Source organism: Theropithecus gelada, chromosome 14 (genome assembly GCF_003255815.1).
Source record: "Theropithecus gelada isolate Dixy chromosome 14, Tgel_1.0, whole genome shotgun sequence".
NCBI classification, from domain to species: Eukaryota; Metazoa; Chordata; class Mammalia; order Primates; family Cercopithecidae; genus Theropithecus; species Theropithecus gelada.
The window spans coordinates 16,816,839-16,887,804 of record NC_037682.1 but is presented as its reverse complement, the minus strand read 5'-3'; the positions used below and the strand labels follow the sequence as shown (position 1 = coordinate 16,887,804).

General features: G+C 36.3%; 3 protein-coding genes and 3 pseudogenes across 3 annotated transcripts; 2 read left to right on the top strand and 4 right to left on the bottom strand.

Moving 5' to 3' along the window:
• Nucleotides 1-570: 570 nt before the first annotated feature.
• LOC112607237 lies at nt 571-1,069 on the bottom strand (annotated as a pseudogene).
• Nucleotides 1,070-6,063: 4,994 nt separating this feature from the next.
• On the bottom strand, nt 6,064-7,011 carry LOC112607261 (olfactory receptor 8J2). Its single transcript, XM_025358371.1, has one exon. It carries the CDS (start codon nt 7,009-7,011, stop codon nt 6,064-6,066), a length of 948 nt encoding a protein of 315 aa, XP_025214156.1.
• A 10,405-nt stretch (nt 7,012-17,416) lies between these two features.
• LOC112607167 (olfactory receptor 5T3) lies at nt 17,417-18,513 on the top strand. The gene has a single exon (XM_025358272.1). The coding sequence runs from the start codon at nt 17,491-17,493 to the stop codon at nt 18,457-18,459; it is 969 nt and encodes a 322-aa protein (XP_025214057.1). The 5' UTR covers nt 17,417-17,490; the 3' UTR covers nt 18,460-18,513.
• Nucleotides 18,514-31,929: 13,416 nt separating this feature from the next.
• LOC112605851 lies at nt 31,930-33,509 on the bottom strand (annotated as a pseudogene).
• An 18,169-nt stretch (nt 33,510-51,678) lies between these two features.
• LOC112605849 (olfactory receptor 8K3) lies at nt 51,679-52,629 on the top strand. The gene has a single exon (XM_025355780.1). It carries the CDS (start codon nt 51,679-51,681, stop codon nt 52,627-52,629), a length of 951 nt encoding a protein of 316 aa, XP_025211565.1.
• An 11,226-nt stretch (nt 52,630-63,855) lies between these two features.
• Nucleotides 63,856-68,012, bottom strand: LOC112605848 (annotated as a pseudogene).
• Nucleotides 68,013-70,966: the final 2,954 nt, after the last annotated feature.

Sequence of the window (70,966 nt, the reverse complement as noted above, 5' to 3'; positions counted from 1 at the left end):
AAAAAAAAAAAAAAAAAAAAAAAAAAAAAAAAAAAAAAAAAAAAAAAAAAAGATTAAAATTCCAAACATGCCAACAATGGTCTGAATAAATCATGAAAACAATTTTAAAGAGGAATTTATAAATTTTGTTTGTAATCAAGTTGTCTATAACTAAATGTATTATTTACAAGTTATTTAGTATTAAACTAATATGAAACTAAATCTTTGTCCCTTACAGAAACAGTATGGTTTTATTGAAATGTTGATTTGCTTTTAATAAAATTCAAAAAGTTTTGATTTTTAATTTTGAAATCTGTTTCTGTAACAGTCATCTTCTAAACTGCAAACAGTATCTATTTCTGACAAATTTCTTCCTGAGATCCAATTAATTTCCCTGTTTTCAGGTTGGAAATGCTGTCTTTTTTATTTAAAATGATAATGTTACTTCTAGAGGTAGATTTTTTCTCTTAAAGTATTTTAGATTCATATCTCCGAAGTTCAACTTTTGCTGTATCTCACTGCACATGATTTTCAGGTTGTGCATTATTGCCTTCAGCTTTCCTTCTTTCTCCTTTTGAGAAGGTAATTTGTTCAGTTGTCTGTCTTTTGCACATCTGCATTCTGACCAGAAGACAATTTGAGATTTTTCTGCAGCACATGAGTATATGCAGGCTTTATGGTTTTACAGTAGTTCTTCTTGGGCTCCATAATCTCAAAGCCAAACTTCCTATAGAAGTCAATTGCCGACTCATGGCTGATCTGGATATGCAGATAGATGTCAAAAGTGCCATATTTTTCACATGTTTAAGACATGATTTAACATTGTAGTTCCTATTCCTAGCCTTTGGTAAGGTGCCAGATATCCTAGTGTCATGATGTCTTTTCTGATTCTGTGAATGAGCTACCCTAGAGTACACTGCACCTACAGGAACATCACTGAAATAGGCAAGTTTTGATCATTCACCACCTCCATCACATCCTTGTAGAACTTACCATTGTAGCTGACTGAAAAGATCACCTGATTCAGTCTCTTCAACTGTTTAATATTGTGTGGTGTCCCATCTCCCAGCTCGATTCTGCTACTTTTCATCTTCCCCACCTGCTGAGGCTTTTGTTATCACCAGCAGCAAATCAGTCATAGTTGCTGCTCTCAGTTCAAGACACTCAACCCCACAAGATGGCGTCCTCGCCTGGGCAGGGAGCTGAGCAGGTGTCAGAGGCAGTGCGTCCCTAAGTCTCCCGAGGGGGTGAGGATGTCTCGCACCACTGAGCTGGTGCCACTGCTTCTCCACACATGCAAATGGGGCTCTGGGCTCTAAAATGAAGATTTTCTGATCTATAATTAAGTTTGAAATTTCTCAGTTCAGCCCATATGTCAAGAACGTATGTCTTGTTAAATGATTAGTCTTATTTAGTAAAGTATAAGGGGAAAACACTGTCAAATACTAAGTGATGCTAAATCTTCTTTCAGTTACATTCAGGGGTATGTTATCTATATACTTGTTTCAAAATCTACATAAACTTACAAAAATCTAATATATTGTCAGTCATAATTTTGGTTGATAAGCTTAATCTTCTTTAAAGTTATATTTGTATGGATGTATTATTGATGTGCACATTTTATGATTTTCAGTTGTATCACATTCACAAAAGTCTGATAGCCTTGATGTGATTCAGCCAGTCATAATTCTGATATTTTAAAATGTAATAGGTAATAATAATAAATAAATTTCCTTGTCAATTAAAAACTTTCATCAGATTTTTATCCATGACTATTCTAGCTTTTTGTCATTCACAATTATTGCTTTAAATTCTTCTCTAAAAGTATTTACAATTAGCTATAATCCAAAATTGCCTTTCACGGAAAGGACTCTAACAAGTATTCTTGAGCAGATTTATGACAACTTTAAAGGCAATGACATAAATAAAAATGTCTAGAACTCTGATTTTAAAAACTTATAGGTTCATAAAACTTATGGATTAATAAAACTCATGGTTCATAAAACTCATAGGTTCATAAAACTGCTAATCAAGATCAATAAAAATAACTGATGAAAAGTGTTTTTATTATTTTATTTAAAACATTTAAAACATTATTGATTCTTTACGTAGTTTGTTTTCAAGATTTAAGAAAAAATTATCTCTTAAGCTATAGATGATTTACACAAATTTGGTAAAGGATAATTTTGTGAAAAAAATTAAAACCCTTTGATTTCTCTCCCAATTTAATTCCTTGACAATTCAAAAACTATTCATAAGTATTCTTAATTTTTATGACAATCTATGTAATAACATAATTTCAGTAAAAATCTGATTTATCTTTACAGGAGGACACAATCAGAAATATTGGTCATATTACCATGGATTTGACTGAAAATATGTCATATTTGAAAATTTGCATAAAATGCCAGATTTCAACAGTTTCCAGCCTTACAAGGAATTAAGTAAAAATTATCACTTCCTGACAGGCCTAGGAACCTTAAGATTGTAAGCATGTAAACAAAATCCAAAGTCTGCCTTGGTTTGGCTTTCTAGCTTAAGAGGTTTTTATATCTGAGATTTTTATGTGATCAAGGCAGAGCAAAGGTCATGTTTCTAAAGCAAAGGTATAATATATCCATTATTCGGTTATAGCAGTTTGCATTGCTTTTAAGTTCGTGTTATTTACCTGTAGACTACACTAAATTTTCAATTCTTCTAGATTCTCCCAATACAACTTTCTATGGAATTACTAAAAACAGAAACTTTTTTTGTTCCAAAAGCCCTATAAGCTGAAACTAGATAAATTTTAAGGAACAAGCCTCCTGCCTCATATATGGACCACAGAAAATGTTTACCAAACCGCCTGATATCATAATCAGAGACAGTCAAACTACAAACCAGGGCAAAAAGTTGATGTCTTAATGCCATAGGCAGCTTTTCCCATGATGTCAGAATAAAACTCTATAATGAGGCTCCCTATTCTCAGGCCTACCTTTTTCACTTGGCAGCATAAAAGGCATTTGATTTATTCAATTGGTTGTCTTTAAGCCTAGGGTCAAAACTATTACACAAATTGGGACTTTCATACTACTGTTAATTTTACTCTGTATTTTCCACTTCTAAACTTTGTGTGTGTCACTCGTTAAATTTTTCCAGAAATACAATTTCTAACAAAACAATGCTGACTCAGCACTTTTGAGATGATGGCAAAAAGATTATGCAACAGACAGAACTGAACTTAATAATGAATTCCAGGTAGACTTAGCCTGTGATTCTCTTCCTTCAAAACCTCTCATGTTGCTCAGTATGGCTAATGGGGTTTTGTCATTTACTCAGTCAGTAAGCACTCTCTCTAATGTGAGATGGGATTAGGAACTCAGAACAAGTCTATTTTGGCACCAAGAAACATTAAAACTTAATGACAATATGAATTACTAGTGGTGCTTTTGGAAAAATATTTTGATTAAAAGGGGGAAATGTGAAAGTTGTCAGAATCAAAATGGAGTTATGTTTAAAAACAAAAACACACGTACACATGAACTGACAAAGCCATAAAAGGCTATGAAGAGAGGGTTCTCATGCTTGTATGCCTGATAACAAAAATATCATAAATGGTGGCAAAAATCACAACATTGCTCAAAGGCCATCACAACCTTAAAAATATGTACACTTCTGCAAGGACATCTGTCCAGCAACTGCCTGTGCAACCTCAGACTAGTATCACTCTTATTACTGATTTTTGAAGCCAAAGATAATTATCTCAAAAATTATGTAATCCTCCTGAATTCGTTTCTCTATAAAACCATTTGTCTTCCTTTTTCTCTTCCTTTTTTCTCTTAACCCACATAATTAATATGACACTTGCTTTCTCATTGCAATGCTGTAATCCTGAATATTATTCTCTTTTAGGGAGCCTCTCTTATTTAGGCTGACATGCCCCATGGGATGATTAACACATAGACCAGAGCTGACAATTTACTTTTTCTACCTTGTTTCCTTAAAAACTTGTCTGCTTGGTTGGTTAATTCATCACATATGAGTGAAAGTGCCACAAGTGTTATGTGAGTGTGTATATGTGTATACACTTTCGTAAACTTAAAACCAACTGATTTTTATCTTTTATTCAAGGAAGGCCATGTGTGTAGTTTGTTTACATAAATTTTATAGTAAATAATGTAGAAAGGATATATAGCATGTCAACTTTTGTAAGACTATACCATTGAGCACTAATGAATAAGACAGGTACAGGAACCTATCTGAACATGTCGCATTCCATTGAAAAGGGAATTTGCTGATGTGATTAAGAATCATGAGATGAGGAGGTTTTCATGGATTATCTGTGTGAGTCCACGACAATCACAGGGGAGGGAGGGAAGAAGAAGGTGAAAGGCAGAGGAGACACAGCAGTGGAAGCAGAGGTCAGTGATGAGATTGCTAGCTGGAAAGGGAACATAAGCTAAGTGCTGTACGCAACCTCTAGAACCTGGAAAAAGCAAGAAAACAGATTGTCCCTAGAGGTTCCAGTAGGAACACAGACTGCCAAACATCTTGGTTTTAACCTCGTGAGACCCACTTTGACCTTCTGACCCCCAGAAATGTGGGATAACAAATTTGGGTTGTTACAAGCTGCTATGTTTGTAGTGATTTCTTACAGTAGCAATAGAAAATGAATACAAAAAAAAAAAAAAAAAAAAAAAAACCACATTATTTTTACAAAATACACGTGTAAGCCAAATTAAAAGGTAGAAAACACTGGAGTACTTATTTACCTTAACTAATTTAGTAATATGCATAACATTGGTATAAATGTAAGAGTGAGTTTAGCGCTGTTACTCCAATGCTGTTCATCTAGCCAGACCCAAAAGAATTGTTTCTAATGGGAATTTTAGTTCTCTGGTTACAATGATATCAGTTGATGAAGCCAAGTACACACATCATAAAGTAGAGAAAGATACACAAATAAATAAGTAACATAAAGGCAAATGCCATCGAACTATTATCAATGTTGCCCTTGAGACCAGAAATACTCCTTATATAGTGTGTATTCCTTCAGTGATTCTGCTACTTTAAGGCTTCAGTGATTATGCTCCTTTAAGGCTAAAGTTAGAAGTTGAAATACTGATCTCAGTCATACAGTCTCTGGATAGGGTATGCTTCTAACCTTCCTGAAAATATTATGACTGTACTTATTTCCCAGACTACCTTTATTTCACATATAAGTGCTACTCTCCCTCGCTCCATCATGCATTAGTAGCCTTCTACATGCAAAGGGATATAGTTCATAGTAACTATTAACTTTCTTTAAAAAAACAGGAGGACTCTGAAGAACTGGCGACATTTTAAAGATAATATTCTTTTAAAAAATTTTTGTCTAATAAAATTTTTTTTCAAATTACACTGAATGAAAATGCTGAAAGTAGTGCTGCTTGGTACTGTAGTTTCATAACAAAGGCAATTAACTTTACACAAATGTTTTATGATGAGATGGAAAAAAATTGTGTGTCTTACTTGAGTGAACATCAACATTTTGCTTTGGGTGCACACACCAACTGAGAATAATGAAAAAAGAAAATCCCCTTTAAAAAATTTGTTAGCCTGTTTTCCCTTAAGTCTTATTTCCACGTGTAGTTTTTCTGTGATAAAAATTTATTTTTAAATACAAGATAAAAATAGTTCCACAAAAGTTGAACTTGATGGATAAATGCTACAAAACTAAAAATATAATTTTTAGTAGCTGAACAAAATATGTCTCTTGCAAGGAGGATGATCTGTGTTTTGACCACCTTCCAAGAAATGATGCCACATACCTCCAACACGCACTACCACGCTTTCTCTTCCTTGTTTGAAAATTATTTTAAAAACCCTTTAGTGGCTTACATTTTATCTATGTCTACAAACTGATTATTTGCAAATTATTTTTTATTATTTATAGACATTGTTTTCTTGTTTGGGTATGTGAGGTTGACATAAGAACAATTAAACATTTTCCACTAAAATTAATGGAATTTCTAACAATTTCTTGCCACTTTTTTTTTTTTTAAAAATAGCAGTTTTCAGGAAAAAAATGAAAAGCACTAAAGGAGGATAGTTTTAGTTTTAAATTTACATTAGTTTGAGTGATCGGCATGGGTTATCTAGGAATCTCTTTAGTGCATCTTTCACGTTTTTGTTCCTTAGGCTGTAAATTAGGGGGTTCAGCATTGGTATGACCAGGGTGTAGAAGACCGAGGCCATTTTGTCAGTATCTAATGAGTGATTACTCCTTGGTTGCAAATACATGAAAAGGAGAGTCCCATAGAACACAACCACAGCTATCATGTGAGAAGCACACGTGGAAAAGGCTTTTTGTCGTCCTTCTGAGGAACGTATCCTCAAAATGGTAATAACAATGTTGAAGTAGGATATCAGAACAACGATCATGGAGAAAAACAAATTGGTCCCTGAAAAGATAAACACTGCTGTTTCTGGAATGTAGGTATCAGAACAGGACAATGCTAGCAAAGGGACATCGTCACAGTAAAAATGGTTGATGATGTTGGAAGAACAGTATGACACAGAGAACACACAGGAAGAGACAGTAAGGGCTGTGATAAGACTCTGAAGGTATGTGAGGGACACCAGCAGACGACATACCTTTGGAGACACCACTACTGCGTAGAGCAGAGGGTTGCAAATAGCCACGTAGCGGTCATAACCCATTGCAGCCAGCATGAAAATCTCAGCCACAATGAAAACCAAGAATCCACCCAGTTGGGCTGCACATCCATAGTAAGATATGGTTTTCTTGGTAACCAGGAAGTTAACCAGCATTTTAGGGGCAATGACAGTAGAATTGCAAAGATTAATGACAGCCAAGTGTCGGAGGAAAAAGTACATGGGGGTTTGAAGTCGAGAGTCGACACTGGTGAGGGTGATGATGCCCAGGTTCCCTGCCACCGTCAGCACATAGAGCACCAGGAAGACCAGGAAGAGAGGAATCTGGAGCTCAGGATCATCTGAGACTCCCACAAGAATGAATTCCGTCACCCATGTGAGATTTCCTGAAGCCATTTGTATTGTTGCCTTCATCTTTTACCTGAGAAAGTTGAAGGAAATTAATGGATGATAAAATTGATGTTTCTATTAGATGCTAGGTTGTTAAATATTTCATTTGAAATGAGTTTATTTTGTTTTACAAACCCTTAAAAGTTTCAGAACCTAATTGTTTTTCTCCCCATGTTTTCATAAACTTCAGAAATAAAAACTCACCAGACAATTAAGAGTCTTAAAACTGGCCGGGCACAGTGGCTCACGCCTGTAATCTCAGCACTTTGGGAGACCAAGGAGGGTGGATCAGCAGATCGAGCACATCCTGGCTAACACGGTGAAACCCCGTCTCTACTAAAAAATACAAAAAATTAGCCGGGCGAGGTGGCGGGCGCCTGTAGTCCCAGCTACTGGGGAGGCTGAGGCAGAAGAATGGCGTGAACCCAGGAGGTGGAGCTTGCAGTGAGCCGGGATCGCCCCACTGCACTCCAGCCTGGGCGACAGAGCGAGACTCCGTCTCAAAAAAAAAAAAAAAAAAAGTCAAGTCTGAAAACTGTTTGGATGAGCAATTTATGTATTCACTATTGGATATAGTTTATATTGAGTGAATACATATTTATTTGTTTTATTATATGTTTTATTATTATGCATTTATCAACTATATTAGCATATGATATTGGATGAATATATGTGCATTTGATATTAATGTATATTCACATGTACTATATGCATAGATTAGCATATGATATATACACACATACATACACATGTAATTTATTACTTACAATTTTTATTTGTGTGTTTCTGTCTGTGTTTCCAGTGATAAGAGAGAGCAGCCTTTAAGAAGTTGATGAGACAGAGTGACCACCAGTTAGTTATCTTTTCCTTAGCTTCCACTGGTGACTTCTCCAGCCCATACCTTGTCATTAGTAATCCTTGGGAATTTCAACATTTCAATGGGAAACACTTTCAGTATTCTGGATTTTGTTTTATCAGTTTCTACCACATATTGTTGCTTCAGCTGTGCAGGAGGAGGCCTACACTTCAATATTTTTCCTTCTGAGTGTAATTCTGAAAGTCAGAATCCTCTTTACTTAAATCATATTTCATTACTTCTGTTAAATAAGCCAGTCCTGTCCTATCATTGTGACTTCTTTTACTCAGACTCTTCTCTAGTATTGTTTCAGAAGTCCTACTCTCCTTTCCCTTTCTAGCTTGGGCTTTTTCATGTTAAATTGTTAAAGTTGCTTTATTTAATTCCTATTACTTACAACTTTTATTTGTCAAAGTTAGATTACTTTGATTTATTACACTTGTAAAGAAAAACGAGTGGGGAAGGCTGTTAATATTTATTTAGAAAGTAACATGTATTGAGAATTATGCTAGGAATTTTGACATAGTTATTCTGCAGGAACACCATAGAATATAGGTAGATGGTAATTATTTTAATGTCTAATAAGAAAATTGAGTCTCAATGAAGTGAAATTTCTCAAAAAGACTACGTAAGACATTGTTCTAAACTGTATGGTTTTATGATTTTGTTTCTGTGATTGCTTGATTGTGCTAGTCTACCAATTAATACTCAAAATTACTCAAAAATACTATGTAGACATTGGTCTAGACTTCATGTTTTTATGATTTTGTTTTTGTGATTTTGTTTATGTGATTGGTTTTAGTCTACCAATTAATACCTAGGTGATTTTTACCAAGCATTGTATTCCTGTATTATTCAAATTAAATGAGATAATGTACACAAATAGATTTGTTTTTATAGAGGCTGGTACCAAGTGAATGTAAAATATGGATGTTACCTTCAGTTTTTGTTATTAGCATGCTTTGAATGATTTTCAGTGAGGGTTCTTAATCCAGTAATTCATTCCACCTTACTGAGTGCTTTTACAGTTAATACAGAAATAGCAAATTAATTATGCTACTGCATATTTTTTTAAAAACTGGGACCTACAATATCTAGCTACTTTTTTAACAAACAAAACATGCTGCCTTGCAATCAGATTGTCTCTTAAATCTTCAATGTTTCTTTGTTATGATACATTACTAAATACATCAAATACAAGTCTGAGAAACTGACCTGCTTGTGTGCAGCATCTGTCCTCTATCTTTTGTTTCTTGCCACTGTACTTAAAAAGAACTGCATGTCTTATAAGCAGGCAAAGCTTATGATTTAAAACATTGTGCTAACGATTACTTTGATCAAAATATTTCCTGTTTGCTTGCCACAAACAAAGCAACTCAGTGCATTGTTCATTCTGACATTTATATTCCATAGACACCCTTAATTTAACAACAAAAAAGAACATCATGAACAACAGCAATTATTTACTGCCTACTCTGAATTTGTGCAATTAGCTCAGGGAAGGAAGAGAATTTGCAAACATTTAATATCTTTACCCATTATTAATTTCTCCTCTTCTGAAGCATGACTGAGGGCAGAGGTGGAGTTTATTATTATTTCAGCAAGTATATGCCATTGATGTAAAGTTTCCTTAGAATGGGGCCCAGTTTTCTCCTGTTGGGTCTTCTTTCTTTTAGAATATTTTGAGTTAGAATTTTCCTGTTAAGAGCTATTATAATTTTTCACAAAAGTTTTTTAAATTAGTTTTTGAAAAGAAATATTTATAGGTCTACCAATATCATGAATCTCAATATAAAATAAATAAAAATATACCTAATGTTAATAATTTCAGCGTCAATTTCACTGTAAAAAGTGTCACCCTTTGGATGACATGTTATGTTGCAAATTAACTCTTAAATAGCTTCTGAGAAGATTTCAAGACTATATTTCATTGATGTCTAATTGTGGAGTTTGTGTTAAGCTTGTTGAGACACAGGTCTGGTTTGAGACAAGCACTGAATCTCAATATGAGTTTTTGGCATCTATCAGGGAGATTGACTATTAGTACCAGGGAATCTTTTCATCCTAGGAGTTTTCAGCCCAGGGAATGCAAGAAGAAAAGCTCATTTTCATCAGTGTCAAGTATTTTTGAAAGCCCTTTTTTTAAACATCAAATCATATGCATCGGAGACACATAAGATACTTCCCTTTTCATGTAGCATTCTCTCTAAACATCTTAGTTCTAAGGCAGAAAAAAATTATTATTCATATTAAAGTGGAATATACTAACTGCAATGACTACTCATTATTTAGTATAAATGTTCAAGCTGTCTAGTCTATCAATAGAGATGTTATTGTTTATGTTGTATCACTGTCACTTCCAATAAGAAATCAGTGGGCAGATACTTGATTTACTTGGAAAAGAAGACAAATTAGATATCATTTCAGTCCTGAGCCTGATTTAAATTGGTAAATCCTCAAAGATACTTGATTTTTACATGAAGCTTACTAAGAAGTAAAATATTTGGTGTAACCTACCCAGGTAGAGAGATCTGGCCAGGCCCAGACCCAAGGTTCCTGCTCGAAGCATGCTGGAGTTTTTCAAGTGTCTGAAGTCTCTGAAGACCTTCACGCTGAATATGTTTGTTTCTAGATCCCAGTCCCCAAGCATGACAACAAGATTTTCCAAATAAAAATCTGATTCCCTGGGGAAAGACAGACAAACAGATTCATTAGCCAAGATTCCACTCAAAATTTTACCCAAAGAGTGAAAATGTGGAGATTGCCTAGGGACTCAGATAATACTATTAAATAAAAAAGAATCCAATTACTCCTTATAAAATGAGAATTGACACTGCTGGCCCTGCGTTGAAAAAATTAACAGATAGAAAACACTGGATTCTGGCTCCAATGGTCAATTTTAATGTGAATATTGGGAACAGAACTAAATGTAACCCCCATATTCTGCATCAAGAGCAACTTCTGACATATAAGTCATAAAAACCAAGTGATATAAAATATAAATTCAACATGTTAGTGGTTATAAAAAGTGAATATCAATTTTTAATTAACTTCTTAATGTGACCAGAAGGGCTATTAGTTAAAATTCTTATTCTACTTATCATATATTTGGTCTTATTTCTAGTGATTAATTAAAATTATTTGGTTGGAAAATATGTTTTTTATATGATCCTGTGATCTTCCCTCAAAGCATATAGAAACATCGTAAGTATATACTGATATTTCTTTTTTAACTCACTGTGTGGAATTTTCTAGTCTGTAAGCATTGTAGATGCAAAAGGTACATCTGCAATTACATTCTAGACACTGTATTTCCATCACTCAAACAATACTTTTATATTAAATGCTTTATTATTTAAAAATAATTGATCATTAAATACAATCTAAATTTGCAGTTAACTTATTCTCCCATTTCCATTTCCTCCATTCTATTCAGAATTAACCACTTTTGACTATCACAACCTTATTATTATTATTATGCTTTAACTTCTGGGGTATGTGTGCAGAATGTGTAGGTTTGTTACATCGGTATACATGTGCCATGGTGGTTTGCTGCACCCATCAACCCATTGTCTACATTAGGCATTTCTCCTAATGCTATCCCTCCCCAGACCTCCAGCCCTGACAGGTCCTGGTGTGTAATGCCACCCCCCACCACTACGTGTCCATGTGTCCTTATTGTTCAACTCCCATTTATGAGTGAGAACATGTGTTGTTTGGTTTTCTTATGTTAGTTTGCTGAGAATCATGGTTTCCAGTTTCATCCATGTCCCTGCAAAGGACATGAATTCATTCTTTTTATAGCTGCATAGTAATCCATGGTATACATGTACCACATTTTCTTTATCCAGTCTATCATTGATGGCCATTTCAGTTAGTCCCAAGTTTTTGCTATTGTAAATAGTGCTGCAATAAACACATGTGGGCATGTGTCTTTATAGCAGAATGATTTTTAATCCTTAGGGTGTATACCCAGTAATGGGATTGCTGGGCCAAATGATATTTCTAGTTCTAGATCCTTGAGCAATCACCACACTGTTTTCCACAATGGTTGAGCTAATTTACACTTCCACCAACAGTGTAAAAGCATTCCTATTTCTCCATATCCTCTCCAACATGTTGTTTCCTGACTATTTAAAGATTGCCACTCTAATCGGCGTGAGATGGCTATCTTATTGTGGTTTTGATTTGCATTTCTCTAATGACCAGTGATGAAAAGCCTTTTTTCATATTATTTCTAGCTTGATTTAAAGTTAAACACATGTGACTCTTACTTTCACTTGAACACTTGGTAGTTATTGTAGCATTATTAATTGGGTTAATTTCAATATTGTGTGTCTCAGGAAATTGGGAGACCCAAAGTCTGAGAGATTGATTGATTAAGCTTGCCTTCCTATATGGGCACAGTTCATGGTGCCCCAAAACAACTAAAATAGTAATCAAAGGTTACTAATCACAGATTACCAAAATATATAATTATAATAAAGTTTTAAATATCACAAGAATTATCAAATGTGACATGGAGATACAAAGTGGGTACACATTGCTGGAAAAATGGTGCCAATAAACCTTCCATTTCCAAAAAAGAATAAAATCCCACAAAATCTGCAAAAATCAATAAAGCAAATTTCAATGAAATGAGCTATGCTTGTATAAGCCTTAGTACTATCTGAAGTTTCAGGTATCCACTGGAGGTCTTGGAATATATCCCCCATGGATCAAGGGGTACTACTATATTATATGTTTATATATGTATTTATGTTTATACACAGTCCTATACATATGAGGTGTGTATATATATAAATATGTGTGCATATACGTGTATATATGTGGATATATATGTATATGTATGTATATACATTTGTATGTACATATGTATGCATATATACATGTGTATATATGTATCTTTACATACATATATACACACATACACACACATAAATATACACAAAACACATACACATGCCTAGAATCTAAATAAAGAAATTTACATTGGTAGACCAAGAAGGCATAACAAAGTTATTACATTTATTTAATTCTCAAGATATTCTTGAAGGGCAACCGGGTTAGAAACTGTAGATCTAATTAATGGTTTTTTTACTTTGTAGGTAAGCATATTGAGACTAGAATAGGGAAATAATTTTCGTAATTGTTTACGTATTTATGTATTTATAATTAATTTTGCGCCTATTTTAGGGAGAAACAGAAAACTTATATCAGGGACTATAAACACCATGAAGAGAAACAAAGACAAAGAAAGGGATGAAATATTATGTTGTGGCAAGCTTTGGACATATTTTAGAGAGGGTCTAGACTGTAACTTTATGATGTGGGGATATCAGAAATAATATCTGAATGAAGTGATGTAAAATGACACTGAGAATTCTTTTCAGTGACCCACTTTTAAAGATGAGCAGACAATGAAGATGACCTTTTATTATGTCAGAAATCAATTGACCATATATGTGTGAATCTGGTTCTGAACATTTTATTCCATTTTATTAATTAAAGTGTATTTTTTTTACCCAATATCTCACTATCTTTGCTATTTTAGCTTTGTGGTAAGTCCTAAAATCAGTCATATTCACAGATTATGTAAACATTCCAAATTTATTCTTTTTCAAAACTGTTTTGACTCCCTTAAGTTTTTCTTTTCACTTTTACATATAAATTGTAGAATCAACTTCAAAAAGTTCTTAATTTTAACTGGAATTGCACTGAATCTATAATGAGCTCATGATCTTAATTAATAGATAGTTCACAGTCTGCCTTCCAGTATCAACTTTCTTTTCTTTATATTTCACATTCAGATTCCATAAACCAGTATTTCCTACCTACCAATTTACAACCCCTGGGTATGGAGCCCAGCTAGACATCTATGTATTTTTCCATAATTTCCCCAAGACTTGCTTATGTACATAGCTAGGTAGTAGCTTATACATTAGTATGTAGAATTCCCCAAGACAAGACTAAATTCAACTCAAAAAGTTTGACCTTTATCTCTGCCAGAGCTCTAATATTCTAAGGTTCTATTATATAGAACATTATCTGTACACCATTCCCTCTCTCCTGTCAATATTTCCTATTCATGTATTCGTATTTCTCTCTTCTCAAGGAATAGAACACTCAAGGAGTCTAAATCTGCTTCTCATACAACTTAGAAGTATAGCACTTTAAAGTTAAGAAAGCAAACTTTATTGAAGATTGTAAATCCTGTCATAAGTTACGCTTGGATATTATTTTATCACGTCTCCAGGATTTCCAGAGAATGTGCATGTTATCTTCCCAGAAAAAGCAAACTGGAAATCAGAGAATTTATTATCTTAGTGGCATATAGCTATTTAGCATCAGAGCTGGGACTATATCTTGTATCATTAGGTTTCTTTTCCACTGATGGATCACTTTTTTTTTTTTTCCAGCCAGAAGCCAAAGTTCCTTCAGGTAATCATTTTCATCATGTAGTTCATTACTCCACAAACATTCACCTGTTTACTATTTTAAAAGTATTCCTGATACCTTTCTGTCCCAGAAAAGAATTAGTGTGTTTCTTCGATGGGCCTCCCTGAGGACTTGAAGAGCTTGAGAAGCTGGTATAAGAATCCACATGCATAACATTAATCACGTACCTAATTGAGTGAACAGTTTATTTCCACAGGTAGGAGGAAAACCCCTTTATTACATAGAACACATTATAGAAGCTATATTATGTTTGAAAATATATGCTTTAATATTTAAATATAAAAGAGAGGATTCTATTAATCTCAACATTTACACCACAAATTAAATCATATGCCTCCTAGGATATACATCACAGAAAATATAAAGGACTTCCTACATATTTTGGTGAATAGAGTCATAAATTAGAAATTTGTTTTAATTTTTTCTGACGAATAGTCAAAATGGCAGCAGGATTAAGGGACAATGTTTCACATTTAGAAAAATTATTAGCTAGAGAGAAAATTAACTTTCAACTAGCTTTTGGGTATATTTCACTTTGGGTTCAATTTATTTTATTTTCTGATACAGGAATACCAGAAAAGTTTAAGTTTATTATAAAAGTTAGGTAATTGACTAAGAAGCAGATTTAGTTATTTTAAATTTTCATACTCTAAGCTTAATATCTTTAAATAATTTAATAACACAAAAATGCTATTTTACATAGTTTCTAGGACATAACATTTCTAAAACTATGGCGGTTACATCAGGGTTGCACCACGGTTCTATTAAAATATTGATTTTGTAAATTCCTGTTTATATTATACAAATAAAAATTTAAGTCATAGTTTATATGTATGTATTATTCACATGTAATATAAAAATTTATTAAAATTGATCTTAATGCGTCTCATAAAAAAGAACTGTGCAATCACCTCATGTTTATGTAGTTGAATGAGGTATACGTGCAACTTTTGTCCAATCTTAGTTATCCTTTAGTTTGGAAGGAGAAGTAATTTTTCCAAGTTTATGCTGCTAAACATGACATTTTAATATAGGGTTTTAGAGTCGAAGTATAGTTCCTAGTATTCTACAATTGCCTTATTTCAGATATCTTAGGAAAATAAAGTCTGGAACTGTAATGTAGCTGACCTTTCTCCTGTATGTGGTGGTAAATATGTATTTTGTAATGGACTCCTTTGGTAGATTATTAGTACATTTTTCAAAATTCACTGGCATATTTTTTTTTGAATCATGTTTCTTATCTGCCTAATTCCTGTTTGTTCCTGAGTCTTGTCAGTGAACGTCTGTAAATATCCCATTGATTCTTCTAATAACGAAAGAGAGAGAAAGAGAGGGGAGAAAATATAGGAGAAAGAGAGGATAGGAATTTGTATAACAGAACTGTATTTTTTATGACTCAAAAATACATTAATACATATTTAAACTATTTATTGATAACTTTGTAAGCTATTAACATAACACAAAATTACTTAATATATTTGTGTATGTGTGTGTTCTCATGAGTAATACGTAAGTAGTCTGGATTTACAACACAGAAAGTGGAATTTAACTGAATTATACCTTTTACTGTAGAATTTTCTAAGAATCACATGAGAATTTTTGTTTTGTTCTGTAGTCCCTTCATTTATGAGGGTATTTATTTTGTATATTAGAAAATATCTTGCACATAGATCTGTCAGAACATTTCTATAACAATATATAAAAATACCTGGCCTTTCTCTTTCTAAAAGTGGTTTGAGTCTTATTTGTTCATTCTCTTCTTAATGCATGGTCATCTTAATATGACAAAATTTTGGTATGTTTCACATCATGAACACAAATCATTTGTAAGTCACTGAATTCAGACTGGACCTACATATGTAGAGTTATCACTCCTTTTAAAATTTTCATAATCTATGACATGCTAAAAGAAAAACTAAATTACCTTGCTTAAATCTCCCCTCTAATTTTACCCATAAATTTAGTCTGTGTAGTACTAAACTGTTTCAATAACAGGTTTTCAGTGTAGATACAGGAGTCCCTTTAACCTTGCTACCTTATTTTCTTTTATATATTTATTTTTGGTCATGTAATTGTCTTTCTTCGTACTCCTCAATGTGAAACAGAATGATAATATTAGGAAAGAAATCCAGATATCAAACACTACTTTCTCGCAAATATAGTAACGTTATTTTTTTAGTCAGATATTCCATCATTTTTATTAGTTATTATTGGTGATTTTTTATTTCATAGTAATTTTAGAAACTCTAAAAGCAACTATAATATAGCAAAAGAATGGCAATGATTTATTTTTAACAGAAATATGTTTTAAAATACATCCAAGGACTTTGCAAAAATAACAAACGTATGAATTATTAGTAAGATGCATCTCACATTGTTATTAGGTTGAAATTTAAAAACAGTTATGATAAATAAGGTACAGAGGCCAAAACTGACAACTAAGTGATATATATTTCAGGAAGAAAAAGTCCTGAAAATAAAACACATTGCACTGTTTGTAAAGAAGTTACATCTATCTCTAGAATATGGTCTGCTCTTCTATTTAATGGAACAAGATAATTGCCAGAACAGAGTACATGAAATTGTTTTATTTGAAAAGGCTGCTGCATGCAACAAGTTGAAATGTATGTCTGACTTATCCCCATTTTCTAGTCATCTGGAAGCCTTTTAAATTGTGCAATTTTGATATTTTTAAAAACTTAAATTGAACTGTGCTGTGAGTGTGGTTTCTCCTATTTTAAAAATTGTGAACATTTACAAACGACATCTCATGTACTTCATCACAAATCTAAGACTGTACTCAAGTGTGTGCTTTCCACTATGACATATTTAGTTTTAAATATTTCTACATTCAGTAATCTTTGTGAGCTTTAGGACATAATATGAGAGCAAGCGGTAAAAAATTCAGCAGAAAATTAACTGGAAAATAAAATCACTTTAATTAGCACGGTTTTTTTAAAAACATGATAAATTTAGCCAATAAATTAATTACATATTTTTCCTTTTACTTATACAGTGAAATTCATCTCTTTGGCTCCAATTACTTCATCATAGTCTATTCCATTACTATCAGGGAAATTATTATGCCCTAAGAAATAAAACAAGGATACAATTGAATGGACTCCATTTTCACAGGCTATAATCTTTATAATCTGTAAGTAAAAACTGAAATGAACAAGTTGTCATCAGGTTTGGATATATACAAGATTCCATTGAAGAACAAGACTGAAGTCACCATGTTTATATTGACAGGCTTCACAGATGATTTTGAACTGCAAGTCTTCCTATTTTTACTATTTCTTGCAATCTACCTCTTTACCTTGATAGGCAATTTAGGGCTGGTTGTATTGGTCATTGAGGATTCCTGGCTCCACAACCCCATGTATTATTTTATTAGTGTTTTATCATTCTTGGATGCCTGCTATTCTACAGTTGTCACTCCAAAAATGTTGGTCAATTTCCTGGCAAAAAATAAATCTATTTCATTTATCGGATGTGCAACACAGATGCTTCTTTTTGTTACTTTTGGAACCACAGAATGCTTTCTCTTGGCTGCAATGGCTTATGATCGTTATGTAGCCATCTACAACCCTCTCCTGTATTCAGTGAGCATGTCATCCAGAGTCTACGTGCCACTCATCACTGCTTCCTACGTTGCTGGCATTTTACATGCTACTATCCATACAGTGGCTACATTTAGCCTGTCCTTCTGTAGATCCAATGAAATTAGGCATGTCTTTTGTGATATTCCTCCTCTTCTTGCTATTTCTTGTTCTGACACTCACGTAAACCAGTTTCTACTCTTCTACTTTGTGGGCTCTATTGAGATAGTTACTATCTTGATTGTCCTGATCTTCTATGGTTTCGTTCTGTTGGCCATTCTGAAGATGCATTCTGCTGAGGGAAGGCAAAAGGCATTCTCTACATGTGGCTCTCACCTAACTGGAGTGACAATTTATCATGGAACAATTCTCTTCAGTTATATGAGACCAAGTTCCAGGTATGCTTCAGACCATGACATCATAGTGTCAATATTTTACACAATTGTGATTCCCATGCTGAATCCCATCATCTATAGTTTGAGAAACAAAGATGTAAAAAAGGCAGTGAAAAAAATGTTGAAATTGGTTTACACATGAAGAATATTTTTAAAATTGAGTAAACCTGAAAAAAATGTTGAGTGTCAGAGTTCACATCTCTATATTTTAGGTAAAGTATTTGCATATCAAAGAATAGTTTCAAAAAAGCATTAAGCAGCCTGCCAATGCGGCATTTTCAAATTTAAACAAATTTTATCACATATATGCCAATTAATTTGTTCAGAAATCTATATTAAATATTATTTGATATATATTGTTGTTACCAATCACACACTACTAACAACAGCTTTCACAGTAAGTAAAAATCAGTTATACACTTATAACTAGTAAGTGAATCCTACAGAATCCTGGGAATTGATAAATGCTTACATGCCTTATTAAAAGTTTTTGTATTCATTGTGGAGTTACTTCCTCAATCTATAATCCCTAAGAAGAAATATCCAAATTTTACTTTACTTTCCCTAAATGTGCCTTCATAAACTGAGATCTAGTCAAGCTTCTAAACATGCCTTTAGCTGTGTTTATTTCTACATCCTAAAGTTTTTCCATGATTAAATGTTTTCCTTGCCCCTTTTCAACCACAAAAGCTGACTGTATTCATTGTGAAACTATATTGGTTGTAAATGCTAATATTTCTTGAGAGTGTTCTGAAGGCTCAGGAAACACTATACCCCAGGAATGAAACCACAATATATGTATAAATGACTGCTCTAAGGTCTGACAAACTAGCATGTCCTTGCTCACTTTGTAGTCCTGCCATTATCTTGTATCTACTTTATCTGTAAGAAATGACTGCAATGTCATCCTTCCACAAAATTTACACCTAGTGAACAAGCCCGCAGAATGGAAATTATTTTGCTTTACCTCTACTCACATCTGGCTCTACTTTATGAATTTCACTTTAGTAAGTTTTGTTACAACATCTGAAGATTCATTAAAAATGGAAATTAATTGTTTTTCAATAACACACACACTTGTCCCTCCAAGGATATTTTTATGTGAATTAACCAGAATGATCCAATCATAACATAGTAACCACACTGAAAATTTCAGACATCAGTTTCTAATCTTTATTAATCAATTATGCAAAGAGAACCTAACCCTCTCTATGTGAACGAGCAAATGCTTGCAGCCAAAATCTGTACTAAATTTCCTCTTAAAAAAATAAAACCTTTTAGATACAAAACTCTGATTACACTGTAGACAAAATTTTCTTTTAAAATAAGCTATTTGAACATACAGAATCTTAAAATATAGTTTTCTGTTTATGATCTTTTGGGGACAGTGTTCTGGAAGAAAATTAAATCTGCTTCAAAAATGTGTCTAAATAAATAGCTGTCTCACAAAATTTAAAATTTCTGCAGAATTCCAGAATCATTTACTTTTTTGGAGGGGTTTTCAAATTATGGTGTCAAAATTGTTGGGTAATGTTTTAGTCAAGGTTGCTATCTCCTTTTTTGTTGTTTTGTTTCTCTTTCAAATTAGCAAAAATAGTCATTCTTTGAGAAAGGAATAGGTGAGCATTAGGTAAAATGATGCACTGACATACGCCTAAAAATATCTGGTTAATAATGCATTCTGGCCGGGCGCGGTGGCTCAAGCCTGTAATCCCAGCACTTTGGGAGGCCGAGATGGGCGGATCACGAGGTCAGGAGATCGAGACCATCCTGGCTAACACGGTGAAACCCCGTCTCTATTAAGAAATACAAAAAACTAGCCGGGCGAGGTGGCGGGCGCCTGTAGTCCCAGCTACTCGGGAGGCTGAGGCCGGAGAATGGCGTGAAACCGGGAGGCGGAGCTTGCAGTGAGCTGAGATCCCGCCACTGCACTCCAGCCTGGGCTGCAGAGCGAGACTCCGTCTCAAAAAAAAAAAAAAAAAAATAATGCATTCAACAAACTCATTCAGAATTTGTCAAGTTAACTGGTATGAAAAGTTTTACTATCTCTCTTTTTATCCTAATCGATTAGAAAACAAATGGTGTGAATAAGCAGTTTCCAATGACCTGCTATTTGTTCAGGTCAAGGTGAAAAAATGGTGTATTTAACTCTCATGTCAATAAAACATTGTTACATATCTCAGCTCAATTACCTTTTCCCCAAAAAGAATTATTTGACTCTCTGACCCCATGGAGCCTCTCTCACTTATCACAGTTGCTATTTAGCATGTGGTGTTGTGAGTTTATAATACATTATCCAGATCTACCATGATGCTGACATTGTAAATTGCATAAAAACAGGAATTGGGCCTATTTGTCCTCAAAATTGTATCCCTGAGTCCTAAAAGAGTACCTAGAACTTATGGTTTGCTGACAAAATATTTGTTAAATAGTGAATACATGAATGAATTATACTTAATACCAATAATTAACATATGCTTATTAGGTATTGGACAATCATGTAAATGTTTTTACGATATTAACTTATGTAATTCTCATAACTTCAGGAAGTGATTGTAGTAATACCCTTTAACAAAATTGAGGAAACAGCAGCACATAAATTTTAAGGAGTTTGCTCAATACCACATAACTCTAAAGGGTGATGTCAGGATTCACATCTAAGCTGTCTGGTTACAGAGTTTCTGTTTTTAAGCTTGTTATACATGGAATGAAAGAACAGATTTATCTTTTCACTTTACCAACTTTATTAGTCATCTTCCAGAGAGCATGATTGAGAGCATTGAAGCTCTTCATTAAGTCTGTGGCAGAAATAAGAAGAAAAAGGAATGTATTTTAAAAGTACTGAAAATGTGGTTTCCACTGGATTTGGCCATTCATTCCATTCATTGAGATGTAGAAGTTTCAAGAAATCAGTATGTCAAAGCGGTATCTGTACTCTAATGTTTATGGCAGCATTATTTGCAGTAGCCAAGATATGGAATGAACCTAAATGCCCATCTACAAATGAACGCATAAAGAAAATGTCACACACACACACACACACACACACAAATGGATTATTGAGAAATAAAACAATGAAATCCTGCCATTAATGACAACATGGATGAATGAGTGAAATAAGCCAAGCACAGAAATACAAATACTGCACAATCTCACTCATACGTAGAATAAAAAAAAAAAAACCTTGATTTTATAGAAGTAAAAAGTAAATGAAAAGTGGTTATCAGAGGCTGAACAGGGTAGTGGAGACTAATTAAATGAGGTTAGTTGATTTATATAAAATAACAAACAGGAAAAGTAAGGTCTGATGTTTTATTACACAGTGGGGTGACTGTGGCAGTAACAGTATAGTATGTATTTTAACATAGCTGGCAAATAATATTTTAAATGTTATTCTACAAATAAATGATAAATTTTTAAAGTGACATTCTAACTACCTTGATATGATCATTTTACAATGTATACATGCATTGGAACATCACTGTACTCCGTACATAAATATGTACAATTATTTTTGTCAATTATAAATTTTAAAATTCATTAAAAATAAAAGTTATTGGAAGTGAAATTTCATCTGGATTTGACAATTCATTTTATTTACTGAGACCTTTTGAATTTGCAAGTTTTGAGCCTACATGATAAAACAAGACAAAGATAAAAAGTAAAAGTGAGAGAGAAAAAAAAGAGAGAGACAGAAAAAGGAGAAGAAAGGAGATAGAAAGGAAGGGGACACACCTGAAAGATGAATATTGTAGAAGAGTTCAGTGGTTAAGATCGGTTATATGTAAACTGATTTGGAGGTTCCATTACGTTTTTAATGCATAAAACTAAAACTCCAGAAGAATATTGCAGTGGTGAGTGGAGAGTTATCCAGAAAAGAAACATTTGAAACCACAGTATTGGGTGGGATTTTAAATGATATACGGGACCTCTGCTTCCACACAGAATTTGGAAAGCAGCAAGTAAATTCTTCTCATTCTAACAACTTAAAAAGCCAAGTAATCTACAAAATTATACCCTTTCATGAGTCTGTCAGAGAACCAAGGTTCAAAACGTCCAAGAAATCTGAATACCAAGGAAGACCAAGTTACTTCAAACGTAGATGAGATGCCTGAGCATCTTTCTTTCACTGCGGGCAGAGAGTGTGAGATGTTTGTTCACCATACAGACAGGAAGAAATTACTGACTATATACCCAAATGATTATAAACCTTTCTAATATAAAGACACATGCACACTAATGTTTATTGCAGCACTATTCACAATAGCAAAGACTTGGAATCAACCCAAATGCCCATCAATGATAGACTGGATAAAGAAAATGTAGCACATATATACCATGGAATACTATGCAGCCATAAAAAAGGATGAGTTCATGTCTTTTTCAGGAACATGGATGAAGCTGGAAAACATTCTCAGCAAACTAACATAGGAACAGAAAACAAACACTGCATGTTCTCACTCATAACTAGGAGTTGAACAATGAGAACACATGGATACAGGGAGGGGAATATCACATGCCAGGGCCTGTCAGGGGATGGGGTGCCAGAAGATGGATAGCATTAGGAGAAATACCTAATGTAGATGATGGGTTGATGGGTGCAGCAAACCACCATGGCACATGTATACCTACGTAATCAACCTGCATGTTCTGTGCATGTATCCCAGAACTTAAAGTATAATTTTAAAAATAAAAGAGGAAATCAGCTTAAAATTAAGGAATTTTAAAGGCCAAGTGAGAGTTATTGGGAAAAGCATGAAGTCCTAGAATAAAAGAGTTTGCATTCACTCCCCAGGTCTTCTCTGCAGGCCCCCACCAAGCATGTACAAAAAAATAATAATAATAAAATAAAATTAAATTAAATTAACTTCTTCCAATATCAATGTTCCTGGTTGTCTTTGACTAAAGAGCAGTGAAAATTACTGGAATAAATGCTTTAGTGGAGAGGGTAAACATCATGCATGAATATGTGAGAAATATCAGAGATGGAAAATATAAATAAAAACTCATGCTCACAGTCACAATATCTGAGACAAAGAATTTCTTTCACAAGCTTATCAGTAGATTCAGTAACTTGAGAAAAGTATTAGTGAACTTGAAGATAGAGCAACATAAATTAACCAGAGAGAAAAGTTAAAGAAAAAATATAGAACTAAAAGTTATCAAAAAACTGTAGGGCAACATCAAACAGTCTAATATACATACAGTTAGTGTTTCAGAACAAGAATCAAGGGAGAATGGATCAGAATAAACATTTGAAGACAAAATGGTCAAGAATTTCCTAAAAATAAGAAAACATAAAATCACAGGTACAAAATACTCAGAAGACGCAAGGAAGGACGTGTGTTAGTCAGGGTTCTCCAGAGAAACAGAACCAACAGGATGTATGGGGGAGGAGGAGGGTGAAGGATTCATTACAAGGAACTGGCTCATGTGATTCTGGGAAGCTGGCAGTTCCAAAATCTGCAGGTTGGGTCATCAGGCTGCAGATCCAGGATTACTGATAATCTAGTTGGAACCCATGAGCAAAGTGCTGTAGAACCAGGAAGAGCTGGTGATGTAGGCAAGACCTGAAGACAGTCTGCTGGAGGATTAGCTCTTGCTCTGGAGAGGCGAATCTTTTTGCTCTATGCAAACCTTTATCTAATTGAATAAGGCCAACCCAACATTATGGAGGTCAATAGGCATTCCTCAAATGCCACCAATTTCTATGTTAATCTCTCCCAAAACATCCTTAGAGTAACAAACACATTAATGTCTGACCAAATGTAAGCACATCATAGCCCATTTAAGTTGACACATTAAAATTAATCAATACACGTGTACCCCTTGTCAACCTGGCAGTCATATGCATTCCCTTAAAGCATACCTGATCTCCAAATGAAAACAAAAATAAGATCAAACTTCTACCTAACATGATATTTCCATTCTTAACAAAATTAAAACTGCTCTCACCCTCTCCCCTAGAAGAGAATGAAAAGTCCTTAGATGATGTTTACTTTTTTCCCTTGATATTCCATACTTCGAGCACCATGCTGTAAAGTGGACAATATTTAAACAATGTGATGGAAATCCAATGCATTCTACTCACTTAGTCCATTTTTTGCTTCTCAAACAGAATACCTGAGACTGGGTGATTTTTAAAGGAAAAAAAAAAATTTCCCACATTTCTGGAGACCGAGAAGTCCAAAATTAAGGTGGCAGCATTTACTGTTTGGTGAGACCCTTCTTGCTGCATCCTCACATGGTAGAAGGTGGACAGGAAAGGGAGCAAGCTTGCCAAATACTGAACAAAGACTTTTAATAAGCCTTAATTTCATTAACAAAGAAGGAGCCCTTACAGCCTAATCACCTCTTAAAGGTCTCACTTCTTAATACTACCATATTGGCAACACCTGAATTTTGGAAGAGACACATTTAAAATATAACATTTTGCCCCAGGACTCTAAAATGCATGTCCTTCTCACATAAAAAATACATTTGCTCCATCCGAATAGCACCCTGAAATCTTAACTCATTCCAAAAGCAATTCAATCCTAAAAAATCTAGAGTTTTATTTAAATCTGCTCATGTATGGGAAGGGTCAATATTGTGAAACTGACCATACTGTCGCAGGATACTTGGGGTGTTGCTTTGTCAGCCTGAAATCTCTGTGGCCTTATGCCTGAGTATTGCTCACACCCACTGGACTCATTTTATCAACTCTGCCTGGCAGTCTGCCCTCAGCCTGAGCTCCTGTCCGAGGACCCACACCTGCCAAGGGAGAGCCAGACACAGAGTGGCAAGGGGCGTATGAGCAAGCGAGAATGAGATCCAGCCACTACACACAGCCAGGCACACTGGCTGCTGCAGCTGGGCAGGCAGCTCCAGGTGCAAGCACAGGTCCCGGCTCTGTGCGAGGCTGTGGTTGGATCAGATGTACCACGAGCAGCTTCCACTGTGGGTACCTGCATCTGAACAGGGGGAGTGTGGTAGTGTCTGGAAGCTTGGAGACGTCAGAAACCATGGAACCCCAAAGAGGACGTTATAGCCCTGGCTTGGGGAGTCACTAGGTCTGGACTGCCCAAAGGGCTGCAGCTCCTCTCTCCAAATTATTGCCTACAATGTAGCAGGGGAGCATGTTTCAGCCCTGTTTGTGTTACAGCTCTTTCAGTCTCATCATTTGGTGGTCCCAAGTTCTTGTCCCACATCCAGGAAGAATGAGGCACATTGACAACTGGGGAGTGAACAAGGAGGCAGAGAAGAGCTTAATTGAGCAACAGAACACCTCTAAGGAGACCTGCAGTGGGTAGCTTCTTTCCGCAGGCAGATAATCCTGACAAGTGTCCAGCTCTCAGTGGAGAGAAGAGCCATAGTGGGTAGCTCCTTTACATAGGCAAGTCATCCTAATGAATCAAGGAGACCTGAAGTTGGTAGCTTCTTCCTGAAGCTGGTAGTTGGATTTCTGTCCAAGTCTGGCTGAGTCTGGGGTTTTCATGGGCTCAGAAAGAAGAAAGTGCATGCTGATTGGCCCATGGGCGGCCATGGAAGGGCCCAGTAAAAGCAACGTAAGTTCTCACTCCAGGTCATAGGCTCCACCCAGAACTGGCAGCCCAGGCCCCTAGGCTTCAGGCCATCCCTGGCTTGAAGGTGGATGGAGACCTGCCTCTTTCCGCCCAGGAATTTGTCTGTCTCTCGCCATCTAAGGCACCCAGGCTGTTTGTGCCAAGGGGTGCCTGCAAGCCCATGGCAAGGCACCCTCAGCACAACCCACAGCCTCCCTCCCATGTTCATTGGTGCCCAAAGTCCAGAGGATGCCAAGGCAGCAGGGGGCTGGTGTGCTAGTGCTGCCCTGAGTGTGCACAAACCTAGATGGGTTGCAATAGTGCCCAGGCTCGACCACAATTTTGCTATGCCCTGGAGTGGGAGCAAGAAGTGGGGTGAGGCAGGGAGCAAAAGCAGACACTTTAAAGCCTGTGGGGGCAGGGGGTCTCCTGGGCATCCAAGCACAGGGATGCCCAGGTCTGGAGCCACAGCTTAGTGGCTGCAGCTGTGCCTGGGAATACAGGGCTCCCATCCTGCCAACTTGGTAGTGGGTAGGGCTCCTGCCTGTTCCTGGCCCACTCTGGCTCTGTGGAGCACAAAGTCCTGGCTGCCTCCCTGGCTGCAGCCGGTGTCTTCGCAGTGGCTTCTCCAAATGGACTGCCCTTGCCATCAATACTGCCCAAAGCAATATACAGATTCAATGCAATTTCTGTCAAAATGTCAACTTTATTTTTCACAGAATTAGGAAAAACAATCCCAAAATTCATATGGAACCTAAAAACAACCCAGCTAGCCAAAGCAATCCTGAGCAGAAAGAACTAATCTGAAGGCATCACATCACTGAACTTAATATTATACTACAAGGCTAAAATAACAAAAAAAGCGTGTACTCGTATAAGAATGGACACATAGACAGATGGAACACAGAGAACCCAGAAATAAAGGCAAATACTTACAACCAAGGCTATAATAACAGTAAAAGCATGTACTAGTATAAGAATAGATACATAGGCAGTTGGAACACAGAGAACCCAGCAATAAAGGCAAATACCTACAACCAAGGCTATAGTAACAAAAAAAGCATGTACTAGTATAAGAATAGATACATAGACAGATGGAACACAGAGAACCTAGAAATAAAGACAAACACTTACAACCAAAGCTACAGTTAACAAAAAAAGCATGTACTGGTACAAAAGTAGATACATAGACAGATGGAACACAGAAATCCCAGAAATAAAGACAAGTACCTAAAACCAACTGATCTTTGAGAAAGCATACAAAAACAAACTGGGCACAAGACACCCTATTTAATAAATGGTGCTGGGAAAATTCTTTTCATTCCACATGTAAAAGAATGAAACTGGGGCCGGGCGCGGTGGCTCAAGCCTGTAATCCCAGCACTTTGGGAGGCCGAGATGGGCGGATCACGAGGTCAGGAGATCGAGACCATCCTGGCGAACACCGTGAAACCCCGTCTCTACTAAAAAATACAAAAAACTAGCCGGGCGAGGTGGCGGGCGCCTGTAGTCCCAGCTACTCGGGAGGCTGAGGCAGGAGAATGGCGTAAACCTGGGAGGCGGAGCTTGCAGTGAGCTGAGATCCGGCCACTGCACTCCAGCCCGGGCTACAGAGCGAGACTCCGTCTCAAAAAAAAAAAAAAAAAAAAAAGAATGAAACTGGATTTCTATCTCTCACCATATACAAAAATTAACTTAAGATGGATGAAAGATTTAAATCTAAGACCTGAAACCATAAAACTTTTAGAAGAACACCTAGAAAAATCTCTTTCTGGCATTGACCTAGGCAAATAATTTATAATTGGGATCCCCAAATCAAATGCAACAAAAACAAAAATAAATAAATGGGACCTAATTAAACTAAAACGATTCTGCACAGCAAAAGAAATAATCAACAGAGTAAACAGACAACCCACAGATTGGGAGAAAATATTTGCAAACTATGCATCCAACAAAGGACTAATATCCAAAAAGTAGGCAAATGACATGAATAGACATTTCTCAAAAGAAGATATACAAATGGCCAACAAACATGAAAAACTGCTTAACATCGCTAATTTTCTGATAAATGCAAATTGAAACTCCCCATGAGAGATCACCTTACCCCAGCCAGAACGGCCATTATTAAAAAGTCAAAAAACAATAGGTGGTGGCGTGGATGTGGTGAAAGGGATTGCTTATACACCATTGGTGAGAATGTAAATTAGTTCAACGTATACGGAAATCAGTATGGAGATTACTCAAAGAACCAAAGGTTATTTTGGTGAGGAATGTATCTTTTGGACTTTCCCAGTTTGGGTTAGTAGATCTTAACAGGCAAATTCACTTCAACTTTTCAATATCTTTAACCCTTTAAATCCATGTTTCTACAGAGAAATAAAAGCAGGGACTGCACATTTAACTCACTGTGGGCCACCTTTTGGTCCATATTTTAGCCAAACAACAAATGTGTTAGAGTCTTTTCTCACTCTTTGAGCTGCAACATTAAATGCAGTATCTCTGCTTACTGGACTTGTATCAAAAAATTTGGTCTGATCCAGTATTATATTCCTTTCATCATTATCTTACATCCTTAATATCCATTTCCAAACATATTCTCTGAATTTCAGCCTGTATGTATTATGAAACCCAAATACTTCTTTTAGAGTATAGCACACCTCTACATAGTTTACATTTTGTCCCTCACCTATAGGATGCTGACGGCAAGGTCATTGCTCACTGCAGCCTAAACCTTCCAGGCTCAAGTGATCCTCCCATCTCAGCCCTCTTAAGTAGGTGGGAACATAGGCATTTGCCGCCACGCTATCTTTTTTTCTTTCTGTAGAGATGGGTTCTCAATATATTGCATAGGTTAGTCTTGAACTCCTGGACTCAAGTGATCCTCCCACCCTGGCCTCCCAAAGTGATGGGATTATGGGCATGAGTCACCACATCCAGCCTCATTCGTGTCTTTAAAATTAAACATATTAGACAGCCAATTGCAGAAATTCACAGAGCTACTAGTTTTAAAGGTTAGCAAGTCCAACATTTGTAGGTTGAGTTGGCAGGCAGGAGACCCAGAAAGGCTACTGTTTCAGTCTGAGTCCATAAGCAGCCTTCCATAGAACCAGAAAGAGTCAATGTGGTTGATAATGTCTGAGACAGTCTTTTGAAGAATACCCTTTTCTTTGGCACAAAATGACCACCCTCTCACAATCAATCGACTGGATGAAGCTCACCCAAATGATGGAGCGCAATCTGCTTTATTCCAGTTCCACAGATTGGAGCCATGTATGATGTTAGGCCTTCTCTACGAAGGTTTTTCCTCTTTAAAATATCAATATATTTGAATGACCACACAGCACAATGATGTGCAGACAGGCAGGCTAAATAATTGTTCCACAAATAAATATATGAAGCAACTTCCTTTAATATATCAATTTGCTATATTTAATATTACAACATAATTGAATTTTTGTCATCATATATACATTTTAAATACTAGTAAAAATTAGGTCACAAATTAATATTATAAATCATTGAAAAATACGTGACAAGGGTCTTGAACCAGATCCTTTATTTTTTGTTATATTCAATATGTTTTTCAAATTATTAATACGTACTCCAGTATTCTATCAGGATTAAATTTAAATATTCTAAATTTAGTATCTTGATTGTTATTTTCTTCTGTCTACTCTTTATGACTTTGAACTATTTTTTTAAGTAAAGACGTTTCAGAAATTATGTGATCTGTTAATACCCAAAATTACCACAATTATACTATCACAATACTATTTGCTACATCATAGTGGGCTTAATATTGCTTTAAATAAATGAAATAGAGAAAAGCTATGATGTTAAGCACTTCAGCTAAATTTGTCTTTAAACCAGCATTTTTACTAGATGCCAAAAGATGAGTTTTCCTGGTTTAGCCTAGGTCAATATTAGCCTATATTGAAAAGATTGAGAGTTATAAAGAGTAAATGACTATGTTTCTCGAATAAATTAATAATATAGGATCAGCTTTGAAAATTAATATAAAGCCACATCTATAAATACAAATTTAGTAGAAGACATAAATCTCCAGATATCTTGAGTTTGACATTGAAACACTAAATTTGCAAACAAGGAGATAAATAATAGGCATTTATTGAGCTCTTGCTATAGAAATAGATTTATGTACACATTGTTTTATTGCAACTTTGTAGTAAATCTCACAGCTATCAAGTGCCAGAGGCAAGATTAAACCTCCTGTCACCCAAATAATGTATGCACTTTTCACTGATTTATTGCCTTCTATTAGATCTTGCATACATTCTGGAAGTTACATTCCACCCCCACCCACCATCCCCAGTGAAATAAAACAAAACATGATTCTCGAGGTATTTGGAATTTTTAACCATTGAAGCTAGAGAAACGATAGAAATAAGTAGCAATCCTAAGTGACTTCTAGATACCATGGCTAGCAAAAATAAACTTAAGGTCATTTTTTATTGTTTTTCTTGTTATATCAAAATATAAGTGCTCATTAGTTGAATAAGTTAAATATGTTCTTGTTCTTGGTTAATTCCTGATTGTTCATACTTCAAACTGATCTGTTTTCAATTCTTGGCAAGAACTTTGCACAAATCAGATGTGTAGGAATACAAATTATTCACCTATACAATGATCAAGAATTAATATTTTCTACAGTCTGTTTAGTAGCTAAAATGTTTAGTACAAACATATTTGATCTTGTTTTCTTAGATTCTAGCTACTAAAATCATCTCCTAATGATCTGAAAATTTCTCTCACCTGTGGAACAGCAAATGCAGGTTTGATTTCTTAATAAATATAGTTCATATAGATTGTTTATATCCACTTACTTGAATGCTGATGAAACTCACAGGAGATATGCCCAAGGAAAGCACCATCTTTCTTACCTCACACAGAGGAACACATACATACACATTTTCTTCCTTTAGTGCCGTAGAATTAACAAAGTTTTCCTTTTGATCTGGAGATGCAAGAATCTGTTTATATCCAAAATACTCTAGGAATTATGTTACTCCTAATGAGACATCTATAGTTAATGAGAAATTAAACTGTCCTGTTTATAGAAATATATGCCATAAACAGAACACTTTCCTATGTAATCTAAAATTGTGTTCATACATACACGATCAAGAACTTAACTGTTAGGGGCAAAGGACTCCATATTATCAAGAGATTTCTCTATACTGCCTGGTATCTGTTGTTCCATTAGTGATTGCACTGAAATTATTTCAATCTTTCATTTTTCATTGTGGCTAATATTTGCTTTGTTATTTTTTGTTTGTTCAGTTCTGTACTCTTTGCTTTCAGGTGATCAGCTGTCACTAAATATTTTTAGTAAAATTTAGCTGTTCTTATTCCTTCATTTTTCATTTTCTACTCTCAAGTTGCCAATAGCTGAGAAAACAGAATGTCACATTATATTGTCAATTTAGTTTCTTTTTAGTTTTAAAAGAAATTTTTTTTATGGGTCCATAGCAAATGTGTGTATTTATGGGGTACACATGCGCTGTTCTGATACAGGCATGCAATGTGAAATAAGCACATCTTGGAGAATGCTTTATCCTTCTTCTAAGACTTTATCCATAGACTTACTATGTTGGTGCAGAAGTAATGGCAGTTTTTACCATTTGTTTTTTGTTTGTTTTGTTCCGTTATGACAAAAACTGCCATTACTTTCGCATCAGGCTAATACAAACAATCCAGTTACATGATATAAACTGGGCACAGAATGACAAAAATTACATGTTCTCAATGTAATAATTTTGAACCTCTTTCAGCATGATGGTATGCTCACATATGAATGTTCGGATGCCTCTTATTTCCTTGTACATTTCTATGCCTGAATAATGTATATGCTGAATTGACCTCCAAATATAGTGAGTTAGTGGTCCATATAATTAAACAATAATTCAACTTACAAACTGCAAGGCTCTAAGTTCTCATTTAGTTTGTGTTATGTTTTTTGAGGTTACTCTACTATTTTTCTAGTTGTTGGCATAATTGAATTCCTGAAGCCATCCACGTTTGTTTTAATTGTAACATACATAAATTTGTCATGGAAAAAGTTTTCTATGTATAACTCTCAGAAGAACGTTTTTTACATCTTTGTTTCTCACACTATAGATGAGTAGATTCAGCATGGGAATGACAGTCGTGTAGAATACAGACGCTAACTGTGCGTGGATCAGGGATGATGTGTTATCAAGTTGCAAATAGGTGAAAATCAGGGACCCACAGAAGATAGTTACACCCGTGAGGTGGGATGTGCAGGTGGAGAAGGCCTTCTGCCTTCCTGGTGCTGACTGGTTCTTCAGGATGGCTGAGATGATGGTGATGTAAGTGACTGTGATAAGGAGAGAGCTAAGAAGAGTGAATCCAGCTAAGACAAAGATCACCATTTCTGTGCCAAATGCATCTACAGGACAGTGCTAAAAGAGCTGTGCTGTCACAGAAAAAATGATTGATGCTGGAATAACAGAACACCAAACTACTTATCACACAGACAGATATCAGAGAATTTGTGAAGCCTATCGCATATGGCATTACTCCCAGCCAGTGGCACACTTTCTGAGACACGACTACTGAATAAGGGATTGCAGATGGCTACATAGCGATCATAGGCCATTGATCCCAGAAGGAAACACTCACTACACACCAATCCAACAAAAAAGTACATTTGAACAAAGCAGCCAACAAAGAAGATAGATCTCTGATTGGATTGGAAATTCACCAATGCCTTAGGCATTACAGTAGAGCAGTAAAATATGTCAATGAATGCTAAATTGCTCGGGAAAAAGTACATAGGGGTATGAAGCTGAGCATCAATTCTAATTAACATGATCAGTCCCATGTTTCCCAAAATAGTGAATAGATAAATGAAGAGAAACATCAAGAAAAGACTGACTTGTAATTCAGGGTGATTTGCAAATCCAGAGAGGATGAAGACAGTCACCTCAGTGAAATTGTTGCCAGCCACTTACATCAACTTAGGCCTTTGACTTACCTGCTGAACAACAATAAGGAAAGCTAGAGAAGGATTCAAATCTAAAGGCCCTGTAATAAGAATTGACTCAGACTCCAACAATGAAAGAGTTACAAATGGAAAGTAAAATTTAGTGATTTCAAGTTAGTTAGGCATTTATGCATAATTTTTACAAACTGACAAACATTAATAAAAAAAAAGTTCACAATTTTGTGGACTAAAAAACATATCTGGAAAGATGTCTAGGAGGAAAGATTGCTCCTGAGATGTACCATTCTCTGCCCCAGTCTATCATCGGGTCTTGCAACTTAACGAAAATAATTGTATCTAATGAATATACCAATTTATCTAATGAAATTAATTTTATCTAATGAATATAGCAATTTATCTAATGAAATTAATTGCATGACTCTTAGAAAAAAATAAAACCCATTTAGAAAAGGAAGTTCTATAATTTGTGAATTTAGTAATTCCTTTGTGTTTCAGTCTTATTTTCTTAACATCTAACAATTACTTCACAGAATTATTTTAGGAACTTGATAAAATCTTAGATGGATATAGCTATTATTTCCTTGGGCTCTGTAAAGCTTTTTATATTTTGTTAAGAAAAAAACAAAAGAGAAAACTAGAAACATCCCACTCACTTGACATGTTAATGCTAAAACTTCTTATACTTTTATCTCCTATCATGTATTCTTCCTCTCTTTGGGTGAGATAAGACCAAATGTCTTGCTCATCATGAAGGGCATTTTTTTAGAACCTGATGGAAAGACGCAGACATTAAAAAATAGAAAGTGTCTCGATGTGAGAAACAAGCAAATAATACAGTCAGGCGGATATGCAAATTTTAGGGGGGAAAAAGGTAATAAAATTAAATATGCCTGGTATTCAATCATCCAAATGAAATTTTTTTTAAGCTATCTTCCACTTATTTTCAGGTTTGTTATATTTGCCTCATCTATAATTCTGAAACCCATGAATTATCAACATAATGACTTGGATCTGTTGTTGTTACTGTAGTTACTTAGCATACATCTCTATTTCCTATATAATGGACCCTAAATATTATGATGGTGATGAAAAAACATTGGTGGTTTTGATGATAATATTGGGTATTATATATATTACCTTCCATTGATAGGATAAAAATAAGAGCCAAATTAACTTGTTAACTTGTTGTTTTCGTGTGCATTCTTCAGAATTGAAAGTTTATATTTTTTGCTCAAGCCTAGATTCTTATTTAGAATTAGTTTTGGTCTCAGCGTATTTCTAAAGCAATCCCATAACAAAAGATTTTCTTCTGAAATCTTGTACATTAAGCAGTATTCTTATACCTGGAACTCTTCCTCAAACACTTAAACTCACCTAAATAAAGAGGTTAGACAATTATCATCTTTGATCTCTTGAGATTCCTATCTTAATTGTACTCTAAGGTCTCTTCTTAATTTGTCTGGAGTGTATCTCCAATGTAAGTGTGTTTGGAAATGTATAATCTTCATTTTTGTGTATTCGGTTAAATGGCAAAAGACATTACTAAAAAATTCAATTGATGTACCTTTAAAAATCATGTTATTTACATGTTATTGGTAGATGTATACATGAAACATTTATGACACATTAAATCATTATGAAAATAAAGGTGACATATGATATTAGGGTATCTCAGATAACCACTGTTTCCCAGATAACCCTCTTATGAAACTGAAGTAAGCTTTCCTACTCACTTTGTGCTGTTAATATGTGTTGAAATTATATTACCATCTGTGTCAACAATCATAGATGTGTTTACTTTAAACTCAGGCATTCAGTTATTTTTAATTGTGCTCAATGGTATGTACATAATATCATTGTCTGATAATACATATGCCATCTAAGAAAATGAACAAGAAACCTATGGTACAAATCAAACTCATGCTCTCCATTTAATGCTCAATTTATGAGTAAATACAATATTTCTCACAGTTGTATTCACATTATTATCATTTATTTTTATTTGTTTCAGAGCAGCTTCCTAGCCTACACTGCTATACAGATTCTGGTTTATTAGGTTTGGTATTGACCCATAAAATTAAATTTTTCAAGATGCCCCCCATTACATGAATTATACTTTGACAAACACTAGCTTGGAAGGATCTCTCAGACTTACCTAATTAAATTCCTTTTCTGCTGTGATTGCTTCATTCTCCTTATTTCTTGTTTTTAAAGGGGGCTTATTTTTAATTGACAAGTAATAACTGTTTATATTCATGGAGTACACAGTGATGTTTCAAAACATAATATGTAGTGACCAAGTCATACATACATATCATCTCAAACATTCATCATTTCTTTGTGTTGGGAATATTCAGTATCCTCTATCTAGCTGTTTGAACCTACATAATATGTTATTGTTAACTATAGTCATTGTACAGTAGTACAGAACAATAGAACACATTCCTTTTCTCAAGCTGTAATTTTATATCCTTTAATGAGTATCTTCTTACTGTTACATAATGAAACAAGACAGATATTTGCATGGGGAAAAGAAAAATAATACATTTTTCCTAGCAACAGAAACCATCTCTCATATCACCTGTCACGTTAGAGATTTTTAAAAAGTAATAAAATCTATTATAGATGTGCCATATCACTCACTGATAATCAACATTATCAGGTATTAGGACAAAATAAATGTCATACACTAGTCCCCCATTTTTTATCGTTTTACTTTGTTGTTTCAGTTACCCTTGGTCAATCAGTCTAAAAATATTACATGGAAAATTCTAGCAATAGACAATTCAGAGGTTTTAAATTGTGCATTTCCAAGTATTGTTATAATGGCTCCATTTTATTAGTAGTTATTGTTGTTAATCTTTTACTGTGTCTAATTTACAAATTAATGTTTATCACAAGTATGAATGTATAGGGAAAAAAAGTGTATATTGAGTTTTTTAGTATCTGAAATTGCAGGTATCCTCTGGGAGTTGTAGATTATTTAAAGATAACGAGAGACTACAGTAATTCTTTCCCCCACTACGTGTTCAACTTGATAAAAAAATTTTGAGAGAATTGGGCTATACACGTTCAACCTCAACTTTTCATCTACTCTTTTACTTATTTGTTCAACACAAATTGATTAAACATCTATTAGATGGCAGGCACTATGCTTTGTGTGGGACTACAAATATGAAAATGATATCATTTCTCCTTTCACACTAGAGTTAACTGCCTGTTTCAAGATTCAAATTTTGTTTCAGCTTTCTTAATATTCTTATATTTGGTGAACTAATATGTACAGTGATCACAAATAATTGCTATAGGGGCTATTGTTGAAAATATTACAGGAAAAATAGATATTTAATAACGGATTAACTGAATTTACATTTTCCTACACATCTATTTTGCTTTCTGTCAATCAACTGTTTTTACTTTTCATTAACTATTGTATTTTTACTAATGTTAACTTAATCATAGTGTGAACATTAACACTTAAATGTATAGTGATAAAATAATATTAGCTAAACTACAGTCTTACTAAATTTCACCAAATTTTCCACTGAAGTCCTATTTTCTCTTCCAGGATCCAATCCAGGGTGCCACCTTGTGGTTAGTGTCATGTCTCCTTAGTCTATCGGAGTCTCTTCCTGTTCTATATTCTTTTCTTTTCTTTCATAACTGTGATATTTTAGTACCTGTCACGTATTTTATAGGCTATCCTTCAATTAAACTTTGATGTTTCCTATTGATTAAATTGAGGTTTTTCATGATTGGGAATAGTTCCTGAGAGCCGATCTGTATACCATTTTCCATTTTCTCACAGGGTGTATGTGTTGATAGGTAATATTATTAGTGATACTAAATTTGATTTAATTACTTAAAGTAGTGTGTGCTGCTGGACATTTTTACTATAGAAGTATAATTCTTTCTTCGTATTTGTTAAGTATTTATCGGGGGAAAGCTAATTTAGACTATGTAAATATTCCATGACTACTTTTTACCATTCATCAATGTTTGTTGCTTATAGGAGTTATTACCGTGCAATTTTGGTAGAAATTTACTATCTCCCTTACTCTTCCTTACAGAATTCCGATATATAGAAAGACTTATTTCTTCCCTATATATTTATTCAGTCTTCTATTTAAATCAATATACACTCAAAATTATTTTACTTTTTTTTTTTGGTGCGGGGGACCGAGTCTCGCTCTGTTACCCAGGCTGGAGTGCAGTGGCACGATCTCGGCTCACTGCAAGTTCCACCTCCCGGGTTCATGCCATTCTCCTGCCTCAGTCTCCCAAGTAGCTGGGACTACAGGCACCCACCACCACGCCCGGCTAAGTTTTTGTATTTTTAGTAGAGACGGGGTTTCACCATGTTAGCCAGGATGGTCTCGATCTCCTGACCTCGTGATCCGCCCACCTCGGCCTCCCAAAGTGCTGGGATTACAGGCGTGAGCCACCGCACCCAGCCAATTATTTTACTCTTTGTGTTATCTCATACTGACATTATTTATTATGTTGCTCAAATCTTTCTAGCTTTGCTAATAGAATCACCATCAAATTGGCTCCTGGGCTCTTTGCTCTTTGAACATGTCCCTGTCTTAAAATTATTTTTGTCATTGGTGTTTTTATTCCTTACACTCTAGCAGCACAAAGTGTTCCAGGTCATCTTGTATTTTCCTGGATTCAGCTCTAAAATTAACCACTTCTCCAAGGATTCTTGCTTTTATGAGACTACGGCATTTGGAAAACAGGATCTGAACAATGTAATACTACTATATGTGTACTTGTATTTTCCCTTTAATAAGGATTCACACGTTTTGAATATTTCTACATTCTCAACATTGTGCAATTACAACTTTTCAGATAAAGACTTTATGCTACAGTAAAAAATGTTTATATTTGGAAGCCATAATTCTGAATTTGTGTACGAAATCATATGCTTACTTTGTGACCACATGAAAGTTTCTTAAGCTGTCATATCAGTGTCCATGTTTGCAAAGCGACAATACTATACCTGCTTCATGTGTCTGTGAATATTCAATTACATATTGTATATGAAGCATTTAGAATGATATTGAGGATATGATAGGTATTCAATAAATATCTATCCTATGTTGGTAATACCAATGACTTTATAATAATCTATTATATCTATACATCCCCATTTATTCAACCATTTTCTCTACTGTTGGGTATGTCCATTAATCATAGTTTTAACATTTTTTTTGTTTTTTGAGACGGAGTCTTGCTCTGTCGCCCAGGCTGGAGTACAGTGGCGTGATCTCCGCTCACTGCAGCCTCTGCCTCCCAGGTTCCAGCGATTCTCCTGCCTCAGCCTCCTGGGATTACAGGCGCCCAGCACCATGACCAGCTAAATTTGTATTACTAGTAGAGACGGGGTTTCACCATGTTGGCCAGGCTGGTCTCGCACTCCTGACCTCAGGTGATCTGCCCGCCTTCGCCTCCCAAAGTGCTGGGATTTACAGGCATGAGCCACCGCGTCCGGCCTTTAAAATGTTTTTTAATGCCCTTGATTTATTTTCTTCAAATAAAGCAGGACAATTCTGGGACTAAAACTATGACTTCTCATATCAACACTACTGTGAGGCATTTTAGAATGGTTGGACAAATGTTTATTTCTGTGAACACAGTCCCTGACCATCCAGTTTCATAGCCTTGTTTACATTCACCATTTATATCTTATCAAGCTCCACATTTAATGGAACTTGATAAAAGATATTTTTTACTTACTATTTATATCACCATCTCTTCAAGTGTTATTGAAAGCCTTATTTAAAAAGTGTAGTTTTTTTTATAACTGCAATATAGTTTGAAAAATACCTTTTTTTTTATCTATTTACTTTTCAATGTCAAATATGCAAGTGTGTGATAGGTAAAAAACAATTCTATGAAATAATTAACTTCTCGATTTGATTAATAAAAATTGAGTAGTTACTTATGTGACAGTCACTTTCCTAGTGTGTTCGGAATTGGTGGGTTCTTGGTCTCGCAGACTTCAAGAAGGAAGCCACAGACCCTCGCAGTCAGTGTTACAGTTCTTAAAGATGGTATGTCTGGAGTTTGTTCCTTCAGATATTCAGAGGTGTCTGGAGTTTCTTCCTTCTGGGGGGGGGGTTCGTGGTCTCGCTGATTTCAGGAGTGAAGCCGCAGACCTTCACTGTGAGTGTTACAGCTCATAAAGGCCGTGTGTCCGGAGCTGTTCATTCCTTCCAGTGGGTTAGTGGTCTCGCTGGCCTCTGTAGTGAAGCCGCAGACCTCCACAGTGAGTGTTACAGCTCTTAAAAGCAAAGCAGACCCAAAGAGTGAGCGGTAACAAAATTCATTGTGAAGGGCAAAAAAACATAGCTTCCACACTACAAAAAAGACCCAAGCACGCTGGCACTGCAAGCTGGAGCGGGTTGGGGGGGGGGGGGGGGGGGAGGCTGCATTTATTCCCTTATCTGGTCCCACCCACATTCTACTGATTGGTCCATTTTACAGAGAGCTGATTGGTCCATTTTGACAAAGAGCTGATTAGTGCGTTTACAATCCTTTAGCTAGACACGAAAGTTCTCCAAGTCCCCTACTGATTACCTAGACACAGAGCGCCGATTCGTGCATTTACAAACCTTGAGCTAGACACAGAGTGCTGATTGGTGCGTTTACAAACCTTTAGCTAGACAGAAAAGTTCTCCAAGTCCCCACCGGATCCAGAAGCCCAGCCGGCTTCACTTCGCAGTGGGACTGGCGGAGGGACTTTGCTGCATCTAGCTTGGGCACTCCAGCAGCCCAGAGGAAGCTCGTCCCCCATCAAGCCCAGCAGGCACCCAGCAAGCCCAGGCCGCGCCAAGTGCGGGGCCCACCAAGCCCACACCCACCCAGAATCCGCGCCGCCTGCAGCCCCAGCTCCCGCCCGCGCCTCTCCCTTCACACCTGGCGGCGAGCAGAGGGAGCCGGCTCTGGCCTGGGCGAGCCCCAGAGAGGGGCCCTCATAGCGCAGCGGCGGGCGGAAGGGCTCCTCCAGCGGCCAGGGCGGACGCCAAGGCCGAGAGGGCGCCGAGAGGGCGCCGAGAGGGCGCCGAGAGGGCGCCGAGAGGGCGCCGAGAGGGAGCGAGGGCTGCTAGCACGTTGTCACTTCTCACTAGTAACCTTGGGAGCATGGTTAAATAAGATAGTCATTTCCTTACAGAAACAAACATCAAAAGAGGGGTTGAAAGTGAAAACAAAAAATTGCAATTCATTTTTATAATGCAATGCGTAAGGATAGAAGAATGGAGGAAGGAGCTCAATTTTCTCAAAGACATGAAAATCTTTTGAGAGGTAAAATTCTCTTGAACTCTGAGAATAATTACTATATTGTAGGGAAGATATTCTAAACAAAATGACAGACATATTGATAAAGGTAGTTTAACAAGCTATTTAAATTTAAATAATATATTCCAATTAAATGATATTTTCCAATTAAATTACAATAAACTTTAGTGGTTTTGACTAGGAGTGAGATTTCCCACTAGAAGACATTTGGCAATATTTGCAAATATTGTTGATTTTATGATGATGAGGTGATGTGAGCAAACATTATTGCTATCTAGAAGGTAGATGTTACTTAAGCTGCAAAATAATCTTCACGACAGCCCTCACAAAAAAATTTACCCAGTCAGAATGTTAATAGTGCCAATTTTGAGAAAGCCTATGTGAACAATTGCTATTTAATATTGTGTGATTGATAATTGTTTTATTGATTTTAATCAGCTCAAGCTGGAGGAGAGTGCTGTTCAAGTCTTCTGTAATATTGCTCTTTTCTTCTTTATTTGCTCTCTTAATTATTAAGACTGATATTAAAATTCCAAGTTAAATTATGTTTTTATCTTATCTGTTAGTTTTGATGTCAGGTATTCTGGAGCATTTGTCATTAGTACATAAATTTATTTTTTATGCTTACAGTTTTTTTTGTGTGTGTTTGTTTTTTGAGATGAAGTTTTGCTCTTGTTGCCCAGACTGGAAAACAATGGCGCGGTCTTAGCTCACTGCAACCTCTGCCTCTCAGTTTCAAGTGATTCTCCTGCCTCAGCCTCCCAAGTAGCTGGGATTACAGGCACGTGCCACCACGCCCAGCTAATTTTTGTAGTTTTAGTAGAGATGAGGTTTCGCCATGTTTGCCATGCTGGTCTCAAACTCCTGAACTCAGGTGTTCCACCTGCCTCAGACTCCCAAAGTGCTAGAATTCCAGATGTAAGCCACTGTGCCCGGCCCGTTCTGGCTTTTTTAGTTGCCAGAATTCTTTTCTCGTTCTTTTTCATCTTTGTGGCCTGATGTTCCTTTAATCTTTGAAGTTACTGCCCTTTGGACTTTTGTTTTCTTTTTAATAATCTTTGATACCCTGGGATGTTTGATTTTCTTATGAGTTCAGTCAGCTGGCTCTGACTCTGGAAGATGAGCTCAGCTCATCACTCCTAGGCTGTGTGCTCTAATTGTGAGGGTTTGTATTGTGCCACTGACTTTGTTCTCTGACTCCTTTAGGTTAGAAACCTGCTGTGCTGAAGGGGTCAAGGTGTTCCCAGTCCACTGGCCCCAATACTGTGATGAGGGGTGTCAGCCAAAGCACTTTGTAAAGGTGGGGGTTTGTGATCCATGCTCACATGTATGTACCAGCAGCTGCAGGGTCATGGTGTGGTGCCCATGCGTTGGAAGGGTAGTGATGGATTCACCAGCATCTACGCACACATTTGTGTTGGTGGCATTGGTGGTGACAGTGGTTTAGTGCAGGTTGAGGAGATGGTTCCAGTGTCTGTACACACAATTGCACTGGCTACAGTAGTGATAACATGGCTGGCTGCCAGTGCCTCAGTGGGGGCAGCATGCCAGCAGGGGTGGATAGGACAGTGGGGTATACTCATGCTGGCAGTAGGATGGTGGGGTACGTGTGCACATATGCGCCATCAGAGGAGGGGAGAAAGATCAGCCCATATGCACATGCTAGTCAAGTTGTAGTGGGACTTCCATGGGGGCTGTGTGTTAGCAAAGCAGCAGGCGATGGTTGTGTATGGGCTGCTCATGTCGGCGGGGTCCAGTCTGCTAGACCTCTTCATTAGTTATGTGTGGCCTGCCTGCAGAGCAGCTATGATGAGGGCCCCCAGAAAGCACCCTGATTGGGTATTGGAGGCTGTGCTGCAAGTGGGGACAGCCAGGCGGGAGCCCCAGGAAAGGCTGGGAGACAGGGTGGCACTCAGATAAGGCTGTCCCCATTACACAGATAAGATCTCCCTGTTTTGTCCAGGTCCATAAGTCCCCTAAAGGCTAAAGCCTCTTAGAGGAGCTTGGTGATCCTTGGGGAATGGGTATCCCTGGCCATGCTCCACTGAAGCTCTTGCTGCATGAAACCCTCTGTGCTCTGTAAAATCTGGAGTCCTGCCCCCATTAGTTTTCTAGGCAGCAATTCCTGCCTGTTCAAGTATCCATGGGGGATCATTGGTTCTACTGCCACTAGGATTCTGGAGGCCCATGGATAAAGCAGGTTGTTCTGTCTATTCAGCTCACCCATTCACCAGGAGTCAGTGGGGTCCAGGAGTGGGTCCTAGTCCTCAGCAGTCCTGTGTAGGGTTCTCAGCTTTCTACCTTAGCCCAGTGTCTGCACCTTCCCATTGTCCACTTTCAATCCCTTCTCTCTGAAGATATGTTCAGAGTGTGCCAGTCTTCCCAATGTCTCAGGAACTGGGAAACATTCTTTCTGGCTGTGATCACTCGACCGTCTTGGCTCCCTGTCTAGATTGATATTTTAAAATACATTGTTTACCTTTTTGCTACCAAAAAGTTGACTATTGTGTCTGTGAGAATCTTTGTGTTTATCAAATTTAAGTTTGGTTTAGTCTCCTACATCTGCATATCACTGATATTTCTCTGATTACAGAAGTTTTTGAAATATTTTTATCCTTTTTTTCTTAACTTTTGCTGCTACTCTGACTTTATTAATAAACATAATAGTAGTACTACAAGTGTCCAAGGATTTCTTGATTTTTTGGTGACCTTTTCTAACTATTTTATAATGGATAATGTCTATTTACCTCTTATTAAGTTGGTTGATTCTTAATTCTGCCGTCTCAATCTTCTGTTGCATCTAACAAGTAAATTTTTCATTTCAGTTATTCTGTTTAACTCCAGATTTTCTATTTATTTCAGAAAAAAATGCTTTTTTGATTTTCTCCTTTGGTAAGTGATTCATTTTCTACAGTACTCTTTTCTGAAAATTCTAACTTGTAGAACTGTGAGGAAACAAATTTTTGTTCTTTATAAATTATCCACTCTTAGGTATTCTGTTATAGAAGCACAAATGGACTAAAACAAATGCTCAGACAGCTTACAGTTCTGCCGAAGACTTCACTTTCTCCTTTTGCAGAGCCTCAAGTCAGGCATGGTTTGAGCCTCTGAGTTTGACAGCTGAGTATCTGTATTTTAAGAAGCTCTACCAATTGCATATTATACACTGAACCATGAGGAAAATTTTTCTTAATATATTACTTCCATACTCAACTCTAAAATCTATTTTCAATGGATTTAATTTCTTTATTGATATTTACTTTTTGTGGATTTATTTTCTCAAGTACTATAAACATGTTTCTGATTCTTTGAAATATTAGTTACAGTTTCTTTGAAATATGAGTCTGCTAAATCCAACATCTGTGTCCAGTCATAGGCAGTGCTTATAGACTACCTGTCAATCATATCCAAGTATAGATCATTATTTCCTCTTTCTGTTTTTCATGACTCATAGATTTGCATTGAGAACTGGAAATTTTGTAATATATTTTAGCACCTCTAAAATTTGATTTAATTTTTTCCCTTTATGATTCTCTGTTGCTGTGTGTGTTTTTGTTTCTTTGTTATAAAATACCTTGTTTAGAATTAATGTGCAGTATTTGGCCACTAATTTCTCTGCTCAGTCTTTCCTTTGCATTATTAACTTTTAGCTCGACTTTCTAAGAGTTACCTCTTTGTCTTCCAGCTTAGTGGTCAAAGTTGTTCTAAAAATTTTGATTTCATAAGGCCTGCACCCTCTGCTGCTGACCTGTGCCTGGTTTGGGGAGCACATTAATCTGTATTAGTGTTCAAGTATACCCCAGCATTTACTTTCTTCTGAGTACTCTATAGTCTCCATTATGTGGGCATATAGATTGTCAGACAGCTGGTGATATGTAGGATATTGGAATTTTTATCAAATCCCTCAGTTGGCATCTCCTTTCCAGGAACTTTAGTTTCTGGGTAGTCTTCCCTTCTGCTACTTACCCCAGTTATGACCATAACCTGAGGTTAAAAGAGTTGCATTCACTACCATGCATGGATTTTCTACCATTTACTCCAAATCTAATTACCCCCTACCCCTGCCTTTAACATGGAAGTTGCTGGTTTTTATGGATAGGCTTGCCTTGAACAAAAAATAAACAAGGTAAAATTATCAGACATGTATCATAGTTATATAATTATACATAATATAATGCAGGTACATAATGCAAAAAGAAACACAAATGTTACAATATTGATACATCACAAATAAAAAGTGACTTAAATACAGCAATGAAATAACACAACAAATATGCATGGTAAATATACACACACACAAATTTTACGTGTTCACAGGAACACATTAATAATATAGGACATATATATTAATAAAACAGTTTATGTCAAGACAGAAAAGAAAAATTTGAGGGTTAAACAGAATAAACAAATGAAATGCTGCAATATGTAATTAAGAAAAAAATCTAAATTTATAAACAGATATGATGGTAAGTCACATTAAATAAAAATTAAAATAATTTATTAATACTAACACATTTACTGTGTTATAAATACTATTTTTATTTTTATAGGTACATAGTAGGGGTAATTATATCCATTTGGTATTTGAAGAATAAAAAAAATAAAATTAAACAATTTTTTCCCTGATGAAATAAAAAGGAACAACAAATGAATAAAAAAGCAATACCTCTCCTTTATGCATTATTTTATTCCATGTAAAATTCTTAAATAAAGTAATAGGACAATGTTGAAAACCATCTCCACGCTGTCACCTTTTTGAGGAAACCACTGTGGATGGGCCTGCCTTGTATATAAAATATTTTTTTCTGTGAGCCTGCACTATAGATAAAATATTTTAATCAAGAGTTCTCTGTGGTACAAATGCAAATTTAAGCAAGTGTAAAAAATAGGTAACAAACAAATTTTTAAGAAATCTCTTGGCCTACTATTAGGCCTTAGAAACTGAAGTCTTCACTAGTGACACATCACAAACTGCATGGTTTCTGACTCAGCCATAAAGTCGGACATACACAGTCCATTTCCCCATCTTCATAATTTTACAAATAGATTTGTTCTCACTGCAGCTCTTAGCAACCTCAGCATAAGATTTTTTTTTCTTTCATCTTTACACTGAAAGAAAGGAAGCACTTTATGCCTTCTCTTTGACATGTCTGAATTGCCAGCATCATGACTATTGCAGTATCAGACATCATTAAGTAAAATAAGGGTTATCTAACACAGTTACTGCTATACTGTGACAGTCCTCTGATAACCAAGATGGCTACTAAGTGGAACAGACAGGGAAGGTATACACTGTGGATAATTGGACAAAAAATGATTCATGTCCTAGGTAAGATAAAGTGAAAAAGTGTGAGAATTTATTATGCTATATTGAATGACATGTAATTTACAAGGTATGAGTTGTTTGTTTCTGGAAATTCTCTAACATTTGTGGAACACAGTTGAATGCAGGTAACTGAAACCATAAAAAGCAAAAAATAGGTATAAAAGGGACGACTGTATATGATGTTCAGGACTGAACAGGCCCTGAGGCACAAGTAAGTTACATGAAGTAGCAGCCCGATGCACATGGTCCCCACTCCTCTTACACTATCTTCTGTCTCCCAGTCTCCACCCATGTCCTTAGAGTTTCTTATAGTCAGTTGACAAAGAGAAGACTGCAGTCCCGTTTAAAGATAGTTCTGCATCATATGCAGGCACCATCCTGGAAGTGGGCAACTGTAGCACTACAGGCCTTTTCTGGGACATTCCTGATGGACAGAAGGTAAAGGGAAATACTCTCTCTGGGCACAACTTTGGGCGGTGCACCTGCTCATGCACTTTGCTTAGAAGGTCATCATGAGAGACCAGACATGTGATAATCATGATTATATATGGATTCAGGGGCTGTGGCAAGTGGTGTGGCTAGACAGTAAAAAAACGTGGAGAGGACATGATTGAAAAATAATGACAAAGAAATTTAGGGAAGAAGTATGACTAGAACTCCCTGAATGAGCAAAAAATGCGAAGATATTGGTGTCCCAGGGGAATGCTCACCAAAAGGTGACCTCAGCAGAGGAGGACTATAATGTTCCGGTCAATAGTATGACACATTCTGTGGATGCTAGTCAGCCTCTTTCCTCAGGCACCCTGTCATCACCCAGTGGGCTCGCAAACAAAGTGGATATGGTGGCAGGGATGTAGGTTACGTGTGATCTCACAGAAACATGGACTTCGGCTCATGAGGGTCAACCTGGCCATAGTCACTGCTGAGTGTCCAATCTGCCAACAGCGGAGAATTACACAGAGCGACTAATACGACACCATTACCCAGTGGGAGCAGCCAGCTCCCTGGCAGGAGTTTGGTTACATTGGACTGTTTCCCAACATTTAAGAGCAGAATTTTGTTCTTACTGCAATGTATACTTACTCTGGATACAGATTATCCCTCTCTGCAAGCAATTCTGCCAAAACTACCTTCCAAGTTATAGAATGCCTTATGCACCGTCATGATATTCCACATGGCATTACATATAATCAAGAAACCCACTTCACAGGTAAAGAAGTGCAGCAAAGAGCCCATGATCATGGAATTCACTAGTCTGTCTTACCATGCTGCCCATCATCCTAAAGAAACTGGCTTTGAAATTTTAATTACAATCCAGCTACATGGCAATAACTTGAATAGCTGGGGAAAGGTTCCCAAGAAAGCTATACATACTTTGAATTAGTCTCCAGTATATTGCGCTGTTTTTTGCCATAGACTGGATCTAGGAGCCTAGGAATGAAGAGATGGAAATGTGAGTGACACCACTGACTATTAACCCTAGTGACCCACTGTCAAAATTTCTGTTTCCTGCTTCATTGACTTTAAGCTTTACTGACCTACAGGTTTTAGTCACAGAGGAATGAATGCTTCCATCTAAAGACATAGCAATAATTCTATTGAATTGGAAGTTAAGACTCTTACCCAGCCATTTTGAGCTCCTCATGCAACTGAATCAATAGACAAAACAGGAAGTTATCATACTTGATCCTGACTTTCCAGCGTAAATTGGGCTATTACTTCACAGTACAAGGAAGAATAAGCCAGGAATATGGGACATTCCTTAGGACATCTCTTATTAATAAGAAAAACTGTAATAATAAAAGGAACACTGTAATAGCCTGAACTAGCCAGAACTACTAATGGCTTAAACTCTTCAGGAATAAAGGTTTGGGCCACTTCACAAGGAAAAAAAAAAAAAAAAAAGCTATGGCCAGCTAAGGTACTTGCTAAAGACAAAGGGAATACAGTATGGAAAGAAGAAGAAGACAGTTACAAATACCAGCTATAATCATGTGGTCAGTTCAGAAATGAGGGCTGTAATTGTAATGATAATTCCATCCTAATTTTATTGTAAATAAGTGTGTGTATTTATTAAGATGCTTTATTCCATCTTTATTACCTTATATAAATAAGATATATGGACTTCACATCAGTATTTAAATATTGTTAGTTTTACATTGTAGAATTTTACTCTGAGAAAACCAGGAGACGTTCAATATCACTCAAAGAATATATTTCCTGTTTGGAATAAGGGATTAGTGAGTTTTTACTTATATGCAAGATAGTTGTGTCATCTAAAGCACAACTATGACCTTGTTATTGTCTATGTTTACAGAGACCAAGTATGGTTTAAGTACATGTTTATGTTTGCCAAGTCGACAAGGGGTGGAGTAATGATGGTTAAGGTGTTGACTTAACTAGGCTATATGATGCCCAGATAGCTGGCAAACATTATTTCTGGGTGTGCTGTGAGGATGCTTCTGGAAGAGACTAGAATTGGTAGACAGAGTAATGATCATCCTCACCAATATAGGTGGGTATCAGTGCAATCAATCGAGGCCTTGAATAGAACAAAAAGACAGAGGAAGGGTGAGTTTACTCCCTGCTTAAGCTAGGACATCCTTCACTTCCTGCATCAGACATTGACGTCCCAGATTCTAGAGCCTTCTGATTCAGACTATGACCTACACTGTTGGCTCCCCTGGCTCCCAATATTTCAAGTTTGAACTGAATCTATACCACCAGCTTTCTTGGAGCTTGCAGATAAAAAAAAAAAAATCACAGGAATCCTCAGCCTACATAATTGCATAAAACAATTCATAATAAATCTCTATCTATCTATCTATCCATCCATCCATCGCTCATCTAACTATATCCTCTTGGCTCTGTTTTTCTGGAGAACTCTGATACACTAATGAATAAAAATTGTCTTCTACAACTAATGGACAGCCTCGAAACATTTTGTTACGCTCTCAAATGCTTTAGGAATTATCAACAAATTGCCTGCCATCTCCTCAGGGAGAGAGTCTCAAAAGATTAAAAAATGCATAAATTGTTCTCACTGTGCCATGTGAGAGACACATGGAGGAGTCAAGACAGAGGCTTCATTACAGGTAACAAACCAAAAAAAAAAAAAAGGTAAGAATGTTTCTTTTGGTGCCATGTTACAGATATCAACAATGCTTCAGTGACATTGGAAAACTACCACTTTAATTTGATGACATAACCATAGTAAAGTGTGACAATTTCTGATTCATTTCTCCAGGATTTCTGTTATCCAATAATGCCTAAGCAGAAATAACAGTGCTCCATTTTTCATATAATTTTTAACTGTTTTACATGGTTTCACAGGCTGAATGCTCATAAGCATCTTTGAAAGATCATATTTTTTCTAAAGTATATATTTTACATAAAATATTTCTCTCTAATTGAGGCCAAAACGTGGAGAAAATAAAGCACAGTGACAAGGAGATAAATATATTTTTAATGAAAGAATGGAGAAACTGCAACTATTTAGTCAGTCATATTCATGTCCTTCCAAATACTTGTTATTTAGATGCTCTAGGCTCTTAGACTCCTTAACAATAATTTAACAGTGGATAATTATTTAAATAAATGTGTAGATATGATTCTTTTCTCACTTCTTCATGAGACAAAAAGGGAGTTTCTACCTTACATTCGGATGTGAAAAGCATTATTAAAAATTATGAGACTTTTTGGGTAATCATAGGCACAGAAAAAAACATTTAAAAATATAAGAAAATAAAATTAGGAGACTGTTACGTACCGAGTTTTAGGGAAAAATACTTTTCAGAAAGTACTTCAATTTCCACCAAGAGTTGACCAAAGCAGATATTATTTTCTCAAATATTGTAGCTTTAAAAATGCCATTGATATTCAACAAAGACAGCAAAATATGAAAAAGCAATCTGGGTTTTCCACAGAATTCCAAAGATGGTGAGAGGAAGCTCATTTAGATTTCCTTACCTAACAAGAAAACAGGTACTTGTCAATGATTTTTTTTGCCTTTCTAAATTGCCAAACTGTACAAAACAAGCAAACAAAATACAGGATTTATGTTGCTTATCATCGTATTTACTAAAGATATTTAACTTTTCTATCTACTGCCACACATTACCATATATCTAATATGAGAAAGGTGTGTTCATTGAGTCAGGGTAGGATAGGAGGAGGTCATAATTTTATTATTAAGAAAATTAAGTTCAAATAATATGTAATCTTCATATTCAGTGTAACACAATTGCATGTCTTTATTTTTTCATAGCTCACTGAGATTGCTGTCACTATAATTTTCATTGTAAACACTTTTCTTTCTTTTCTTTTTTTCAAAAAGCATTGGGGCTTAGAAATTTTTTAACCAATAATAATTATCTTAGGTTATCATGCCCTCCATATCCATCTGTGGGTTATTGGGGGATATTTAGATATATATTTATTCAATTATACATGTTTATTTGCATTATGTTATACCTTATTTCATAGTTTCTGTGGCTTGCATGTCCAGAAAATTTTTAACAGCCAGAAATCCACATATCTCTCATGTTTGGTGTATTTATTTTGTCTCTATGTTACTGTGTAACAAAGTGACTTTTAATCATTTCTTTAATCTATAGTATCATTTTATCCAAAAAGGAGCTTTTACTAATCTTCGTTATACAAACCAATATGAAGGACCACATTTTCTCCCAATTTGTTCAGATTTCCTCAAACTCCCCTAAGATTTTGTACGATAAAACTAAACTTAACCTTCACATTCAAGTTAGCATTTCTCAATTATATTGAGGTTAAACTGTGGGAAGATTAATGTTTTAATAAAATTTATATAAACATAATTTATCTAAAATGTTAAATTCGTTGTGAAAAACAGATAAGTAATCCAAAACAATAGCATACCGATTAACCAAGTTTAGTCATGAATATGAATTGGGGGAGGGGAGAAGAACTGCCCTAAGTTGCAAGCATTACATCCTACTTGACCTGTAACTCCCCTAGGCATCATTATGGTCCTAACAAAGATGTTAATTCACAGTCAGAATAATGTACGTGTACATGTGTAAAAAAACCTCTTTCAAGTAAGGCACTGTCACAATAACAACAAGAAGAAAACTCACAATGTACTTGATATTTTAGAACTGCTTCTAGGCAGCAAAGACATATTGAATCACTTAATCTTCAGTCATCCTTCCCAACAATTCCACAATGATATGTTGGTTCTGGATATAAGAACAAACAGTTTTAGATAACTTACACTATTTGCCTAACATAGCCTTTCAAATATGACATGAATTAAGATACAGTGTAGAATATATCTATATCCATATACTTCGATATTTTTTGCTTTGTAAATACAAATAATTGCCACTGTCATCTGTTATGCTGCTCTTACTCATATGCCTAATATCTGTCAACTCTATTAAAGTCTTGGCTGTACCACCCGAAGAGATACGGGTATTCACAGGATGATGTTTTGAAGCAGGTGGTTTTATGCATTTTTGGAATCTGTGACAAATTTTTTGCATAACTAAAATTGTATTATGTCATAATAGTAATCTATAAATATGACCAAACTCTAAAAACATAGTACAATAATTGTAAATATTAGGTATCCACAGTATTAATATTTTTAACTTTAAAAATTTTCTTTATATATCTATACATACATGAATATCTGTCTGTATCTTTCTCATAGATTATGGGTGAACAGAACCATATCTATCCATTATCTATCTATCTACCTACCTACCTACCTACGATCTATGATCTATCATCTATCCATGTATCTCATCGGAGTTTCTCAACCTTAGCACTATTGATATTTGGGGTTGGGTATTGCGATGGGCTGAGTATTGATTCTAGTAGAATGTTTAGCAGCTTACTGGCTTCTAAACCTTTAGATGCAACAGTGGCACACCTCCAAATTGTGATAAATAAAATGTCTCTAGACATGGGAAAATGTTTTCGGGTGAGTAAAATCAAAACCAACTGAAAACTGCTGATCTGTCTTATCCGTTTCTTGAATTATATTTAAACATGTTTTTATTTGTGAGAGGTACATTTGTTTTCAAATGTCACAAATTGTGAAATTTAGATGTATCTTATGTTAGCTTTGCATACTAAAAATTTTCTCAGGTGATGATAGAGGAAATCTATTGACTATGCTGATATCTCTTGTCAGAATAGGTTTTTTGATGAACCTGGATGGAACAACCCAATCTAACAACGGTGAATGAATTCATTCTTATGGGAATCACAAATATCGCTGAGCTGCAGGCACCATTATTTGCATTGTTCCTCATGATCTATGTGATCTCAGTGATGGGCAATTTGGGTATGATCGTCCTCACTAAGTTGGACTCCAGGCTGCAAACCCCTATGTACTTTTTTCTCAGACATCTAGCTCTCATGGATCTTGGTTATTCAACAACTGTAGGACCCAAAATGTTAGTAAATTTTGTTGTGGATAAGAATACAATTTCTTATTATTTTTGTGCCACACAGCTAGCTTTCTTTCTTGTGTTCATTGGTAGTGAACTTTTTATTCTCTCAGCGATGTCCTACGACCGCTATGTGGCCATCTGTAACCCTCTGCTATACACAGTAATCATGTCACAAAAGGTATGTCAGGTGCTGGTGGCAATCCCTTATCTCTACTGCACATTCATTTCTCTTCTAGTCACCATAAAGATTTTTACTTTATCCTTCTGTGGCTGCAATGTCATTAGACATTTCTATTGTGACAGTCTCCCCTTATTACCTTTGCTCTGCTCAAATACACATGAAATTGAATTGATAATTCTGATCTTCGCAGCTATCGATTTGATTTCATCTCTTCTGATAGTTCTTGTATCTTACCTGCTCATCCTTGTAGCCATTCTCAGGATGAATTCTGCTGGCAGACAAAAGGCTTTTTCTACCTGTGGAGCCCACCTGACAGTGGTCATAGTGTTCTACGGGACTTTGCTTTTCATGTACGTGCAGCCCAAGTCCAGTCATTCCTTTGACACTGATAAAGTGGCTTCCATATTTTACACCTTGGTTATTCCCATGTTGAATCCTTTGATCTATAGTTTAAGAAACAAAGATGTAAAATATGCCCTATGGAGGACATGGAATAATTTAATGTTTTTCTTTAAAGTTTGTACAATATGATTCCTATAAATTAGGTTATGGGCATCAATTTTTGCTCTGTATACTTCCAGAAGATGTAACTAGCATAACTGATTCAACATATATTTACATATGTTTAATACATGATAGGCTTTTCTAATTGCTATACATAAAACAGGAGAAACATTTGCCTTCTTTGATAGATGAATTTATAATAATTCCATTTTATACAATAGTAGAATATGCATGATGGATACAAAGAAAAAGGAGACAAGGAAAGCTAGTATGCTGGCTGGGAGTAGGAAACAGTGGTCATTAGAGAAGGGAATGACAAGGATTCTAGTGTTTCTATCCACTTTGGAATAATATTTGCAGAGTGTGTGTTTCTGTTTGTGTGTTTTCGTGTATATAAGCACTTTCCTTCTGTTTTAGCCTTCATACATTTGCTTGTATATTTTGACATTGCATTTAATACTGGTTGTTTACATATGTGATGATTTTAAGTCTTACAACTATGCTCAAATAATTACTATTCCAAATATTAGGATTCCACCGTTTCCTTATCAATGCCTTTATTTGCACATAAGTCTGTTAACTGAACATACTTTGTAACTCAATAACTGGTAAATTCTGATTAGCAGCTGATTTTGTTTCAGTTAGCCCATTCTCTTTGCATAAGTAGATATTATCAATTATGCTAAAGTTCAGAAGACTTCCATAGAAAGTCTCAGGTTTAGTCTTTTTCTCTAGTTCTTGCTTAATAACTGCCTTTTTCATGGATTTCCCCTTATTTATCTAAAAAAGTAATAAACTGTGGTTAAAATTTGTGTTCCAGTTGTTTTTACATCTTTAAGAAGACCATTCTATGATGAATTAATTTTGTAATCTCTCACTGAGTTGACAATCCATAATTTTTGTCAATAAGCACTATATGGAATGTACTATATTTTTATTGCCTTCACTGATTGCATCAGTTGACTGTTCTACTTGTACAAAGCAAATAAAATGCACTACACCATACTGTATCTATCTGCTGGCTGTTACAGATGTCCTTTGACAGTTACAGACCTTCACCATGCGAATGAGGTCCGATCTGTATGCAGTGATATCGTTACCTTGCCTTTTGAACATGATTGCTTTCCTTAACTCCCTACATTCTTATGCATTTTGATTTCCTTTATTCTTTTTAATAATCCTAATATTTTATTGAAAGTATCAGAGTCTACAATATTTTCTGGTTCACCATAAGATAAAATCCCATGTGCAGCCAAAGAAGCATGAATGAATATATCTCATTGGAATAAATTAAACATTGCATACCACATTGTCATGTGAGGATAAACATTACCATATTGTTGGTGTACTGAATCTTTAAGATGGTCATAGAAATTACCAGGTAATAAGATCCCTCACTTACTATTATAGAGATTCTACATGTCTCAATTAATTTAGCCATCACAACAGCTCTGTGAGGTAGGTTCTACTAAAAGTTCCATTTTTCAAATGATAAAGTAGAGCCTAGATACAGTAAGTTGTCAGAGATCACCAAAGTAGTAAGTATTAGAACCAAGTTTTGTTGTATTTTTGTATGTTTAAGAGATAGAATCTCCCTTTGTTGGCCAGCTTGGAGTGCAGTGGCATAACCATAGCTCACTGCAGAATCAAATTCCTGCGCTCAAGCAACCCTCTCACCTCAGCCTCCTAAATAACTGGGACTATAGCCATGAGCCACCAATGACCGGCCTGTTTTTGTATTTTTCACGGAGATAGGGTTTTGCCATGTTGCCCAGGCTGGTATCAAACTCTTGAGCTCAAAGTGATCCACCCACCTCAGCCTCCCAAAGTGCTGGGACTTACATGTGTGAGCCACCATGCCTGGCTCTATATTGTCACTCTCTATTTTAAGACAGGGTCTGGCTCTGTTGCCCAGGCTGGAGTGCAGTGGCGTGATTTCAGCTCACTGCAACTTCTGCCTCCTGAGTTCAAGCAGTTATTGTGCCTCAGCCTCCCAAGTAGCTAGGACTACAGGCATATGCCACCATGCCCAACTAATTCTGTATTTTTAGAAGAGGCGGGGATTTGTCACATTGGCCCGTCTGGCCTTGAACTCCCTAGCCTCAAGTGATCCACCTGCCTCAGCCTCCCAAAGTGCTGGAATTAAGTGCGTGAGCCACTGCACCTGGCCCTATTTTGTCTCTTAATGTCATTTGTGGATCCAGTGTACCACATGGTGATTGTAGTTTATAATACTAAACTTTTTACTTGAAATTTCATGAAAGAGCAGATTGCAAGTGTCTTTACCACACATACACACACACACACACACACACACACACGCGCATGCAGGGTGAGCCATGGGTGGTAAAAGATGTGCTAATTAATGTTATTTTAGTAATCACTAAACAATGCATACAGATATAAACACTGTGCACCTTGAAAATACACATTTTTGTCAATGAAATATTTTCAAAGAAAATAAAGCAGTGAACTGTGACACATAAAGTTCCAAAATACATAATCAAAAAGAAAATTGACTCAGAAATGTAAACTTATCAGTCCATTTTGACATTTTGAAAGTGTCTATGCTCAAATAGAAAGCCATCAAAAAGAGTTTGAGTAGAGTTGTAATAAGTTGCAGATTGTGAGGATAGCAGAAATTAGCATTGAGTCAGTAATATGGTGAAGACAAAGAAATAACCAGGCAGATTTTATTTCTATTCTAATAAGTTCAATCGTCTTTGAGAAAGAAAGATTGAGGTTGTTTTCTTAACAGGGGAAAGGCACCTCCTGGGAAAAGATGAGGAGGGATGATGACAATTTGGTAAATCCTCAGACTACCTGGACAGAGTAAACCATTATAGAGCTGAATAGGCATGCCACAAGGTAGAGAAGTTTCAGAAATCATGAAACAGGAGGAACTATATTGTAATTTCCCGTATATGTGATTGGTGCATTGTGGAACAATGAGGACCACATCGTTCACAATGGTATGTGGTGTTTTCCCCATTTTCCAGTATGTCATATTTGAGCATTAAGTGTACATTGTGTTTAGTTAATCTTACCTTTATAAGTTCCCTGATAAGGATGAAACTATTTGTATATTCTTCAAGTCCCAGCTAAGACACTAGGACACATGATATAATATATGAAATAATAAAATAGTAACAGGTACTTGTGGCCTGTGGGGGTCAGATTTAGATCTCAAGCAAATTGCCTAACATTATGCCCCAAAACATAACGCTTAAAAAAATGGAAAAACATCAACCCCAAAATTATCAGAACAAAAAAAAGATCAGAACAGAAATAAATCCAATAAAGAAAAAATATAGAAAAATTAACGAAAATAAGAGCTGGCATTTTGAAAAAATAAAATTGGCAAACCTTCAGCTTGGCTAACAAAGAAAACAAAGGGAAGAGTAAAATAAAATTATAAATGAAAATGGAGCCATTACAATTAAAATCTCAAAAATAAAATGGATCATGAAGGACTATTATGAACAATTATATGCCAACAAATTGAATAACTGAGGAAATGAATAAATTCCTAGCAAAATACAATCTACCAAGATTAAATCAGACATAAATAAAAAGTCTAAAAAAAGAGATTGAAGTAGTGATATGGCTTGGCTCTGTGTCCCCAACCCAAATCTGTTCTTGAATTGTAATCACTACATGTCAAGGGAGGAATCTGGTGGGAGGTGACTGGGTTATGGGGTGGTTTCCTCATGCTGTTTTTATGATATTGAGTTCTCAGGAGGTATAATGGTTTTAATAAAAGTGGTGGGCACTTTCCTGTGCCCACAAGGTCTCTCTCCTCTGCCTTGTAAAAAGAGATGCTTGTTTCTCCTTTGCTTTCTGCCATGATTGTAAGTTTGCTGAGGCCTTCCCAGCCATGTAAACTGTGAGTCAATTAACTTATCTACTTTATAAATTTCTCAGTCTCAGGTAGTTCTTTAAAGTAGTTTGAAGACAGACTAATACAGAAGTTTGGTAGTTAGAGTAAGTGGAGCATTGCTATAAGGATACTTGAAATGTGGAAGCAACTTTGGAACTAAGTAATGGGCAGAGGTTGGAAGAGTTTGGAGGGTTCAGAAGACAAGAAGATGTGGGAAAATCTGGAACTTCCTAGATACCTGAACGGTTTTGACCAAAATGCTGATGGAGATATGGACAATGATGTCCAGACTGAGATGGTCTCAGACGGAGATGAGAAACTTACTGGGAACTGGAGCAAAGGTCACTCTTGCTGCGCTTTAGCAAAGAGACAGGTGGCATTTTACCCCTGCCTGAAGATCTGCAGAACTTTGAACATGAGAGATAATTTAGTCTATTTGATGGAAGACATTTTCTAAAAGTGTATGCTTATATATGTGAAGAAAGAAATGATCTAAAATTAAAAATTATGTTTAAAAGGGTAGCAGAACATAAGAGTTTGGAAAATTTGCAGCCTGACCATGCTGTAGAAAAGAAAAACCAATTTTCTGAGGAGAAAGTTAAGCTTGCTGCAGAAATTTGCATAAGTGACTTGGAGCCAAATGTTAATAGCCCAGACAATGAGGAAAGTGTCTCCAGGGCATTTTACAGAACTTCATAGCAGTCCCTCCCATGACAGGCCCAGAGGCCTAAGAGGGAAAAATCATTTCCTGGGCCAGGCCCGGGGCCCACCGCTGCTCTGTGCAGCCTTGGGACTTGGCGCCCTGCATCCCAGCTACTACAGCTTCAGCCAAGGATAAAAGGTGACAAGGTGAAGCTCAGGCCATTGCTTCTGTGGGGGCAAATCCCAGGCCTTGGTGGGTTCCACCTGGTGTTGGACCTAATAACATGGAAAAGCTGCAGGCACTCAATGCCAGTCGATGAAAGCAGAGTTTGCTATCTGAGTCAAGCTCTGTTATTTTCCTCCTAAAATAAATCCTCCTAAAACAAACACTTTTAAGAGGTATATTTTTTTAAAAAAGTCAGACATCTCCCCAATATAACACACAATGTCTCAGATAGAATCTGAAACTGATACACAAATGTATATGAAAATTAGAGCAAGGCTTCAAGTAGAAATAGAAGCTGGTTCTTAGTTCTGCTTTTTTCAGAACCTCAAGTTTGGATTATGGCATTATTAACTCTCTGGTATCTTCTAACCACCTTATTCCAGGCATCCAAAAGCTATGTCATATATGTGAGGGTCTCAAGGGAGAGAGAACTTTGTCTTCTAGTGGTAAAACGGCTCTGGGTTTTATCATTGCAGGATTCTAAGACAAACAAATATAAAAACTAAAACTTTTAGATGAAAATCGGAAAAATTTTTGTTCAGAACACAAAATAATCAAATCAACAAAGAAAAAAAAATAGGCATAGACACTTTAAAAATAATATATACGAATGGTCAAAAAGTACATGGAAACGTGTTATCATTAGTCATCAGATAAATGAAAATTACGATCACAATAAGATACCAGTTTATTCCATTTTCCATTTCTAACTTAAATACTAAAAAATATTTCTATATCAAATTTAGCAAGAACGTTGAGAAAATGGGACTCCAAAAATTACTAGTGGTAATGTAAAATTCAACAATTTTGGAAAACTGTCAGTTTCTTCCAAATTTAAATATATATACTATGATCTAGTAATTTTACTCTTAGATCTATAAGAAAAATTAATGCATGTGTCCACAAATATTTTTGTATGAGTTTTTATAGTAACTAAAAAATTTTTTTATAGATTTGGGAAATACAATTGCAGTTTTCTTACATCCCCAAACTGGAATATAGGGGTATGGAGAGAAAACTATGGTATATTCATATAGTGAAATACTATGTACCAATACAAACATGGATGAAGTTCAAAAGCAAAATACTGACTAAAAGAAGGAGTATGAATTGAACATTTCAACAAACATGAAATTCAAAAACCAAGAAAATATGTCTAGGGATAGGAATCAAAGCAGCAGTTGCCCAGTGATGGGAGGATAGTGTTGTGAGTTATTAGGAAAATTATTCCATGATAGAAGTGTCCTAGGATGGGGATTATAGAGCACAAAGGAAATTTCTGGTGTTGAAAATATTCTACGTAATGATTTAGTTAGCACAAATAATTTTTTTTTTCAAAATCATTTTGTTGAGTTTCAAATTTCACTGTGTACATTTTCAATTCTATCACATATTGAAGCCATAGAGGAAGAATACACGGATGAAATGTTATGGGAAAGGAGGCATACAATATTTTACTAGAATTTTCTCCCAATAAGGTTGTACTGAACATTATCCAACAGTTGTGGGATCAGTTCAGGAACCACCACGATTAAGGAACACACTACACAATGCATTACAGCAATTGTTACAGGTTTCCTATAGAAAAAGATATATGTGATGTCATATTTATGATAGACGTGTATGTGTATATATCACCCCTTTAGATATGAGGCTTTAATTTCAAATCTTTCAATATCGATGAGATTCCAGGAAAATTAGTTTATCTGAGTTTGATGCTCTCTTAATATGAATATAGTAATACCTTACATGTGTGGGTTAAAACATTTTAACCTAGTGCCTACTACATATTTTTAATAATCAAAGAAAAACTTCCAATTGATAGTATCATTTATGATTTCACCATTACTTTTATAACTCAGATCTACTTAGTTAAATGTGATGTCAAAATATTTTCAGCTGTTACTTATAGTTGGCTCTGTGTGAGTGAATTCCTCTACATCATGTGGTTCTCCACAGAACTGTAGAGACCATTTATTGTTGTTGCTTTTGAGATATCCCTTATGTATCCTCTCCGGTGAATGTGTAGGGTGTCCTAGGTAATTAGTAGGCACAAAAAGACTATTTGTAAGTCTCTCAGATAATTTGAGCAAAATCATTTGGAGGAATTACAACTTCTTCAGAGTAACAAAAAGAGGAATAAAATTGAACTCTTATACTATACACATAAATTCACAACAAAAAGTACTTTAAGAAAACATGTCAAACCATTAATTTTTCCTATCCAAAGCACAAGTAAACTGGGAGAAGAAAATTCAAAAAATATAAGAAATGGCATATATTTTCATTATCACCCAGGGTTGGTCATTTCTTATGACTACTAACTTCTGATATAGACACATATGGTCAAGAGTTGATTCCTCCAAATACACTACAAAACTTCAGTATCGTCTCTGCTAATTGGAGTTCTCTGAACTAATGTGGTGTTGGAGAGCAATAAATCCTATGAATTGGAACAACTGTCCTATACCTATTTGTTTTGTGAGAGTTGAATGATGTTTAGATATTTCAAGTAAAGAGAAAGTTGAAATCACCTAAAAAATGTATAAGTAAGCTCATCTGGTTAGGATGTATTGAGGTTAGAATTTTTAGAGAAAATACAGGTGATGATATCCAGGTTTGAAAAATAAAAAATATTATATAATATTTTAAAAAGAATATTTTATAAGTATTTCTATGGCAATAGTTTATAAACTAATTTTAAGGACACTAAATGCAAAAACTTAAATTTTTCAGTCCTTTCTTTTTCCTCCTGGGCTTCTTCTGTTTGAGGGTTTTTTTTTTTTTTTAAACAATGGGCATTAGAATCATTAGTGTATACTGAAATAGAATGGTTTTTAAGACTTCTGAAGTTACTGAGAAAACCCTGAACCTCAAAGCATTTCTGATATTACTGTATCTGAAGATACAAAAGTCATTTATTTGCACACTTTATTATTTCTGTCCTAATGTTTAGCCCTACTTTGTTACATTTAAAATATAAACATTAAGATATTAGGAGACCAGAGATACCCTTTTCCATGCACGAATCATGCACAAAGTGAAAGAGTTCACACATCTTAAGATGCTGACACTGGATATGAAGACACTTAAGAAACAGAATTGTTGGGGTGATCAGACCTAACACCAGGTCGTGCGGGCGATGAAGTCCAGCAGAGTCAAAGGAAAGAGAAAAAGACAGTTTGAGAGAGAAAGTGGGACCAGAAACCATCGTGAGCGTGGAAGCTGCGCAGGCCACGAGCTCTGGGAGGCCACGCTATTTATTGGTGCCCAGACAGGTGGTGAGGATGTAGGGGTTGAAAAACAATGCATCAAGTGAATGAGAAACATATGGCTGCTTGAGATAACGGGAGTGCTAAAAGGAGCCAGCAAGTCTAGCAGACATGCGAGCCCTGCCTCAGCTTCTCTCCCAACGCCCCCTTCTTTTTTGTAAAAACCACCACATCTATCATTATTATTAGCAAAAGGTGGCCTTTTTTTTAAATTAGTTGAGCAAGGCAATTGCCGATTGGTGATCCAGCTTCATTTTTCTTAGCCCTTATTCAAAATGGAGTTTCTCTGGCTTGAATGCTTCCTACATATCTCCTCTTTCCCTTTTACAAGAGGACCCTTAATCCTAGGGGTTGCAGAAGGATGAAGATCTGTCTTCTGTAACTTCTTCATGCTGAATAGGGGCGATGATACTCCTGCCTACCTATTTATTAGGGTCTCTTGTATTCAGGGTAGAGAGGAGTTCAGTCAGAAAGCATTTGTCCATTAAGCATCTATAGGTAAAACCCTGGTGCTCCAGCACTTTCTCAGCATGGCTCACACTGGGGGAGCCTAGTCCATGGTTGGGATCCATGGGTCCTTCCAGTCGCCTGTTCCATGGTCGTACAATATCTTCAGGGCACCTACGTGGTTTGTTCATCTCCTACAAAAACACAAGCATACCCTCACCCCCATGTTAGTAAATCCACTGAAACACAAGCAAAAACTTTTGTGGCTGTAGCCGGGAGGCAAGCCATTGCTGAAGCATTTGTAACTCAGCTTCTGCCCTTTGGTTAATTACCACGGAGTAAAACTTACCATTGATAATGAGAAGCAGGCTTTTCCTGATTAACAGAAGGCACAGAGAAAGCAAATCGAGCCTTATCCTTCTTGTGCCACAGTACAGCAAAAAAGTAAGTCTTAAGCCGTCAATTTGCACGGTACAGGTGGGTCCACCACATGCTGTGGTTCATGATAGATCTTCAGATGTTTGGTGGGCACCCACACAGGCACCTGATTGTCACGTGGAGAGACATAGCAAATCCTCTTCCCCATAAAATTATCTTTCCTTTTTCCCAGCTCTTTGTATGTGCATCCCTCTACCATATATCTTGTCCAGCCTTTATTTTCCTTTTGTCCTGTCAGATGTTGTTCAGCTGCAGTCATGGGTTGATCTTGAATTTTTTCCTCAATTAATTGACGTTCCTCCAGTGCGTTTTTGGACATGAAGCATTTACTGTTAAGGTTAGAATCGCCTCGTAAAGTAAAAAAGAGGCGAGACATAGCACAGGTAGGAACGCCTAAAGTTGGACAAATCCAATTAATGTCTCCTAATAATGTTTGGAAATCATTTAAGGTTTCTAAATTATCTTTTTGAATTTGAACCTTTTGGGGCTTAATAGCACTTTGCTCTACCTTCATTCCTAGATATTGAAAGGGAGAAGTTTGGATTTTATTAGGGGCTACAATTAACCCTGTCACATTTACAGTCTTTAACTATTTGTAGCACATCAGTTCCTCCCTAGTCTCAGCTGTACACAGACTATCATCCATGTAATGGATGATATAACATTTTTTAACCTGTTCTATAACTGGCTTAATAGCTTTCCCGATATAAGTTTGACAAATAGACTATTTAGCATACCTTGTGGTAAATCCTTTCCAATAGTATCTGTCCACTGGGTTTTCATTATTTATGGCGGGAACAGTAAAAGCAAATTTTTCATAATCTTGGGCAGTTAAAAGAATGGTAAAAAAGTAACCCTTTAGATCTATCACTATGAGAGGTCAGTATTTTGGGATCATTGTTGGGGAGGGCAGCCCTGGTTGTAGCACACCCATGGGCTGAATCACAGCATTAGCAGCCCTTGAATCTGTTAACATTCTCTATTTCCCCGATTTTTTCTTAATGACAAATACAGGAGAATTCCAAGGGGAGAAAGTAGGCTCTATATGTCCCTTTTGCAATTGTTCCTGCACCAGTTCTTTTAAAGCCTCCAGTTTTTCCTATTTCCGTGGCCATTGCTCCACCTAAATGGATTTGACAGCCAAACAAGAGGCATGGGAGCCGCAGGCTCAACAATGGCTGCTCCTAAAAATGACACCCCGATCTGGTCTGATCTGTTTGCCCTCTTAATTCTAAAGGTTCTGATTGGCCGTTTTTATCTTTTCCTGGTCCTTTTCCCAGGTGATAGCCCATGTTTTTCATCATTTGTCTACTATGATTACAATACTGATCTGTAGGAAGTTATTTCAGCACCCCATTTTTGCAATAAGTCTCTACCCCGTAAATTGACAGGAATAGGTGTATTGATAGGTTGGATTGTCCCCTCCTGACCATCCGGCCCTTGATAAAATCAAGGAACGTTAATAAACTTCCCAGGCAGCTCCTACTCCAACAATATCAATGGATACTGCTTAGGCCAGTGCTGGGGCCATTGATTTATAGCAACAATAGAGACCTCAGCTCATTATCTACTAGTCCTTCAAAATATTTTCCCTGAATAGTTACTGTGCAAATAGGTCTTTTGTCAGACACTTGATTAACCCAATACACAGCCTTTCCTGCTGGATCAGTATTACCAAAGCCTCCTGTTCTCTTCACACTGCTGCTTCCTAGCTTTATGTAAGGTAACAGCAACTACTGAGCAATTCTTTCTCCTGGGGAGGCAGAACACGGAGTTGAGGAACTAATAACCAATTTAATCTCTCCGGTATAATCAGTCAATTATTTCTGAAGGCATAGTAACACCTTTTACATTTAGACTAGACCTTCTGTTAGACCAACTGTTCCTCAGGGTAAGGGTCCCCCCCTGACTCCCATGGGGACCTTCTTTGGTGGCTCCCCAGAAGTGTAAACTAAAAGATGAGTTATATAGATGTTTACAAAACACAACTGGACATTTTCCATTATTTTGGGATAAACCAAAATAAATTTTGAAGTTTCATTTGGAGATTTCAAAGCTGAAAATGCTTTCAGCAAATTCTTAAGATGATCTTAAGTGCCTTAGATCTTAAAGCATATATTGTCCATTGTTTATAAATCATTTGCATTTATCTACAAATTTTAATATTTGAATTCAAAAGGTTTTTCTTCTGGAAAAGTTCTTTGGCATTTAAAATAATACACTTTCAGAGTAGTGACCTGCATCACACTGGAGTGACTGCTTTAATTTCTAAATTGTTAATTAGTGTAACCCAGGGATACTGATGGCCTTGATACACAATTTAGTCTTATCATTATAACGTGTGGTAATCAGGGCTTTGGGGGCATCATCTGACCCCATTTGTTTACCACAGTAGTTCCTGCCACAATATCATAGGCTGTTCGATTATACTGAAAAGACAGCAGTGTGATGCAAGCAGGGAAAAAAGCAGCAATCGAAAAATTCTTGATCAAAGCTCATGTAGTGGACATTGTAATGCTAACATTTGAGAAAGGAATCACTAAAACCTGACTTAGTGCAATAAGCACTAATGTATTACCATCTCACAACTCGAAGCCCCACCAGGAATTTCCCTGGGGTAGCTCCACCTGCTCCCCAGATGCAAATTGTCTCATAGAAACAAACTAATAATCTGTATATAAGAGCCACAACCATCATTTTCTGCAAGTCTTCCATTGATGTGTCTTTATGTTTTCCATTATATAATGCATAGCACTTAGAGATATCCCTCATCCCACTGAGGTGCATAATGCTTAAGACAATGGATGCTTTTTCAAAGAAGAGAATATAGAAATTCACCATGGTGGACCAAGGATGGAATAACATTCTCTGCCTGCCTGTTGCCCGGTCTCAGGCTTTAGGAAGTGGCTGCGGATCCTACCTTCATCACCAGACTGGCCCACAGGGACGCCTGCACATGAGAAGCCCGGGGTCCCAGGCCTGCGACTGGAGCCCAGGTGCTGATGCCAGCAGCTATCCCTGGATCAGGGCCGGAGGCCCAGGACTCAGGAAGTAGAAGGGGTTGCAATAGCCCAGCTGCGGGGACGGCAGCGCTGCCGGAAGGGAAGCTCTACCAGGACTATTGGGGGCTGCCCCAGGTAAGGTAGTCGCAGCAGGACTGCTATAGCCACTCGTGCACTTGCCTGGGGCATTCAAGGGCGCTCAGCCTCCCCGGTCTCTCCCGTGGGGCTGTGGCCTTGGGCACTTCGCAGCCCGCCTGCCCCTGCAGCCCAGCACCGGAGGAGGCCGCCTCTCCGCACTTCCCGAGTTCATGGGGGAGGCTCCGATTTGTCAGCGGCACAGCCCCGGAGGCCAGGGCTTGGACCGGCCAGGGACTTGGGGTTTAGCCTGAGGGTCGTCATGGGAGCATGGGACCGTGGCGGCAGGGGGGCCTCTTAGGGAAGGGAGATTCGTGACCCCCTCCACCCTCGTCGTGCCCAGGCGGGCGGCCTTGGGCTTCCTCGGGCCCCTCTGGTATCCTTCCCTCAGCAGCACTCCCAGGTGTACCTGTCCCTGCTCCTTCTTTATAGACCTTTTAAAAAAAATCTCTTCCAATTCTCTCCCTTTCATCCAACTCCATAGTTCCCTGTTCCGGGAACCATGGGCAAACTAGCTTTACTGTACTAAAAAGTGATAACAAACTGAGTACTTTTACTCCCTCACTTTATAAGAAATGCCTTAAAAATTTTTAAATTAGCGGAATGTCTGCTTTCACTTCGTCCCATTGTTACCCTGGTTCTTCAAAGCACTCAGTTTTCTAGCAGAGCTTCTTTAGACGTTCTCCGTTTTCACAGGCCCTAGCGTTCCTTCACCGGGGTCTTTGTCACCCCACATTGGGCACAAGGAATGTTGGGGCGATGAGACCCAACACCAGGTCGCTGGGTGGGGGGGGGGGGGGGCAACGAAGTACGACGGAGTCAAAGGAATGAGAAAAAGACAGTTTGAGAGAGAGAGAGAAACTGGGGCCAGAAACCATCCTGAGTGTGGAGGCTGTGAAGGCCCCAAGCTCTGCGAGGCCACTGCTATTTATTGGTGCTCAAACAAACAGGTGGTGAGGATGTGTGTGAGTTGAAAGAAAACAGTGTATCAAGTGAATGAGAAACATATGGCTGCTTGAGATAACTGGAGTGCCAGAAGCAAGGAGCCAGCAAGTCTAGCAGACATGCAAGCCCTGTCTCAGCTTCTCTCCCAATACTCAGCTTTTCTCCCAACAAAGAATTATTGGCAAAATTTAAACACTTCAAAGCAGTGACACTGTGGCTGCAATACTGAATTCTTTTGTTCAGTCCACTGCATCTCCTATTCTACAATAAAACCCTTTGAAGGCATACGCTGAAATCTTGTTAGTTCAAGATAACGTTTTCAAAAATGCTGGACTTAAGGTTCTTACTTGTAAGAGAGGAAAAAGCCAGAAAGACAGAGTAGAATTCAATGAAGAAAGAACAAACAGTTTCACCTGGGAAGAACGGTTGCAGGCAGCTGACCAATCTCCAGTCTTGCTCTCCTCCCCATCCTTGCTTCCTAAATCAGAGCAGCAAGATCTACACATAAAACTAATCAGTTGCTGCCAACTTCCACAAGGTGAGAGTGATCTAACTCCTCTAAGCTATGGGTTTGGACCTTGGGGTGGGCTCCCAGAAGTTTCCACTTGATAGTTGTGTGGGTTAAAGCTGGCATTCCATGGAGTTATAACTAAATTCTATATTTTATTTGACTAAATATTTTAAAATGCAACTACTGTTCTAACATTCATGATTGCAGAGTTCCAAGTTTTCATTGAGGAGAAATGGAATGGTAGGAGAGAGAAAGAGATTAGGCTAAAGCAGATTTTACTAACCTCAATCAGACCTGTTCCTCTTTGTTTTGCTCATGTCCCACATTAATTAAATAGAGGACCAGTGCTTATCACTGAAATGTTTGAAAATCACCTGTGTAATGATCTGTGTTCTATTGGGCAATATTAGAAATAAACAGTAATTTATATGTGATGTAATAAATGCTCAGTACTTTTAAATGCCCTCTACACTCTGTTATTTTCACAGTATTATCTTAAAGGAAATAAAACTTATAAAATTAAATATTCAAAATTCCTATATATTGACATAAAACAAATATTTTAGTAGGAATAGATGCACATGTTGGTAATCATTAAGCTTATATTAGTCTGGGAGTTTTTCTTTTTTCTTCAAAAATAAAAGTATAGATTTAAGTTGAAATATATGTAAATATTTAAAAGAAACAATAATACAAATTTTGTCATAAACCAATGGGCAAAAAATCATAAAATCTATATAATATGAAATTCCAGACAAATCTCTGCACATTTGGTGGTAAGGGTGTTCTTAGTGAATATTCCTACACCAAAAGAGATAGCATTATTTGATAATAAATGTCATTGATTTTGAACCATATAAATATACCTATTAAACATCAAAGTATCATTAACTCAATCCCTTGTTAGCTGGGTCCTACAAATGCCTGCAGATATGCTAATGCACTGTTTTGTCAGATAAAGTGTGACAAAGTGGAAGTCAGAATATTGAGAAAAAGTGGCCTTAATTGGTCATGGTTAAAATATCTTTGCTTTGGGAATTTTTAAAAAGACATATTACTTGTGAGTTTATTGTTAAATTCCTATCCAGAAAGTGCCAATGAGGGAAACTAAAATTTAGATTCCAGTAGCTTCATGCTATCTCTATCTCACTCTTTAATAATATCACAATTCCATAAGAATTCTTTGGAAAATATGGAAGTATATTAGAAAAAACACTGTGTGCCACCATGTAATAAAGTCTAACATTTCTATATAAATACCTATATAATTTTATCAATTGATGTGTTCCAAACATTATTGAGATTTACAGTTTAATCTACATCATAATTATGTGTGTATTTAATATGGATCGCTTCTTTTGATAGTAGAAGTTTTTTTTTTTTAGTTTTAGGATCAGATGTGGAAATAATGTTTACTTCTTATTATGAATAACACCTTTTGTCTACAAATGTTATAATTTGTTTGGATGACATTACATAAAAGCTTATAACAACCACTCTGTTTCTTCCTGGAAGAGATAACTGGACTAAATGGACCAAAAGAATCTAACAGTGCTTACTGAATTCATTCTGATGGAAATCACAAGGCGGCTTGAGCTGCAGCTCCCCCTTTTTTGGGTCTTCCTCATCATCTACGCATTCACAGTGGTGAGCAAAGACTGCATAATCATTTTGAACAATGTGGACTTGGGTCTACACAACACCTATGTATTTTTTAAATCAGGTACCTGAATTGTATTGATCTTGGTAATTCTACGGTCATTTATCCCAAGATACTAGTAAACTTTGTTGTGGCTCAAAATGCCATTCCATGTTATGCATGTACCATGCAGATGGCTTTCTTCATTACGTTCATTATCAGTGAACTTCTCATCTCATCACCATGGCCTATGACCACTATGTGGACATCCATAGCCTTCTGCTGAGTCAGAGCTTATCTACTGGCCATTACTCATAAGCATCATCTACTGGATAGTAGTCCAAAATACAACACCAAAAATATTTTGCTATTATACCCTCCTGTGAAACAAAGGGCAAGAATTCAGCCACAAATAAATATTCTATATAGAGTCTTGGCCCTCTGAAAACATCTAGAAACAAAATCAACTGACTATACTCAATTTACATCACAGTTAAAGGAACAACAGTCCTCCCAGATGAGAAAGAATTAGCACAACAACTCTAGGAATTCAAAAAGCCAGGGTGTCCCCTTACCTCAAAGTGAGCCCACTAGCTTTCCAGGAATGGTTCTTTACCAGTCAGAAATGACTGAAATGACATGCATAGAATTCAGAATCTGGGGAGCAAGAAAGATAATCAGGATTCAGAAGAAATTTAAACCCCAGTCTAAGGAATCCAAGAAATTCAGTAGAATGGTTTAAGAGCTTAAAGATGATACAGACATTTTAAGAAAGAACCAATTTGAAGTATTAACAGCAGAATAGATCAGGCTGAGGAAATAATCCTAGAGCTCAAAAACCAGTTCTTTAAATCAACTCAGTCTAAAAAGAAAAGAAAAATAATTTTAAAAATAAACAAAACCTCTGAGAAATATAGGATTATATAAAGAAACCAAATCTACAACTTATTAGCTTTCCTGAGAAAGAAGGAGAAGGAATAAGCAACTTGGAAAATACATAAGAGGACATAGTCCTTAAAAATTACCCTAAACTCGGTAGAGAAATTGATATGCAAATTCAAGAAATACAGACAGCACCAGATAGATACTGCACAAGAAAACTATCCCGAAGGCTCATAGTCATAAGATTCGCCAAGGTCAACGCAAAAGGAAATAAATCTTAAAGACAGCCAAAGAAAAGGGTCAGATCAAATATAAAGAGAACCTCATCTGCCTACCAACGGACCTCTCAGAAGAAATCTTAAAGACTGGAAGAAATTAGGGCCTATTTTCAGCAGTCTCAAAAAAAAAAAAGGAATTCCAACCAAGAATTTCATATTTCACCAAACTAACTTCAGAAGGATAAAATCCTTCTCAGACAAGAGAGTTTGTTTCAACTAGACCAGGCTTCCAAAAAGTCTTCAAGGAGGTCTTAAACATGGAATCAAAAGAATGACACTTAATGCACCTAAGCAAAAATGCACTTAAGCATACAGCCCACAGACACTATAAAACAACTACATAATCAAGTCTACATAACTACCAGCTAAAAGCACAAAGATAGGATTAAAATCTCACATATCAATACTAATCCTGAATGTAAATGGGCTAAATGCTCCACTTAAAAGACATAGAGTGGCAAGCTGAATAAAAAGAAAGACTCAACCATCTATTTTTAAGATACCTATCTCACATGTATTAACACCCACAGACTCAAAGTAAAGGAATGAAGAAAGATCTACCATGCAAATGAAAAACAAAGAGATGTCACTATTCTTGTATCAGATAAAACAGACTTCAAAACAATAGCAATTAAGGACAGAGACAGATATAAAAAAATGATAAAGTATACAATCCAATAAGAAGACTTAACTATCCTAAACAAATATGCAGTCAACTTTGGGGAACTGAGATTCATAGAACAAGTTGTACCTGACCTATGAAAATATTTAGCCATGGGATAATAGCTGGAAACTTCAACTCCTCACTGATGGCATTAGACAGATCTTCAAGATAGAAACCTAACAAAGAAACTCTGGACTTAAACTTGACACGTGACCAATTAAACCTAATAGACATCTACAGAACACTCTGCCCAACAACCACTGAATAGACGTTCTTCTCATTGACCATATGTTCAGTAATAAAGCAAGTCTCTACAATTTCAAAAAATCAAAATCATACTAAGCACACTTTCACACCACAATGCAATAGAAATAGAAATTAATATCAAGAAGATCCCTCAAAATTAAAAAAAAAAAATGAAGATTAAACAACTTTATTCTGAATAACTCTTAGGTTAGCATCAAAATTAAAATTAAAGCATAAATTAAAAAAAATACTTTTAAAGGAATGAAAGTAGGGAGACAACTTACCAAAATCTCTGGGATATAGCTAAAGCAATATTAAGAGGAAAGTTTATAGTGCTTAATACCTTCAATAAGAAGTTAGAAAGATCTCAAAAGTCTAACTTTGCACCTACAAGTACTAGGGAAAAACAAACAAAAAACAGAACAAACCAACCTCAAAGCTAGCAGGAGAAAAGTTAGAGAAGAACTGAACAAAGTTGAGACACAAATATTTACACAAAAGATCAATTAAACCAAGTGTTGATTCTTTGAAAAATTAAGATTGATAGACCATTAGCTAGATCAGAGATGAAAATTTGATATTACATTGTTCCCATAAAAATACAAAACATCCTCGAGAAAACTATGAACTCCTCCATGCATACAAATTAGAAAATCTAGATGAAATAGATAAATTCTTGGAAACACATAATATCCCAAGGTTGAATTAGGACTATATTAAAACCCTGACTAGACAAAGTTTTAGTTCTAAAACTGAATCAGTTAAAAAAAAAAAAAAGAAAGAAAAGAAAAGAAAAACCTGCCAACCAAAAAAAAAAAGTCCTGGATTAGATGAATTCACAGCCTAATCCTACCAGGTGTACAAAGATCTGGTACCAATTCAATTGAAAATAATCCAAAAAATTGAGGAGAGACTCCTCCTTAACTCATTCTATAAATGCAGCATCTTCCTGATGCCAAAATCTGGCAGAGACATAGCAAAAAAAAGAAAACTTCAGTCCCATATCCTTGATTAGTATAGATGCAAAAATCCTCAAAAAATATTAGCAAATTGAATCTAGCAGCATATCTAAAAGTTAAAACCTCATAATCAAGTAGGCATTACTCCTGGGATGCAAGGCTTTCTCAACACATGCAAATCAATATATATGATTCAGC

What these genes read in the sequence shown, in the direction of transcription:
- LOC112607261 (XM_025358371.1), bottom strand. Translation starts at nt 7,011, where the DNA reads ATGGCTTCAGGAAATCTCACATGGGTGACGGAATTCATTCTTGTGGGA.
- LOC112605849 (XM_025355780.1), top strand. Translation starts at nt 51,679, where the DNA reads ATGGAACAACCCAATCTAACAACGGTGAATGAATTCATTCTTATGGGA.
- LOC112607167 (XM_025358272.1), top strand. Translation starts at nt 17,491, where the DNA reads ATGAACAAGTTGTCATCAGGTTTGGATATATACAAGATTCCATTGAAG.